At 51.4% G+C, this 72,089-nt stretch overlaps 1 pseudogene; it reads right to left on the bottom strand.

Annotated features, from left to right (window-relative positions):
• Positions 1-42,885: 42,885 nt before the first annotated feature.
• LOC125090462 (histo-blood group ABO system transferase 2-like) lies at positions 42,886-44,212 on the bottom strand (annotated as a pseudogene).
• Between the last annotated feature and the right edge of the window lie 27,877 nt (positions 44,213-72,089).

Below are 72,089 nucleotides of genomic sequence, written 5' to 3'. Positions count from 1 at the left end.
CTCACCAGGAGCTCACCCCCGAGCCAAAAGACCAGGCCTGCCTTGCCTTTAGGCCCTCACCCTAACCCTTGGTTGGGTTTTCAGGCATCCATACCCAGAGGCCTGGTCTTGATTCCCTCCATATGGGGGATGCCTGAGCCACAAAACAGAAACCCTCCTGCACCCAAGAAGGAAACCTTGCTATTTGGAGTGGCAAGAAACCTTCAGAGCTAGAAAAACATGCATACCCCTTAAAGCCACCACCACCATCGGCGCACCATGGACACAAACCCGCAGGCTGATAAAGCCTGATGAACCCATGTCAACTCAGCACCCTGGGGAACGGCCAAAGCGCAGACATATCTGGTCTGCACTGCCCCAGATCCTTATCCTAACTCTACCTTGTATTTTCAGGCATCTATCCTCAGAGGCCTGTCCTCAAATCCCTCCATATTGGGGACCACGGAGGCAGAACACAGAACTCCTCCTGCCTCTCAGAAGGAAACCTTGCTATTCGGGGCTCGGCAACCCTCAGACCTGGAAAAACCTGCATGCTCCCTGAAGGCAGTGAACACCATTGGCGCCCCATGAACACAACACTGCACCCCGACGTTCAGCCTGAAAAACCCCTGTCAACTCAGGCCCCTGGGGATTGGGCCTCAGCACCCATAGATCAGGCATGCCATGCCCCTTGGCCCTAACCCTAAGTTGGTGTTTCAGGCATCTGTCCCCAGAGGTCTGGACTTGAACCCCTGCATATTGGGGACCATCAAGCCACAAAATCAGACTCCTCCATGCCTCCAGAGGGAAACCTTGCTCTTAGGAGATGCGCAAACCCCTCAGAGCGAGAGAAACCCGTATGGCCCTCTCAGGTCACAGCCACATTCAGGGCTCCCATGGACACAATTTGAGCCTGACACACAGTGTGACACCTGCCCTAAACTCAGACCCTGGGAAGCTCACCTCCGCATCTGCACATCAGGCCTCCATGCCCTAGGCCCTAAGCCTACCCATAGTTTGCATTTTCAGACTTCTGTCCCCAGAGTCCTGGCCCCCAAGAACTCCAGATTGGGGACCCAGGAGCCACAACACAGGACTTCTCCTGTCCCCCAGAAGGAAACCGGGCCACTTGGAGCTGGGCTAAACCCACACCGTAAGAGAAACCTGCATGGCCCCCGATGCCTCCCTCACTTTTCGGGGCCAACCTGGACACAATCCCGCAGCCTGAAACTCATCTCGAGCCCTGTTCTCAACTCAGCCCACACCCCACATCCCAGGAGCTCACACCAGAGACAAAAGTTCAGGCCTGTCATGCCCCTAGGTCCTTACGCTAACCCTTGGTTTTCAGGCATCTGGCCTCAAATATCCCTCCATATTGGGGAACACGGATGCAGAAAACAGAACTCCTCCTTCCAACCAGAAGGAAACTGTGCTATTTGGGGCTTGGCAAATGCTCAGACCTACAAAAACCTGCACGCCCTCTGAAGGCAGCCAACAACATTGGTGCCCCCAAGGACACACAACTGCACCCAGATGTTCAGCCTGATGACCCTTGTCAACTAAGACCCCGGGGATATGGCCTCATAAACCACAGATTGGGCATGCCATTCCCCTAGGCCCTAACACTAAACCTAGGTTGGGTTTTCAGACATCCGTTCCAAGAGGCCTGGATTTGAATCCCTGCATATTGGGGACCCCTGAGCCACAAAACCGGGCTCCTCCTCCCACCAGAAGGAAACCGTGTTATTTAGAGCTTCTCAAAATGCTAAGAGTGGAAGAATCCTGCAGGGCCCAGTGAGGTCACAGCCACATTCGGGGCGCCCATGGACACAAACTCAAGACTGAGATGCAACCTGACACCCACCCTAAACTCAGACCCTGGGGAGCTCCCCTCCACATCTGCACATCAGGCCTCCATGCCCTAGGCCCTAACCCTACCCATAGCTTTTCAACTTCTTTCCCCAGAGTCCTGGCCCCCAAGATCTCGAGATTGGGGACCCAGGAGACATACCACAGGACTTTTCCTACCCCCCAGAAGGAAACTGTGCCATCTGGAGCTCAGCTAAACCTTCAGAGCAGGAGAAACCTACATGGCCCCCAATGCCTCCCTCACTTTTCGGGCCACCATGGACACAATCCCACATCTGAAACTCATCCTGAGCCCTGTTCTCAACTCAGCCCACACCCCACAGCCCAGGAGCTCACACCAGAGCCAAAATCAGGCCTGCCATGCCACTAGGCCCTCACCCTAACACTTGGTCGTTTTTTAAGGCATCCATCCCCAGAGGCCTGGTCTTAATTCCCTCCATATGGGAGACCCCTGAGCCACCAAACAGAAGTCCTCCTAACCACAGAAGGAAACGATGCTATTTGGAGCTGCGTGAAACCCTCAGAGCAGGAAAGACCTGCATATCCCTTAAGGGCACCACCACCTTCAGCACACCTGGACACAAACCCACAGGAAGACACATCCTGACAACCCTATGTCAACTCAGCCCTCCGGGGAGCTAGCCTCAGCGCAGGCAGATCTCACCTACCATGCCCCTAGGCCCTAATCATAACCCTATGTTGGGTTCAGTCCTCTGTCTTCAAAGTCCAGGCCTTGAATACTTCCATATTGGGGACCAGGGAGGCAGAACATGAACTCTCCCTGCCCCTCAGAAGAAGGAAACCTTGCTATTTGGGACTGAGCAAAGCCTCAGACCTAGAAAAACCTGCATGCCCCAGGAAGGCAGCCAACACCATCGCTGCCCCGAGGACACAAAACTGCACCCCAATGTTCAGCCTGACAACCCCATAATCTCAGGCCACTGGGGGTCTGGCATCAGCACCCATAGACCGGGCATGCCACGACCCTGGGACCTAAACCCAACCCTGGTTTGCTTTTTCAGGCATCTGTCCCCAAAATCCTGGCCTCGAAATCCTGCTCTTGGGGAATCCTGAATCACAAAACCAGACTCCTCCAAGCTCCAGAGGGAAACCTTGCTCTTAGGAGCTGCACAAACCCTTCCAAGTGAGAGAAACCTGCATGGCCCTCTCAGGTCACAGCCACATTCGGGGCTCCCATGGACACAAACTCGAGCCTGAGATACAGCCTGACACCCGCCCTAAACTCAGACCACGGGGAGCTCGCCTGGAATAACAGGACTCACCCAGCGTCAGGCAAGCAGCCACAGAAATTCACCCCAGTGTTTCTGACATCAAGCCCCTTGAAGCCACCAGAATGGCTCTATCCAGGGGAATTCCCCAAAGACTTTCCTTCTCACTTCACCACCCATGATACTACAGAGAAAGTACGCATGTCTAACTCTCTAGAGTCCACTGAGTGAAACTAGAAAGTCAAGCTTCTCTTTTCATTTGAATCATTTTGAATTTTCCCTCTGCCCTTATTGGAACTCTTTGGATAAAAAGACAAATCCATTAGGATACATCACCTTGGACAAAGGAGAAGCCATCATCCAAGTCCCTATCTGACCACAGTCACCTAACTCTAGATGCTGGCTACTCCACCACAGCCTAGGACCAAACACTAGGAATAAACACTGCTAGATGAAGGAACATATTCTATGTTCCAAACACATACCGAGTCAGCCTCATCTTCCCTTTTGAATCCAAGGGACTGCCTAGGAAAGAGATGTCCCAGATACCTTTGTAAGCCAGAAAAACAGAGAAAATGAGATCCCCTGACAGGTGCTCCCTGCAGGGAAACTCAGGAACTCGGGCCCCCACTCTAGATGGCTGACAGCTGCTTCAGTGTGACCTTGTGTCTCCACTGGAGACGAGAGAAAAGCCAGGAGGTTTGGGGTGAAAGAGAAGTTTTACCTCCCATCCTGGCATGGATGTGACATTGTGCCCCATGGGCCTGCAGTTTTCTCTGAACGCTGATGTCCTGGGACAAGCTGCATGACTGAGTCAGACGCTGATTTCCAAACTTCAGGTCTCGTGGAGCCAGAGTGAAGAAGAGTTGTCAGGTGGGGATAAGCAGGCACCTCCCACCTAAAGCCTGCACACCTGCTCTGATTCTTGGGAGAAGGAGAGACACATGCTTGTTTCCTAAGTGGTCATTAACTTCCTTCTAAAGCCGACCAATGCCCTTGTCCTTTTTGGAGAAGAAAATATGCTCTTCCAAACAAACACTCAACTCCTTGATTCCAAATGCAGCAGGAGTCGGGTTTGGTTCCCCCCAGCTCCAGACCCCCACCAGGAGGAACCTCCTGAACCATCCTGAGAGCACAAGGGCACAAGGCTGAGTGGGGTCCGGCTCCAGGGGTTGTTACCACCACTCTTGAGCCTGGGGAAACAGAGAGTCTTCAGCTCCCCACTCCCTCCTGTAAAAAGAAGCTGCAGTGCCTCACCTTTCAGGGTCTCTCACCCCGCACCTCACCACTGCCCTCAGAGCCAGCTGGCTGCCCGGACTCCTCTTCTGGCGTGTTTCCTACTGCAGCTTGGCACTGCCTCCAGCGGTGGCAAGCAGCATTGCCACGTCTTCCATGGTCTCTCGAACCACAACTCACCACTCCCTCCAGTGGCTGAAACTGGCACTGCTGGGCCTTAGAAAGATTCCTAATACAGCTCACAACCCCTCCACAGGTCTAAAGCCACACTGGCACTGTCCCTCCAGATTGGGGACCTTTGAGCCACATACCTGGACTCTGCCTGCCACCCAGGAGGAAACCATGCCATTCAAAGCTGAGCAGAACCCTCAGAATGGAACAACCCCGCATGCATCCCTGAGGACACCCCCAAAGTTGACAGCCCTCCCCGGACACAAATGCACAGACTAACGTGCTTCATGACCCCGTGCTCAGCTCAAGCCCTGGGGATCCCACCTCAGCGCCAGCAGATCAGACCTGCCATGCCCCTAGGCTCTAAACCTAACCCAAGTTTGGCTTTTCAGGTTTCCATCCCCAGGGGCCTGGCCCCAAAGCCCTCCAGATTGGGGACCCTTGAGCTATACCCAGAAACACACCTAGTGACAAAACACTCTAGACCGTGGGCACCAGTGTGGCCAGAATTGCTGTGAAATGCCGGCCAAATCTCACGACCTTTCTGCAAAAATCTATATTGATTTGGGCAGAAAGCTTGTGAGATTTGGCTGGAAAACACCAGGCAAACCCAGTTCTGGCAGCGCGGGCCCGCAGGGCCACCTCCTGGGCCTGACCCAGGGTCCGTGGCCTGACCCAGGGTCCCGAGTTGTTGTGGCCTGAACCCCACAAGAAAGCAAACTATGAGGCAGGCACACGCAAGGCCAATGACTCCCACTACTCAGCCAACTAGGGTGCCCACCCCGGAGCTGGCGGATCAGGCCTGCCATGCCCCTAGGCCCTGGCCCTAACACTCGGTTGGGTTTTCAGGCCTCTGTCCACAGGGGCCTGTCCCCCAAGCCCTCCAGATTGGGAAACCTGGTATCCCCAGAGGTCCGCCTTCCACCCAGGAGGAAACCATGCCATTCAGAGCTGCACAAAAACCCTGGGTGGGAGAAACTTCCATGGCACCATGAGGCCTTCCCCACATCAAGTGGCACTCATGGACACAAACTCCAGCCTGAGCAACCACCTGACGCTCATCTCAGCATCTGCATATCGGATCTGCTATGCCTTGGACCCTAACACTAACCCTGTGTGTTTTCAGACATCCGTTCACAGGGTCCTGGCCCACAAGCCCTCCAGAACAGGGACTCCGAGGTCACACCACAGAACTCTGCCTGTCCTCCGGAAGGAAACTGTGCCCTATGGAACTGCACAAACCCCCAGACTAGGGAAACTGGAATGGCCCCCAAGGCCACCCCAATTTCATAGGCCACTCTCGACACTAATGCACAGTCTGACACACTCTGAGCCCCTTGCTCCAATCAACCACACAGGTAGATGGCCGCAGAGCTAGCAAATCAAACCTGCCATTCCCCTAGGCTATAATCCTAAGCTTAGCTTCTGTTTGCTGGCATCTGTCCCCAGAGGGCTGGTCTCCAATCCCTCCATATGGGGGACATCTGAGCCAAAAAACAGAACTCCCCCTGTTCTGCAGAAGGAAACCCTGCTATTTGGAGCTGTGTAAAACCCTCAGAGAAGGAGAATTCTGCATGGCCCCTGAGGCCACCCCCACTACAGATACCTTTCCTGGACACAAATACTCATTGTGACCATCAGCCTGATCCTTGTTTTCAACCAAGCCAGCTGAATACTTCACCTCAGAGACAGCAGATCGGGGCTGCTATGCCCCTAGACCCAAATCCTAACCCTAGGTTGGGTTTCCAGGTATCCATTCCCAGAGCTCTAGTCTCAAACCTCCAGGGGAGACAAGATGGCAGAGAAGCAGGAGGAGGCGCCGTTTCAACCTGTCCCCTAAAGTGAGCTGATTACCTACCAAAGAACTCTGATCACCCATGAAATCAGCCTGAGATTAGAATTATACACTTCTGGATCTCTACGGGGGCAGAAGACGCCAGTGGACAGAAGCGTTCCAGGGTGCACCTTGCCTGCACCATGGTCGATACATTCAGCTATATATCCATTCAGCCATCTCTCACCAAAATGACTAGGAGGAGGTATGCCCAACAGAAAAAAAAATTCAGAGACTGGGCCCTCTGCATCAGAGCTATTGGATATGGACATAGACAGTATGTCGGAAAGGGAATTCAGGCTAACAGTTATCCAGGCAATAGCTAGATTGGAGAAAGCCCTTGATGACAAAATGGAATTGATTAGGGCAGAAGAGAAAGCCACCAGGGATGACGTTCACAATATTCTCAATGAGTTCCAATCTAATCTAAATTCTCTAAAAGCTAGGGTAACTGAGGCAGAAGATATAATTAGTGATCTGGAGGACAAACAGAGAAAAAGGATCAGGAGGAAGCCTGGAACAAACAGCTTAAAAGCCACGAAAACAGAATTAGGGAAATAAATGACACCATGAAACATTCCAACGTCAGAATTATTGGAATCCCTGAGGGGGGAGGAGAAAGAAAGAAGACTAGAAGATATAGTTGAACAAGTTCTCCATGAAAAATTTTCCAATTTCGCAAATGGAACCAGCGTTCATGTACTAGAGGCAGAAAGGTTCCCCCCCCCCCCCGCAAGATCACAGAATCTAGAAAGACCTCGAGACACCTGATAGTGAAAATGATGGATCATAATTGTGGACAGGAGCTCCTGAAAGCAGCTAGGGTGAAGAAATTCCTTATGTACAGAGGAAAGCCCTGAATAAGGTCAGACCTGTCCACAGAAACCTGTCAAGCCAGAAAGGGCTGGCAAGATGTACTCAGGGCACTAAATGAGAAGAACATGCAGCCAAGAATACTTTATCCAGCAAGAATGACATTCAAAATGGATGAAGAGAGAAAGAGCTTCCAAGACCAGCAAGCTTTAAAAGAGTATGTGACCATGAAGCCTACACTGCAGGAAATATTAAGGGGGGGGGGGGTTCTATAAAAGAGGAAAAATCCTAGGAATATCATTGAACAGAAATATATGGAGACAATCTATAGAAACAAAGACTTCACAGGTAACACGACATCAATAAAAACGTATCTCTCAATAATCACTCTCAACATGAATGGCCAGAATGCGCCCATAAAATGACACAGGGTTGCAGACTGGATAAAATGACAGGATCCATCCATATGTTATCTACAAGAGACCCATTTTGAACCTAAGGATACATCCAGACTGAAAGTGAAGGGAAGGAGAAGCATCTTTCATGCCAATGGGCCTCAAAAGAAAGCTGGGGTAGCGATTCTCCTATCAGATAAATTAGATTTGAAACTAAAGACTGTAGTCAGAGATACAGAAGGACACTACATAATTCTTAAAGTGACTATCCACCGAGAAGATCTAACAATTGTAAATATCTATGCCCCCAATATGGGAGCAGCCAATTACATAAGAAAACTGTTAATCAAGATAAAGAGTCATATGTATAGGAGTACATTAATAGTAGGAGATCTTAACATGCCACTCTCAGTAATAGATCATCCAAGCAGAAAATCAATAAAGAAACAAGAGCATTGAATGATACATTGGACCAGATGGACCTCATAGATATATACAGAACATTCCACCCTAAAACAACAGAATACTCATTCTTCTTGAGTACACATGGAACCTTCTCCAGAAGGTCACAAATCAGGGTTCAACCGATACCAAAAGATTGAGATTATTCCCTGCGTATTCTCAGATCACAATGCTTTGAAACTGGAGCTCAACCACAAGGAAAAGTTTGGAAGGAATTCAAACACCTGGAAGCTAAAGACCACCTTGCTTAAGAATGCTTGGATCAACCACAAAATCAAAGAACTTAAACAATTCATGGAAACCAATGAGAATGAAGACACTTCAGTCCAAAACCTACGGGATACAGCAAAGGTGGTCCTAAGGGGGAAATACATAGCCATCCAAGCCTCCCTCAAAAAAATTGAAAAATCCAGTATACACCAGCTGTCTCTACACCTTAAAGAACTAGAGAATCAACAACAAATTAAGCCAACCCCACACACAAGAAGGGAAATAATCAAGATTAGAGCAGAGATCAATGAGATAGAAACTAGAGATAGAGTAGAACGCATCAATGAAACTGGAAGCTGGTTTTTTGAAAGAATCAATAAGATCGATAAACCATTGGCCAAACTAATCCAAAAGAAAAGAGAGAAGGCCCAAATTAATAAAATTATGAATGAAAAGGGAGAGATCACAACACCAAGGAAATAGAAACAATCATAAGAAGTTATTATCAACAGTTATATGCCAATAAGTTAAGCAACTTAGATGAAATGGATGCATTCCTGGAAAATTATAAACTCCCAAAATTGAACCAGGAAGAAATTCACAACCTGAATAGACCAATATCTAGTAACGAGATTGAAGCAGTGATCAGAAACCTCCCAAAAAACAAGAGCCCAGGACCTGATGGATTCCCTGGGGAATTCTACCAGACTTTCAAAGAAGAAATAACACCTATTCTCCTGAAGCTGTTTCAAAAAATTGAAGCAGAAGGAAAACTTCCAGACTCTTTCCTATGAAGCCAGCATTAGTCTGATCCCCAAACCAGGCGGAGACCCTACCAAAAAGGAGAATTTCAGACCAATATCACTGATGAATATGGATGCTAAGATTCTCAACAAGATCCTAGCAAATAGGATCCAACAGCACATTTAAAAGATTATCCACCATGACCAGGTAGGATTCATCCCTGGGTTGCAAGGATGGTTCAGCATTCGCAAATCAATCAATATGATAGAACAAATCAATAAGAGAAGAGAGAAGAACCACATGGTCCTCTCAATTGATGCAGAAAAAGCATTTGACAAAATCCAGCATCCGTTCCTGATTAAAATGCTTCAAAATATAGGGATAGAGGGAACATTCCTGAACTTCATAAAATCTATCTATGAAAAACCCACAGCAAATATCATCCTCAATGGAAAAAGCTCACAGCCTTCCCGTTGAGATCAGGAACACGACAAGGATTCTCCCACTCTCACCACTCTTGTTCAACATAGTATTAGAAGTCCTAGCAACGGCAATTAGACAACAAAAAGAAATAAAAGGTATCCAAATTGGCAATGAAGAAGTCAAACCCTCTCTCTTCACAGATGACATGATACTTTATATGGAAAACCCAAACGACTCCACCCCCAAACTACTAGAACTCATACAGCAACTCAGTAATGTGGCAGGATACAAAGTCAATGCACAGAAATCAGTTGCTTTCTTATACACTAACAATGAAATCATAGAAAAGGAAATTAGAGAATCGATTCCATTTACTATAGCACCAAGAACCATAAGATACCTGGGAATAAACCTAACCAAAGAGGTAAAGGATCCGTACTCGAGGAACTACAGAACACTCATGAAAGAAACCGAAGAAGACACAAAAAGATGGAAGACCATTCCATGCTCTTGGATTGGAAGAATAAACATTGTGAAAATGTCTATACTGCCTAGAGCAATCTATACTTTTAATGCCATTCCGATCAAAATTCCACCGGTATTTTTCAAAGAGCTGGAGCAAACAATCCTAAAATTTGTATGGAATCAGAAGAGACCCCGAATTGCTAAGGAAATGTTGAAAAAGAAAAACAAAACTGGTTGCATCACGTTGCCTGACTTCAAGCTTTACTACAAAGCTGTGATCACCAAGACAGCATGGTACTGGCATAAAAACAGACACATAGACCAGTGGAACAGAGTAGAGAGACCAGATATGGACCCTCAACTCTATGGTCAAATAATCTTCAACAAAGCAGGAAAAAATATACAGTGGAAAAAAAGACAATCTGTTCAATAAATGGTGCTGGGAAAATTGGACAGCTATATGTAGAAGAATGAAACTCGACCATTGTCTTACACCATACACAAACTCGAAATGGATAAAAGACCTCAACCTGAGACAGGCATCCATCAGAATCAGAGAGGAGAACACAAGCAGTACCCTCTTTGATATCAGCCACAGCAACTTCTTTCAAGATGTCTCCAAAGGCAAAGGAAACAAAAGCGAAAATGAACTTTTGGGACTTCATCAAGATCAAAAGCTTCTGCACAGCAAAGGAAACAATCAACAAAACAAAGAGGCAACCCACCGAATGGGAGAAGATATTTGCAAATGACAGTACAGACAAAAGGCTGATATCCAGGATCTACAAAGAACTTCTCAAACTCAACACACACAAAACAGATAATCATGTCAAAAAAATGGGCAGAAGATATGAACAGACACTTCTCCAATGAAGACATACAAATGGCTATCAGACACATGAAAAGATGTTCATCATCACTAGCCATCAGGGAGATTCAAATTAAAACCACATTGAGATACCACCTTACATCAGTTAGAATGGCCAAAATTAGCAAGACAGGAAACAACATGTGTTGGAGAGGATGTGGAGAAAGGGGAACCCTCTTACACTGTTGGTGGGAATGCAAGTTGGTGCAGCCACTTTGGAGAACAGTGTGGAGATTCCTCAAGAAATTAAAAATAGAGCTTCCCTATGACCCTACCATTGCACTACTGGGTATTTACCCCAAAGATACAGATGTAGTGAAAAGAAGGGCCATCTGTACCCCAATGTTCATAGCAGCAATGGCCACGGATGCCAAACTGTGGAAAGAACCAAGATGCCCTTCAATGGACAAATGGATAAGGAAGATGTGGTCCATATACACTATGGAGTATTATGCCTCCATCAGAAAGGATGAATACCCAACTTTTGTAGCAACATGGATGGGACTGGAAGAGATTATGCTGAGTGAAATAAGTCAAGCATAAAGGGTCAATTATCACATGATTTCACTTATTTGTGGAGCTTAAGAAATAACACGGAGGACATGCAGAGATGGAGAGAAGGAAGTTGAGGGAAATTGAAAGGGGAGGTGAACCATGAGAGACTATGGACTCTGAAAAATAATCTGAGGGTTTTGAAGGGGCGGGGGGTGGGAGGTTGGGGGAGCCTGGTGGTGGGTATTAGGGAGGGCAGGTATTGCATGGAGCGCTGGGTGTGCTCCAGTGAATTCTGGTACACTAAAAAGAAATTTTAAAAATTAAAAATTAAATAGAAAACAAAACGAAGCAACAAACCTCCATATAGGGGACCCATGAGCCACAGAGGAGGACTCCTCCTGTCTCCCCAATGAAATCTTGCTACTTGGAGCTGCACAAAACCCCCAGAGTGGGAGACACCTCCATGGCCCCATGAGGCCAAAGCCACAGTAGGCGGCCATCATAGACACAAACTCGAGCCTGATCAACCACCTGACACTCACCCTAACTTCAGATCCCGGGGAGCTCACCTCAGTGTATGCAGATCAGACCTGCCATGCCCTAGGCCCTAACCCTAGCTTAGGATTTCCGACTTCTGTCTCCAGAGCACTGGCCTACAAACTCTCCAGACTGGGGACTCCAGAGCCACACCACAGGACTCTCCCTGCTCTCCAGAAGAAAACTGTGCTCTATGAGCTGCACAAAACATGCAGATTGAAGAAAGCTGCATGGCCCCCAAGGCTACCCCTCTTTTGTAGGCTGCCGTGGACACTAATGCACAGTTTAACACAAGCTTGAGTGCCAACCTCTAGTCAGGCACCCAGGACACTGGTCCCAGAGACAGCAAATTAGAACTGACATTCACCTAGGCCCTAATCCTAACCCTCACTTGGGTTTTCAGGCATCTATCCCCAGAGGCCTGGTCTTGAATCCCTATGTATGGGGGAACCCCCAGTCACTAAACAGAACTCCTCCTGCCCCGCAGAAGGACACCTTACTATTTGTAGCTATGTAAAACCCTCAGAGCAGAACACCGCATGACCCTTAGGCCACCCCCACTATTGGAGGCCATCCTGGACACAAACCTACGTTGTGACCCACAGCCAGAGCCCCATTTCCAACTCAGCCCCTTGGGTAGCTCACCTCGATCCAGCAGATCAGGTCTGCCATGCCCCAAGGCCCTAATCTTAACCCTAGGCTGGGTTTCCAGTCATTCATACCCAAAGACCTGCTCTCAAATCCCTCCATCTGGGGGACCCCTGAACCATAAACAGGACTCCACCTGACCCCCAGAATGAAACCTTGCTATTTGGAACTGCGCAGAATCCCCAGAGCGGCAGAAACCTCCATGGTCCCAATGGGTCACCAAGAAAATCAGCGGCCCACATGGACACAAAATCCACCCTGAGCAATCGCCTGACACCCTGACTTCAGATCCCATGAAGCTCATCTCAGCGTCTGCAGATCAGGCCTGCCATGCCCTAGTCCCTAACCCTATCCCTAACTTGGGTTTTCCAATTTCTGTCCCCAGAGTCCTGACCCACAAGCCCTCCAGATTGAGGACTCTGGAGCCACACCACAGGACTCTGCTTGCCCTCCAGAGGAAACCGAGCTCTACGGAGCTTCGCAAATCCACAGATAAGGAGAAAACTGCACGGCTTGCAAGGCCACCCCCATTTATGGAAGCTGGCCATGAACCTAATACTCATTCTGGCACACAGCTTGAGCCCCAACCAACAGTCATCCACCCAGGTAGCTCGCCCCAGAGCCAGCAGATCACACCTGATATGCCTCTCAGCCCTAATCCTAATCCTAGCTTGGGTTTTCATGCATCTGTCCCCAGAGGCCTGGTCTCAAATCCCTCCATGTGGGGGACCTCTGAGCCACAAAACAGAAATCGTCCTGCCCCCTAGAAAGAAACCTTGAAATTTGGAGCTGTGTAAAACTCAGAGTAGGGGGCGCCTGGGTGGCTCAGTGGGTTAAGCCGCTGCCTTTGGCTCAGGTCATGATCTCAGGGTCCTGGGATCGAGTTCCGCATCGGGCTCTCTGCTCAGCAGGGAGCCTGCTTCCTCCTCTCTCTCTGCCTGCCTCTCCGTCTACTTGTGATCTCTCTCTGTCAAATAAATAAATAAAATCTTTAAAAAAAAAAAAAAACTCAGAGTAGGTGAAACATGCATGGCCCCTGAGGCCACCCCCATGTGTCCACCAGGGACACAAACCTGCATTGTGACTCTCATCCTGAGCCCCATTTTCAACTCAGCCCACTGGGTAGCTCATGCCAGAGACCGTAGATAGGGTTTGCCATGCCCTTAGGCTCTAATCCTAACCCTAGGTTGATTTTTCAGCATCCATACCCAAAGGCCTACTCTCAAATCTCGCCATATGGGGGACCCCTGAGCCATAAAACAGGACTTCTCCTGTGCCCCGGAATGAAACCTTGCTATTCGGAGCTATGCAAAAGACTCAGAGCTGTGGAAACTTTCATATCCCCCTGACACCACACCCACATTCAGCGGCCCCCATGCACACAAACTCCAGCCTGAGGCACAGCCTCACATTGCCCTAACTTCATAACTTTGGTGGGGTGGGAACCCTAGAAGGTGAGAAGCGGGAAGCCTTCCCCTTGCACGTGCGTGACTCGTAGAGGGTGTTCTTGCAGCACTGGGGCCGTGACCCCTCGGGTCCCCAGGCCAGGCCCAGACGCAGGCCCTGCAGACATGCCCCACAGTAAGTGAGTGCACCGGGATTTTTCCAGACAATTCTCACAAGCTTTCTGCCCAAATCAATATCAATTTGGGCAGAAAACTCATGAGAATTGGCGGGTGTTGGGCGGTGATTCGGGCCGCATAGTCACCCGTGGTATAGAGCCCTTTCTCTCTTGGTGTGTGTCGTGGCCCCCTGGGAAATGGGTTGTGACCACGTGGCCCCTGCCAAGGGCCCCAGCACAGGGGAGCTTTCCAGGGGGAAAGGTGAGGAAGGGGTTCTGGCTGGGTGTAGGCCTCCGAAGTTTCGGCCCAGTGTGGCACTGGTGGTGGGGGATGGCCTCTGGTGGGATGGGGAATGCAGGTGTCTCCCGCTCTGAGGGTTTCTCCAACTCCGAACAGCATGGTTTCCTCTTAGTTGGCACGAGGACTCCCGGGGTGTGTTTTAGGGTTGCCCCTCTTGAGGGCTTGAGGGACAGGACCCTGGGAAAGGAAGACTGAAAAACTGAGGGAGGGTTAGGGCCAGGGCCTAGGGGCATGGCAGACCCGATCTGCCAGCGCCGGGGAGGGAACCCCAGGAGGCTGAGTAGCAGGAGGTGTTGGCCTCACAGGCTCCTGACTCACTGAGGGCGTTCTGCCAGAGTTCGAGCCACGACAACTCGGGATCCCAGGCCAGGCCTCGGCAGAGGCCCTGCAGACATGCATTGTAGGAAGCGAGTTCACCAGGGGTTTTCCAGCCAATTCTCACACACTTTCTGCCCAAATCGATTTGGGCAGAAAGCGCGTGAGAATTGGCCAGCATTGGGTGGCAATTCGGAACGCACTGTCACCCGGTGACTAGAGCGATTTCTCGCTCGGTGCATGCGTGGCTATCGGGAAAATGGGATGTGACTATGCTGCCTGCCCAAGGGCCCCTGCACAGGGGAGGTTTCCAGGAGCAGAGTTGAGGAAGAGGTTGTGGCTGGGCGTCAATCTTCGCCTTTTCGGCCTGGTGTGGTGCCAATGGTTGTGGATGGCCTCAGTGGGGGCATGAATGTTTCTCTCGCTCTGAGGGTTTTCCACAGCTCCGAATGGCACAGTTTCATCCTGGGTAGCAAGAGGACTCAAGGGGTGTGACTCTGGGTTCCCCAATTGGAGGGCTTGAGGGATAGGTCCCTGGGCAAGGAACACTAAAAACACAACCAAAGCTTGGGTCCAGTGCCTAGGGACATAGCAGGCCCAAACCGTCATCACTGGGGGGGGGGGGAACCCTAGAAGGTGAGAAGCAGGAGGCATTGGCCTCATGTGTACATGACTCGTAGAGGGCGTTCTCACAGGATTCATGCTGTGACCACTCAGGTCTCCGGTCCAGGCCCAGGCGGAGGCCCTGCAGACATGCATCACAGGAATCGAGTTTGCTGTGAGTTTTCCAGCCAATTCTCACGAGCTTTCTGCCCAAATTGATATCGATATGGGCAGAAAGCTCATGAGAATTGGCCGGCATTGGGCGGCGATTCGGCCCACTCTTGTCACCCGTGGTCTAGAGCCCTTTCTCACTCGCTGCGTGTCAAGGCCACCTGGGAAATGGGCCAAGACCAGGTGGCTCCCCAGAGGGCCTCAGCACAGGGGAGCTTTCTGAGGCAGAGTTGAGGAAGGGGTTCTGGCTGGGTGTCAGCTTCCGAGTTTTGGGCCCAGTGTGGCACTGGTGGTGGGGGATGGCCTCTGGTGGGATGGGGCATGCGGGTGTCTCCCGCTCTGAGGGTTTCTCCAACTCCAAACAGCATGGTTTCCTCTTAGTTGGCACGAGGACTCCTGGGGTATGTTTCAGGGTTGCCCCTGTTGAGGGCTCGAGGGACAGGACCCTGGGAAAGGAAGACTGAAAAACTGAGCGAGGGTTAGGGCCAGGGCCTAGGGGCATGGCAGACCTGATCTGCCAGCACCAGGGAGGGAACCCCAGGAGGCTGAGTAGCAAGAGGCGTTGACCTCGCAGGCTTTCTGGCAGGGTTCAAGCCACGACAACTCGGGATCCCAGGCCAGGCCTAGGCGGAGGCCTTGCAGACATACATCGCAGGAAGAGAGTTTGCTGGGGGTTTTCCGACCAATTCTCACGAGCTTTCTGCCCAAATCAATATGGGCTTGGGTAGAAAGCTCATGAGAATTGCCCAGAAAAAAACCCAGTGAACTCGTTTCCTGCAGCGCATATCTTCAGGGCCTCCGCCCAGCCCTGGCCCAGGGTCCTAAGAGGTCATGGCCTGAACCCTACAAGAAAGCCATCTACGAGTCAGGCGCACATGAGGCCAACACCTCCTGCTACTCAGAGCCCTGGGGTCCCCGCCACGGCGCTGGCGAATCAAGCCTGCCATGTCCCTAGGCCCTGGCCCAAAGCCATGGTTGGGTATTCAGTCTTTGTTCTCCAGGGCCCTGTCCATCGAGCCCTCAAATTGGGAAACCCTGAAACACACCCCATGAGTCCGCCTGCCACCCAGGAGGAATCCTTGCCATTCGGACCTGCAGAAAACCCTCACAGCAGGAGAAACCTGCATGACCCCCTGAGGCCATCCCCCACCTTTGGCAACACACTAGGCTGAACAATCAGGAGCTGATGCCCAGCCAGAACCTTTCCATCAGCTCTGCCCCCCGGGAATCTCCCCCGCGTGGGGGAGCCGCATGGGGTGGCCTGTATTCCCGGATGGCCACGACATGCACCAAGTGAGAAAATGCTCCAGACCACGGGCGCCGGTGCAGCCCAAATCGTCATCTAACGTTGGCCAATTCTCACGAGCTCTGCCCAATCAATATCGAAAGCTCGTGAGAATTGGCAGGAAAACTCTCGAAGAACTCACTTCCAGCAGCACATGTCTGAAGGGCCTCTGCCTGGCCTAGACAGGGTTCCCAAGTGGTTGCGGCCCGAACCCTTCGTGAAAGTCCACGAGTCAGGCGCACAAGATGCCAACATATCCTGCTACTCAGTCCCATGGTGTGACAGCCCTGGCGCTGGTGGATCGGGCCTGCCATGCCCCTAGGCCCTGGCCCTAACCCTCAGTTGGGTGTTCAGACTTCTGTCCCCAGGGGCCTGTCCCTCAAGCCCTCAAATTGGGGAACCTGGAAATACACCCCATGATTCCACCTGCCACCCAGAAGGAAACCGTGCCAATCAGAGCTGCGGAAAACCCTCAGAGCGGGAGAAAACTGCAAGCCCCCCCTGAGGCCATCCCCCACCTTTGGCGCCACACCGGGTGGAAAACTCCCAGGCTGATGCCCAACCAAAACCCTTCCCAACCAAAACTCTATACTGGAAAGCTCCCCTGCCTGGAGGCCCTTGGGAGCCATATGGGCCAGCCAGTGTTCCCAGATGGCAGCAACATGCACTGAGCGAGAAAGCACTCTAGACCACGGGTGCCAGCGTGGCCCAAATCACCACCCAACACTAGCCAATTCTCACGAGATTTCTGCCCAAATCCATATCAATTTGGGCAGAAATCTCATAAGAATTGGCTGGAAGACCCCCGACGAACTCACTTTCTACAGCACTGATTGTAGGACCTCTGCCTGGGCCTGGCCCGGGGCACCAAGTGGTCACGGCACCAACACTGGGAGAAAACCCTCTATGATCCAGGTACATGCGAGTCCAATGCCTCTCGCTACTCAGCCCCCCGGGGTGACTGCCTTGGCGCTGGCAGATCTGGCCTGCCATGCCCCTACGCCCTAATAGAAACCATAGTTTTGGTTTTTAGGCTTCTATCCCAAGGGTCCTGGCCCCCAAGCCCCCGGGATAAAGGACCTCTGAGTGACACCCCAGGACTCCGCACACCACGCAGTAGGAACCTGTGCGATTGGAGCTGTGCCGAGCCCTCAGTGGGGGAGAAACCTGCATGCCCCATGAAGCTATCCTGACCATCGGTGGCCCCCTGGCCTTAAAAGCCAGATACTTGTGATGCCGGATGTATGCCCCACATGAGCCTGGAAGGCAGCCTACCTCAGAGCCGGCAGATATGGCCTGCAATGACCCAAGGCCCTAACCCTAGCCCTAGTTTTGGTTTTCAGGCTTCCATTCAGAGGGACCTGGCCCCTAAGCCCCCAGATTAAGGACCCCTGAGCAACACCTCAGGAATCCACCCTCCACATGGATGGAAACCATGCCATTTGGAGCTGCACTGAACCCTCAGAGGGAAAGAAACCTGCATGTTCCCCTATAGTCACCCCTATCACCGGCGGCCCCTTGGCAACCAACCCTGATTCTTCAGGGTCGCCAGATGAATGTCCTAAACTCATCCCTGAGGGGAGTCCACCTCAGTGCTGTCAAATCAGGCCTGCCATGTCCCTAGGCCCTAACCCTAAGCCTAGGTGGGATATACAGGCTTCCATACCTAGAAGCCTGGCCCCCAAATCCGCCAGATTGGGGATGCCTAAGACTCACACTGGCATGCCCCCGCCCTCCATTTGGAGCTGCACAGAATCCTCAGAGTTGGGAAACCTGCATAGCCCCTGTAGCCACCCACACCATCTTGCCCCCTGGACTCAAACCCGGAATCCGACCTGCCGCCTCCCACCCGCCCTCAACTCAGCCCACCGGGGAGCCCACCTCATCACCAGCAGATCGAGCTTGCCATGCCCCTAGGCCCTAACCATAACCCTAGTTTGGGTTTTCAGGCTTCCATCCAAAGAGGCCTGGCCCCCACGTCCCCCAGATTAAGGACTACTGAGCGACACCACAGGACTCCACTCACCACGCGGGAGGAAACCTTGTGGTTTAGAGCTGCACAGAACCCTCAGATGGGGAGAAACCTGCAAGCCCCCTAAAGCCACCCCCACCATGAGAGGCCCCCATGGCCATAAAACCGGATTCTGCTGACTGCCGGATGCATGCCTTCAACTCAGCCCTGAGGGGAGCCCGCATCAGCGCCAGCACATTGGGCCTCCCATGCCCTTAGGCCCTAACCCTGGCCCTAGGTGGGGTGTACAGGCTTCCATGCCCAGAGGCCTGTCCTCCAAGCCTGCTGATGGGCACCTTTGAGACTCACATTGGCACAGATTAAGGATGCCTCAGTGACACCCCAGGACTGTGCCCCCCCACACAAGAGAAAACCGTGCCCTTTGGAGCTCTGCAGAACACTCAAGAGTGGGAGAAACCTGCATGCCACTCTGAGGACACCCCCAGCTTCTGTAGCCTCCCTGGACACAAACTCAGGAGTCTGACGTGCCGCCTGACACCCACCCTGACATCAGCCCACTGGGGAGCCCACCTCAGCACCGGCAGCTCGAGCCTGCCTTGCCCCTAGGCCCTTACCACAATTCCAGTTTCTGTTTTCAGGCTTCCATCCCCAGAGGCCTGTCCCCCAAGCCCTCTAGATTGGGAACCCTGGAGCCACATCATAGGAGCCCGCCTGCCACCCAGCAGGAAACCAGTCCATTTGGAGCTGCACAGAACCCACAGAGCCGGAGAAACCTGTCTGTCCCCATGAGGATTCCCCCACGTTCTGCAGCCCCCAGACTACAAACCCGAAGCCTGATGCACCGTCTGACCCCTGTCCTCAACTCAGCTCCTCAGGGAACCCACCTCTGGACCAGCAGTTCGGGCCTGCCATGCCCCTAGCTCAGCTCTCCTCAGGGACCCCTGTCAGCTCTAGGCAGACCTGGAACTCCCCTGTCTGCCGCAAAGCTCTGGGATCGCCCCTCCTTCTTCTCAACTGACACTGGCCCAAGGCTTTCATGAGATATGGGGAAGGCTACCTCCGAATGCTTAACACCTCCTTTCCTCCTCCTTTCCTCTTCTGCCATTTGTACCTAGGCAAACTGGAAGGAACGTATCAGTGGAACATGGACATGCTCTGAGATCTGAATCTGTCACTGCAGCTTTCTGAGGGCTCCTTATGCAATCAGAAACTAGTATATCCTACCACAGTGAGTTTGAAAATGATCATCTACAGAACAGGAGAGCAAAAATAGCTCCATTTTTACCTCACTTTTCATGAAGCAGAACATGGTCTTCTTTTCTTTATTGACCTCAATTCCAATTCGTTTCCGTGCAGTGTTCATTCCTTTGCTTCAGGGGCAGGATTTTGTGCTTTCTCGCCTGCATAGAACACCCAGAGCTCATCACAACAAGTACCCTCCCTAATAGCCGTCACCCATTTAACCCTTCCCCTGACACCCCTGCCCTCTAGCAACCCTCGGTTTCTGCTCTAAGGGAGAGTCTGTTTCCTCATTGGCCTATCTTTCTGCCCTATGTTCGTCTGCTTTCTTTCTGAAACTCCATAGGACTCAAGTCATAGAATATCAGTCTTTTCTTACTGATTTTGCTTAGCTAAAGCCACTCTAGTTCCATCCACATCCTTGCAGATGGTAAGATTTCATTCTTTTTGAAGCTGGATCCTATTCCATTCAGAAGATGTGGGAGATAGATAGATAGAGATATATATAAAATAACTCATCAGTAAATGGACATTGGGACTTCCTCCATCCTTTCGCTATGGTTCATAATGCTGCTGTAAATATCACCGTGCTTGTACGCCACTGAATGTGCATTTTTGTGCCCTCTAGGGAAATACCTAGAAGGGCAATGGCTGGATCCTAGGGTTGTTCAGTTCTTAGCTTTTGGAGGAACCATCATACTCTTTCCCAGAGTCACTGCAACAGCCCGTATGCCCACCAACAGTGCAGGAGGGTTCCACTTTAAGCAGAACATCCCCTGCCAGCAATTTCCTAAGGAGGAAATGGATAATTTCCTCCATTCTGTGAATTTCACAGAAATTCACCTTCAGAAATTCTGAAGCCAAACCCCGAGAAGCCATCAGAATGCCTCTATCCAGGGGAATTCCCAAAGACTCTCCTTCTGACTTCACCACCCATGAAACTGCAGAGAATGTAGGCATGTCCAGCTATCTAGATAGTCCATTAAGTGAAACGAAGTCAAGCTTCCCTTTTCAATCATCCAAGGCTCCTTGGAATCCTTTTGAATTTTCCCTCTGACCTCATTGGAACTCTTTGGATAAAAAGACAAATCCATTAGCATATATCACCTTGGACAAAGGAGAAGCCATCATCCAAGTCCCTATCTGACCACAAACAGTCACCTAACTCTAGATGCCGGCTACTCCACCACAGCCTAGGACCAATGGAATAAACACTGCTAGATGAAGGAACACATTCTATGTTCCAAGGGAAGATGTCAGCCTCATCTTCCCTTTTGAATGGAATCCAAGGGACTGCCTAGGAAAGAGATGTCCCAGATACCTTTGTAAGCCAGAAATAAACAGAGAAAATGAGATCCCTTGCCAGGTGCTCCCTGCAGGGAAACTCAGGAACTCGGGCCCCCACTCTAGATGGCTGACAGCTGCTTCAGTGTGACCTTGTGTCTCCACTGGAGACGAGAGAAAAGCCAGGAGGTTTGGGGTGAAAGAGAAGTTTTACCTCCCATCCTGGCATGGATGTGACATTGTGCCCCATGGGCCTGCTGTTTTCTCTGAACGCTGATGTCCTGGGACAAGCTGCATGACTGAGTCAGACGCTGATTTCCAAACTTCAGGTCTCGTGGAGCCAGAGTGAAGAAGGGTTGTCAGGTGAGGATAAGCAGGCACCTCCCACCTAAAGCCTGCACACCTGCTCTGATTCTTGGGAGAAGGAGAGACACATGCTTGTTTCTTTTTTTTTTTTTTTTTAAGATTTTATTTATTTGTCAGAGAGAGAGAGGAGAGCAAGCGAGCACAGGCAGACAGAATGGCAGGCAGAGGCAGAGGGAGAAGCAGGCTCCCCGCCAAGCAAGGAGCCCGATGTGGGACTCGATCCCAGGACGCTGGGATCATGACCTGAGCCGAAGGCAGCTGCTTAACCAACTGAGCCACCCAGGCATCCCCACATGCTTGTTTCTTAAGTGGTCATTAACTTCCTCCTAAAGCCAACCAATGCCCTTGTCCTTTGTGGAGAAGAAAATAGACTCTTCCAAACACTCAACTCCTTGATTCCAAATGCACCATGAGTCGGGTTTGGTTCCCCCCCGGGTTCCAGACCCCCATCGGGGGACCCTCCTGAACCATCGTGACAGCACATTACCAGCACACCTGGGGAAACGGGGCACAAGGCTGAGTGGGGGTCCGGCTCCAGGGGTTGTTACCACCACTCTTGAGCCTGGGGAAACAGAGAGTCTTCAGCTCCCCACTCCCTTCTGTAAAAACAAGCTGCAGTGCCTCACCTTTCAGGGTCTCTCACCCCGCACCTCACCACTGCCCTCAGAGCCAGCTGGCTGCCCGGACTCATCTTCTGGGGTGTTTCCTACTGCAGCTCGCCACTGCCTCCAGCGGTGGCAAGCAGCATTGCCACGCCTTCCACGGTCTCTCGCACCGCAGCTCACCACTCCCTCCAGTGGTGTGAATCGGCACTGCCGGGCCTTCCACAGACTCCTAATGCAGCTCACAACCCCTCAACCCCTCCACAGATCTAAAGTCACACTGACACTGTCCCTCCAGATTAGGGACTTCTGGGCCACACCCCAGGAGTCCGCCTGCCACCCAGGAGGTAACGGTGCCATCTGAAGCTGCGCAGAACCCTAAGAATGGAAGAAACCCGCTTGCCTCCCTGAGGACACTCCCAACCTCAAGGGCCACCACACCCCACCCCTGACGTGCTTCCTGATCCCCATGCTCAACTCAGCCCCCAGGGTTCCCGCCTCAGTGACCGCAGATCGGGCATGGATACCCCTAAGCCCTAACCCAAAGCCTAGGTGGTGTTTTCAGTCTTCCGTGCCCAGAGACCTGGCCAAGAAGCCCTCCAGTTTGGGAACCCCTGAGCCACACCCAAGGACTCTGCCCGCCATTTAGGAGGAAACCCGTTCTGTTTGGAGATGCCCAGAACCCTCAGACCGAGAGAAACCCGCATGCATTCCTGAGGACACCCTCATCACAGACAGCCCACACAACAACAAAACCCGGAGCCTGATGTGCCACTTGACCCCCATTCTCGACTCGCCTCCCAGGGATCCCATCTCAGCACCAGCAGATTGGGTCTGCCATGGCCCTAGGACCTAATCTGAACCGTACATTGGCTTTTCAGGCTTCCATCCTCAGAGAACTTCCCCCAAGCCCTCCAGACTGGGGGACACCTAAGCTACACCCGAGGACTCTGCCTGCCACCCAGAAGGAAACCATGCTGATCGGAGCTGCGCAAAAACCTCAGAACAGGGGCGCCTGGGTGGCTCAGTGGGTTAAGCCGCTGCCTTCGGCTCAGGTCATGATCCCAGGTCCTGGGTTCGAGCCCCGCATCGGGCTTTCTGCTCAGCGGGGAGCCTGCTTCCTCCTCTCTCTCTGCCTGCCTCTCTGCCTACTTGTGATTTCTCTGTCAAATAAATAAATAAAATCTTTAAAAAAAAAAAAAAAAAAAAACCTCAGAACAGGAGAAACCTGCATGCCCCCCTAAAGCCATCCCCATCATCGGCGCCCCCCCCCCCCCGTTCATTGAGCCAGATTCTGCCATGCGGCCAGACGCATGCCCTCATTTCAGCCCTGATGGGAGCCCACCTCAGCGCCAGCAGATCCGGCCTGCCATGTCCCTAGGCCCTAACCCTAACCCTAGTGGGGTGTACAGGCTTTCATGCCCAGAGAGCAGGCTCCCAAGCCCGCCAAATTGGGGACACCTGAGACTCTCACAGGCACTCTGCCAGCCACCTAGAGTGAAATGGTGCCATGTGGAGATGCACAGAGACCTCAGAGCGGGAGAAACATGCATACCCCCGGAGGCCAACACCAGCATCTGTGCCCCCCGGACCCAAACCCCCAAGACCAACTTGCGGCCTGATACCCGCCCTCAACTCAGCCCACTGGGGAGCCCACCTCAGCACCAGCCGATCAGGCCTGCCTTGCACCTAGGCCCTAACCATAACCATAGTTTGGGTTTTCAGACTTCCATTCCGAGGGGACTACCTCCCAAACCCCCCAGATAAAGAACCCCTGAGCAACACTCCAAGACTCTGCCAGCCACGCGATAAGAACCTGGACCATTTGGAGCTGCATCAAACCCTTAGTGGAGGAGAAGACTGCATGTCCCCCTAAAGTCACTCCCACCATCAGCGTCCCCCCAGCCATAAAGCTGGATTCTGACGCACTGCTGGACACATGCCCTCAACTCAGCCCTGAGGGGAGCCCACCTCAGCTCCCGCAGATTGGCCCTGCCATGTCCCTAGGCCCTACCCCTTCCCCAGGTGGGGTGTACAGGCTTCTGTGCCCAGGGGGCTGGCTCCCAAGCCCGCAAGATTGGAGACACCTGAGGCTCACGCCAGCACTCCATCACCCACCTAAGGTGAAACGGTGTCATTTCAAGCCACTCCCACCATCGGCAGGCCCCCAGCCAAAAAGCCAGATTCCGCCACGTCCAGATGCATGCCCTCAACTCAGCCCTGAGGGGAGCCCGCCTCAGCGCTGGCAAGATGGGGCCCGCCATGTCCCTTAGGCCCTAACCCTACCCCTACGTGGAGTGTACAGCTTTCCGTGCCCAGAGACTTGCACCAAAGCCCGCCAACTGGGGAGGTGTGAGACTCATGCCAGAACGTCGCTGGCCTCCTAGCATGAAATGGTGCCATTTGGAGTTGTGCAGAAACCTCAGGATGGGAGAAACCTACTACATACCCCCTGAGGCCACCCCCAGCATCTGCGCTAACCTTGGACCCAAACTGAGATGCCTACCCACCGCCTGATGCCCGCCATCAACTCAGCCCATCGGGCAGCCCACCGCAGCACCAGCAGATTGGGACTGCCATGCCCCTAGACCCTAACCCTAATCCTAACTCTAGTTTGGGTTTTCAGGCTTCTATCCCAAGAGGCCTGGCCCCAAGTCCCCTGGATTAAGGATCCCTGAGTGACAACCCATGACTCCACCCACCACACAGGAGGAAACTTTGCGATTTGGAGCTCGCTGAACCCTCATAGTGGGAGAAACCTGCGTGACCCCTAAAGGCACCCCCACCATCAGCAGCCCACCTGTCCATAAAGCTGGATTCTGCCTCCGCACTGGACAAATGCCCTCAACTCAGCCCTGAGGGGAGCCCACCACAGCACCAGCAGACTGGGTGTGTAATGCCCCTAGGCCCTAACCCTAACTCTAGTTTGGGTTTTCAGGCTTCCATCCCAAGAGGCCTGCCCCTCACACCCCCTGGATTAAGGACCCCTGAGTGACACCCCAGGACTCCACACATCATGCAGGAGGTAACCTTGTGGTTTGGAGCTGCGCCGAACCCTGCGTGGCCCCCTAAATCCACCCCCACCATAGGCAGCCCCCCTGGCCATAAAGGTGGATTCTGCTGCACCAATGGACGCATATCCTCAATGCAGCCCTGAGGGGAGCCTGACACAGTGCCAGCAGATCAGTCATGCCATGACCCTAGGCCCTAACCCTAAATGTAGTTTGGGTTTTCAGGCTTCCATTCCAAGATAAAGGAACCCAAGCCCCCCAGATAAAGGAACCCTGAGCAACACTTCAAGACTCCGCCACCCACGTGGTAGGAATCCGTGCTGTTTGGAGCTACGCCACACCTTCAGACGGGGAGAAATCTGCGGCCACCCTAAAGCCACCCCAAACATCAGCGGCCCTCCGGCCATAAAGCTGGATGCTGCCACGGTGCCAGACAAATGCCCTCAATTAAGCCCTGAGGGGAGTCCACCTCAGCGCCAGCAGATCGGCCTGCCATGGCCCTAGGCCCTAACCCTAACCCTAGGGAGGGTTACAGGGTTCCGTGCCCAGAGGGCTGGTTCTCAAGCCTGCCAGACTGGGGATGCCTGAGACTCACGCCGGCACTCTGACGGCCTCCTGGGGCGAAATGGTGCCATTTGGAGCTGCACAGAAACCTCAGAGCAGGAGAAACCTGCATGCCCCCTGAGGCCACCCCAGCTTCTGCGCGCCCCCTGGACCCAAACACAGACTCGGACCCTTCCACCTAACGCCTGCCTTCACTTAGGGATTAATTAGGATTAATCCTAATCCTAACCTTAGTTTGGGTTTTCAGGCTTCCATCCCAAGAGGCCAACAGGGCTAGAAAGCCCTCTACAAGGCAGCTCATGCGTGGCCAACGCCTCCTGCTACTCAGCCCCCTGGGGTGCCCACCCTGGCATTGGCGGATCGGGCCTGCCATGCCCCTAGGCCCTGGCCATAACCCTCAGTTGGGTTTTCAGTCTTCTTTCCCTAGGGGCCTGTCCCTCAAGCCATCAAATTGAGGAACCCTGAAAAACACCCCATGAGTCCACCTGCCACCCAGGAGGAAACCGTGCCATTTGGAGCTGCTGAAAACCCTCTGAGCGGGAGAAACCTGCATGAACCCTGAGGCATCCCCCACCTTCGGCACCACATTAGGCTGAAAACTCAGAGGCTGATGCCCAGCCAGAACCCCTCCCTCAACTCTGCCCCCAGAAAGCTCCTCTGCACGGGGACCCTCGGGGGAGCCATGTAGGTCTGACCCGAGTTCCCATATGGCGGCGACACACACCAAGAAAGTGCTCTAGACCACGGGCAGCAGGACAGCCTGAATCACCACCTAACACCAGCCATTTCTCATGAGCTTTCTGCCCAAAGCAATATTAATTTGGGCAGAAAGCTCATGAGAATTGGGCAGAAAACGCCCGGCGAACTTGCCTCCTGCAGCACATGTCTACAGGGCCTCCGCCTGGGCCTGGCCCGGGCTCCCGAGGGGTCGCAGTGCAAACCCTGCGAGAACGCCCTCTACGAGTCAGACACACGCACGGCCAACCCCTCCTGCTACTCAGCCCCATGGGGTGCCTGCCCCGGTGCTGTTGGATTGGGCCTGCCATGCCCCTAGGCCCTGGCCCTAACCCTAGTTTCTGTTTTCAGACTTCCATTCCGAGGGGCCTGGCTCCCATGCACCCAAATAAAGGACCCCTGATTGACAATCCAAGACTCCGCCATCCATGCGGTAGGAAACCATGCTGTTTGGAAATGTGCTGAACCCTCAGAGGGGGAGAAACATGCATGCCTCCCTAAAGCCAACCCCATCATCGGCATCCCCCCATCACTGAGCCATTTTCCACCACCAGACGCATGCCCTCATTTCAGCCCTGAGGGGAGCGCACCTCAGCACCACCAAATTGGGCCTGCTGTGCCCCTAGGCCCTAACCCTAAGCCTAGGTGGGGTGTACGGGCTTCTGTAACCAAAGGGCAGGCTCCCAAGCCCAACAGATTGGGGACGCCTGAGACTCACACAGACACTCCGCTGGCCACACGGCAAAATGGTGCCATTTGGAGCTGCACAGAAACCTCAGAGAGGGGGAAACATGCATACCCCCAGAGACCAAACCCAGCATCTGCGCCACCCCAGACCCATACCCCTAAGACTCCGACCTGCCACCTAATGCGTGCCCTCAAGTCAGCCCACCGGGGAGCCCACCTCAGCACTGGGAGATCAGGCCTGCCATGCCCCTAACAATAACCCTAGTTTGGGTTTTCAGGTTTCCATCCCAAGCAGCCCGGCCCCCAAGTCGCTTGGATTAAGGACCCCTGAACGACCACCCATGACTCTGCCCACAACACAGAGAGAAACCTTGCAGTTTGGAGCTGTGCTGAACCCTTAGAGGGGGAGAAACCTGCATGCCCCTATGAAGCCACCCCCACCATCGACGGGTCCCTGGCCACAAAGCTGGACTCCACCACGCCAAGGGCTGAGACAACTACATGCCCCCTTGAGGCCATCCCCCACCTTTGGGACCACACCAGGCTAAAAACTCAGAGGCTGACCTCCAGCCAGAACCCTTCCCTCAACTCTGCCCCCAGAAAGCTCCCCTGCGTGGAGGCCCAAGGGGGACTCATGTGGGCCTGGCCTGTGTTCCTGGATGGCCGCAACATGCACTGAGAAAGCGCTCTAGACCATTGGCGCCAGCATGGCCCGAATCGCTTCCCAACACTGGCCAATTCTCACAGGAGAATTCAGCTCATGAGAATTGGCCGGAAAAGCCCCAGTGAACTCGCTTCCTGTGGCCCATGTCTGCAGAGCTGCTGCCTGGGCCTGGGCCAAGGTCCCAAGTGGTCATGGCCCAAACCCTGCAAGAAAGCCTTCTATGAGCCAGGCGCATTCAAGGGTCCTGCCACTGAGCCCCCTGGGGTGCTGGCTCTGGTGCTGGCAGACCAGGCCTGCCATGCCCCTATGCACTGGCCTGAAACCTCAGTTGGGTTTTCAGACTTCATTCCCCAGGGTCCTGTCCCTCGAGTCCTCTAGATTGGGAACCCCTGAGCCACACCTCATGACTCCACCTGCCAACCAGGGGGAAAACTGTGCTGTTCGGAGCTGACCAAAACCTTCAGAGCGGGAGAAACCTGCATGCCCCTCCTGAGGCCAATGCCTCCCGCTACTCAGCCCTCTGCGGGGCCCACCTCATTGCAGGCGGATCGGGCCTGCCGTGCCCCTAGGCCCTGGCCCTAACACAGTTGGGATTTCAGTCTTCCATACCCGGGCGCCTGTCCTTTGAGTCCTCCAGATAGGGGACCCCTGAGCCACACCCCATGACTCTGCCTGCCACCGAGGAGGGAACTGTGCTGCTTGGAGCTGCGCAAAACCTTCAGAGCCCTGCATGCCCCCATGAGGTCATCCCCCACTGGGCCGGAAAAACAGATTGACGCCCAGCTGTACCCTTTTCCCTTGACTCTGCCCCAGGAAAGCTCCCCTGCACGGGGGTCCTTGGGGGGGCGGTGTGGTCCCAGCCATGTTCCCAGAGGGCAGGAACACGCACCTAGCGAGAAAGCACGCTAGACCATGGGCGCCAGCGCTGCCCGAATTGCCGCCTAATGCCAGCCAGTTCTCATGAGCTTTCTGCCCAAATTAATACCGATTTGGGCAGAAAGCTCATGAGAATTGGCCAGAACACCAACGGTGAACTTGCTTCCGGAAGCGCGAGCCCACAGGTCCATGGCCTGGGCCTGGTTCGGGTTCCTGAGTGGTCCGGCCCTCAGGCAAGAAAGCCCTCTATGAGCGAGGCACACGCAAAGCCAATGCCTCTCACTACTCAGCCCCCTAGGGTGCCGGACCCGGCACTAGCGGATCGGGCCTGCATTGCCCCTAGGCCCTCGCCCTAACCGTCACGTGGCTTTTCAGGCTTCTGTTCCCAGGGTCCTGTCCCTCGAGCCCTCCAGATTGGGAACCCCTGACCCATACCCCATGACTCAGCCTGCCACCCAGGAGGATACTGTGCCATTCGGAGCTGCACAAAACGCTGAAAGTGGGAGAAACCTGCATGAGCGCCCCCCCCCCCCACCGAAGCCACCTCCACCTTCGGTGCCCCAAAAGGCCACCAATACGCAGCCTGACGCTCAACCTGAGCCCTTCCCTCAACTCTGCCCCCAGAAAGCTCCCCTTAGCTAGGGCCCTCACGGAAACTGCATGTCCCTGGCCCGAGTTCCTGGAAGGCTACCACACACTCCTAGCGAGAAAGTGCTCTAAACAGCAGGTGCAAGTGTGGCCCAAATCACTACCCAAATGTTGATTTGGGCAGAAAGGTCTTGAGAATTGACCAGAATTCCCCAGCAAACTCCCTTCTGGCTCCACGGGCCTCCAGGGAGCTGCCTGGGTCTGGCCTGAAGTCCCAACTGGACGTGGCCCAAAACCTGCGAGAGAGCGCTCCAAAAGCCAAGTGCACAATGGCCAAACACTCCCACTAATCAGTCCCCAGTCTCACCGTGGCAGATTGGGCCCAAACCCTGCTAGAAAGTGCCCTAAAAGCCAGGCGCATATGTGGCCAAACCTTCCCTCTTATCGAGCCCCTGGGATACCAGTCTCAGTGCTGGAAGATAACACCTGCTGTGCCCAAAGCCCTAACCCAAACCCTAAGTTGGGTTTTCAGGGTTCCAACACCAGGAGACTATCCCCCAAACCCTCCAGATTGGGGACCCCTGAGCCACACCGCAGGACTCCGACTGCCACTCAGGAGGAAACCGTGGCATGTGGAGCCGCACAAAATCTTCAGGGCGGGAGAAACCTGCAGCACCCCTGAGGCCACCACTGCCTTCAGCGTCCTACCAGGCGATAGATATGGAGTCTGATGCTCAGCCTGAGCCCCTCCCTCAACTCTGCCCCTGGAGAGATCCCCCCAGCTACGGCCCACATGAGAGCTGCGTGTGCCCAGTGTGAGTTCCCAGATGGTTGCCATACGCACCTTGCAAGAAAGTGCTCTAAACAGTGGGGACGAGTGTGGCCCAAATCACCGCCCAACTCCAGCCATTTCTCACAAGCTTTCTGCCCAAATCAACATTGATTTGGGCAGAAAGCTTGTGAGAATTGGCCAGAAACCCCCAGCAAACTCCCTTCCACCTGTGCAGGCCTTCAGGGGAGCCGCCTGGGCCTGGCCCAAGGTCCCGAGTGGTTATGGCTAGAGCCTTGCGAGAAAGCACTCTAAGAGCCAGGGGCACATGTGGCCAATCCCTCCCTTTAATCAGTCCCCAGGGGTGCCAGTCTCAGTGCTGGCAGTTCAGGGCTACCTAGCCCCTAGGCCCTAATCCAATCCCTAGGTTGAGTTTTCAGGCTTCCATCCCAAGGGGCCTATCCCCAAGCCTTCCACAATGGGGACCCCAGAGCCACAAACCCAGGAGTCCACCTGCCAACCAGATGGAAACTACCGTTTGAAGCTGCGCAGAACCCTCAGACTGAGAGAAACATGCATGCCTCCCTGAGGCCACCCCCAAATTCGACAGCCCCACCTGGTCACCAACCCGGAGCTTGGTGTAGCACCTGTCTCAACGCGGATCCCCGGGGATCCTGCCTCAGCACCAGCAGATCGGGCCTGCCATGCCCCTAGGACCTAACAAGAACTCTAGGTTGGGGTTTCAGAATTCCGTCCCAAGAGGCCTGGACCCCAAGCCCTCCAGATTGGGGATGCCTGAGCCACACCACATGAAACAGCCTGTCATTCAGGAGGAAACCGTCCCATTCGGAGCTGTGCAAAACCCTCAGAATGGGAGAAACATGCATGCTGCCCCAGGCCACCCCCACCTTCGACGCCCGACCATGCCACCGACACATAGACTGACTCTCAGCCTGAGCCCCTCTCTCAACTCTGCCCCCAGAAAGCTCCCCTCAGCGGGGGCCCTCACAGGAGATGCATGTCCCCAGCCCGAGTTCCTGGATGGCCACCACATGCACCTACTGAGAAAGAGCTCTTAACAGCAGGCAGCCCAAATCACTGCAGAACACCGGCCAATTCTCATGAGCTTTCTGCCCAAATACATGTCAGTTTGGGAAGAAAGCTCATGATAATCAGCCAGAAACGCACGGCAAATGCCCTTCTGGCTGTGTGGGCCTTCAGGGGAGCCACCTGGTCCTGGCTTGATCCTGAGTGTTCTTTGCCTAAACCCTTCTAGAAAGGGCTCTGAAAGCAAGGCTCACGCATGGCCAAAACCCTGCCTCTTATCAGCCCCCTGGGGTGCCGGTCTCAGCACTGGATGGTCGGGCCTGCCATGCCCCAAGGCCCTAACCCTAGGTTGGGTTTTCAGGCTTCCATCCCCAGAGGCCTGTCCCCCAAGCCCTCCACACTGGGGACCCAGGAGACACATCCCAGGAGTCCACCTGCCACCCAGATGGAAACTGTGACGTTTGGAGCTGTGCAGAACCCACAGACCAGGAGAAAACTGCATACCTCTCTGAGGCCACCCCCAAATTTGGCGCCCCCCTAGCCACCAACCCAGGGCCTGTTGCACCATGTGACCCCTGTCCTCAACTCAGACCCCCAGTGATCCTGCCTCAGGATGGACAGATCAGGCCTGCAATGCCCTTAGGCCCTAACACAAACTCTAGGTTGGGTTTTCAGGCTTTCATCCCAAGAGGCCTGGCCCCCATGCCCTCCTGACTGGGGACCCCTGAGCCACACTGCAGGACTCCACCTGCCACCCAGGAGAAAAGCGTGTCATTTGGAACAACCCAAAACCCTCAGAGCAGGAAAAACCTGCATCCACTCCTGAGGCCACCACCGCATTCAGTACCCCACCAGGCTACCAACACACAGCCTGACGCTCAGCCTGACACCCCTCCCTCAACTCTGCCCCCGGAAAGCTCCCCTCAGCTGGGGTGCTCACAGGAGCCACGTGTTCCTGGCCACTGTTCCCAGATGACCGCCACACGCACCTAGCAAAAAAGCCCTCTAAACAGCGGGCACGAGTGTGACCCAAATCACCGCCCTACACCGGCCAATGCTCACAAGCTTTCTGCCCAAACTGTTGTCAATTTGGTCAGAAAGCTTGTGAGAATTGGCTGGAAACCCCTGGTGAACGCCCTTTTGGCTGTGCGGGCCTTCAGGGGAGCCACCTGGGCCTGGTCCAAAGTCCCCAGTGGTCGTGGCAAGAAAGCGCTCTACAAGTCAGGCGCACGTGAGGCAAACACTCCCTCTACTCAGCACCCTGCAGTGCTGCTCTCAGCGCTGGCAAATCAGGCATGCCATGCCCTGGGCCCTAACTCAAACCCTAGGCTGGGTTTTCCCCCTTCCGAACCCAGGGGACTGTCCCACAAGCCCTCCAGATTGGGGACCCCAGAGCCAAACATCAGGAGTCCTCCTGCCACCCAGATGGAAACTGTGCCATTTGGAGCTGCGCAGAACCCTCAGACCAGGAGAAGCCTGCACGCCTCCCTGAGGCCACCCCCCCAAATCGGTGGCCCTGTCTGGCCACCAACCCAGAGCCAGATGCACCGAGTCACTGCTGTCCTCAAATCAGACCCGCAGGGATCCCACCTCAGTGCCGGCAGATCGGGCCTGCCATTGCCCTAGGCCCTATCGCTAACTGAAGGTTGGGTTTTCAGGCTTCAGTCCCAAGAGGCCTGGCCCCCAAGGCCTCCAGATTGGGGATCCCTGAGCCACACATCAGGACTCAGCCAGCCACCAAGGAGGAAAACATGCTGTTAGGAGCTGCGCAAAACCCTCAGAGTGGGAGAAACCTGCATGCCCCCCCAAGGCCACCCCGATCTTTAGTGCCCCACCAGGCCACCAACATGGAGCCTGACGTTAGCCTAAGCCCCTCCCTCAACTCGGCTCCCAGAAAGGTCCCCTCAGCTGGGGCCCTCACTGGAGCCACGTGTCCCCAGCTCGAGTTCCTAGATGGTCGCAACATGCACCACTGAGAAAGCACTCTAGACCACGGGCACCCACGCGGCCTGAATCGCCACCCAACACGGGCCATTCTCATGAGTTTTCTGCCCAAAGTGATATCAATTTGAGCAGAAAGCTCATAATAATTGGCCGGAAAACCCCAGCAAACTCACTTCTGGCTGCAGAGGCCTTTAGGGGAGCCGCCTGGGCCTAGCCCAAGGTCCCGCGTGGTCGTGGCCCAAACCTTACGAGAAAGTGCTCTAAAAGCCAGGTGCACATGTGACAAACCCCTCGCTCTACTCAGCCCTCTGGGGTGCCCGTCTCAGTGTCATCAAATCAGGCCTGCCATGCCCCCAGGCCCTAACACTAACACTAGGTTGGGTTTTCAGACTTCCATTCCCAGGGGCCTGTCATCCAAGCCCTCCAGACTGGGGACCCCAGAGCCATACCCCAGGAGTCTGCCTGCCACCCAGATGGAAACTGTGCCACTTTGAGCTGCACAGAACCCTCAGACTGGGAGAAACATGCATGCCTCCCTGAGGTCACCCCCACCTTTGGCAGTGCCCCTGGCCACCAACCCGGAGCCTGACACACCACGTGACCAGCATCCTCAACTCAGCCCCCCTGGGATCCCGCCTCAGCACCGGCAAATAGGGCCTGCCATGCCCCTAGGCCCTAACCCTAACTCTCGGTTGGGTTCTCAGGCTTCCATCCCAAGAGGCCTGGCCCCCAAGCCCTCCAGATGAGGCACCCCTGAGCCAGACCCCAGAACTCTGCCTACCACCCAGGAGGAAACTGTGCCATTTAGAGCTGCACAATAACCTCAGAGCGGGAGAAACCTAGGTGCCTCCGGGAGGCCACCCCAACCTTCGGCAGCCCCCCTGGCCACAAACCTGGAGCCTGACACACTGCCTGACCCCACCCTCAACTCAGCCCCCAAGGGATCCTAGGACCCTAGGACATGTGCACCATCACCACCCTCCTCTCCCCATGGTGCTGGTAGGACTCAGTCTCAGACCCCAGTCAGTTTGTATGGAAATGAAGGAGTGGCTCCCCCACACACTGCCATTGCCAGTTCAACCTTGTGCTTGACCAGAGACTGCTGTATACCTGTCTCCACACAACTCAAAAGATAGGAGGGTGTCCCTGAGTTCCACAGGATATGATGAGATAGATCCACTGGCTCCACTACCCCACCTCCCAACAACAACCAGTGGGTCACTCGGGGCCTCAGCTATTATCATGAAGCACACCATGCCCCATTTCTCTCACTTCCAACAGAAAACTGGGGTCTGATCCCCCAATTTACCATACATACTGGTTGCTGACTTGGGGCCATGCCATGAACCCACATGGCACCTTTCTGTTAGAGAAGGCCACCCTGTACCTCCTGGAAAATGTTTCTAGCCCCTCAGGGCTACAGTGTGAACAGTGGTACACGGCCTGTATGGTAGTAGTCAGTAATTCTAACCCCACACTCCAGACTCACAAAATGTTCCTCTGTCTCCACAGAACATGTGGTCTTTCTTCAGGAAAACAAAAACAAAAACGGGAAACTAACCATTAAACTGAATGCTCCCTTCACCCTCTGTTTCAAATTTTGTCCAAAAGAAATGGTGTGAAAATAGAAATCAGTCACAAGAAGAAAATGGAACACTCAGAATAATGTAGAGATTTAACAACATGCCATTAAACAACCAATGGTCAAAGAAGAAATCAAAAGAAATTTTAAAAGTACCTTGAGACTAATGAAAAATGGAACCTATGAAAACTTAGAGGATACAGCAAAAGCAGTTCTAAGAGGGAATTTCATAGAAATTCAGGTCTTCATCGATTCACCTGAAAGCTCTCCAATAACCAACCTAATTTTGCATGGGAAAGAAGTGGGAAGGAAAAAAAGCAAAGCCCCATAACAGTAGAAATAAGGAAATAACAAAAAGGAATGTGGAAATAAATCCAATGGAGACAAAAAAAAGACAAAAGATCAATGAAAATATGAGCTGCCTTTTTTGGAAAGATAAAACTGATGAACTTTTGGCTAGGCTCACCAAGAAAGAGAGAGGACCCAAACACATCAGGAAAGAAAGATAATTGATTCCTGTCTCACATCAACATCCTAGAGGAGAACACAGGCAGCAATCTCTTGGACCCTGGACACTGAAACTTCTTGCAAGACATGTCCCTAAAGGCCAGGGAAACAAAAGCAAAAATGAACTATTGGGACTTCATCAAGATAAAAAGGTTTCTGCACAGCAAAGGAAACAGTGAACAAAACTAAAAGGCAACCTACAGAATGGGAGAAGATATTTGCAAATGGCATGACAGATAAAGGTCTGGTATCCAAGATCACCAAAGACCTCCTCAAACTCAACACCCAAGAAACAGAGAATCCACTCAGGAAATGGGCAGAAGACAGGAAGAGACAATTCTCCAAAGAAGACATCCAAATGGCTATAACAGACCATGAAAAAATGCTCCACATCACTTGCCATTAGAGTATTCGAAACCACAATGAGATGCCACCTTCCAGCAGTTAGAATGGCTAAAATTAACAAGACAGAAAACAACAAGTGTTGGCGAGGATGTGGAGAAAGGGGAACCCACTTACACTGCTGGTGCAGTCACTCTGGAAAACAGCATGGAGGTTCCTCAAAAAGTAAAAATAGAGCTACCCTACGACCCAGCCATTGCGCTACTGGGTATTTACTCCAAAGATACAGATATGGTTTAAAAAAGGGACACATGAACCCCAATGTGCATAGTAGCAATATTCACAGGAGCCGAACTGCAGAAGGAACTGAGATGTCATTCAACAGAGGAATGGATAAGGAAGATGTGGCACATACATACCATAGAATAGGACTCAGCCATCAGAAGGGATGAATACCCACCATTTGCACTGACATGGATGGAACTGGAAGGGATTATGCTAAAAGAAATCAGTCAAGCAGAATACAACAAATTCATATGATTTCACTCATATGTGGAACACAAGGAATAGTGTAGAGGACCACAGGGGAAGGGAGGGAAAACTGAATGGGAAGAAATCAGAGAGGGAGACAAACTATGAGAGACTCTAAATCATAGGAAATAAACTAGAGGAGAGGTAGGTAGGGGGTCAGGGCAAGTGGGTGATGGTATTAAGGAGTGGACATATGGGTGTTATATGCAACTAATGAATCATTAACCATTACATCAAAAACTGTATGTTGGATAACTGAATTTAAATTTAAAAAGTGAAAAACATAAAAAATAGAAAGAAACATGAGCTATTAAAATGAATACCACAAAAATACAAAGGATCATTAGAGAGTCCTAGAGCAAGTAGAGGCCAAGACCTTGGACAACATAGAAGAATAAGTTCCTAACAACAACCCAGAATGAACCATGAAATTCAAGGAAAAAGGAAGGGGAAAAAAAAAGTCTGAACAGCCTGATCACTAGTAAAAAGATTGATTCGATAATCAAATCCTCCCAACAAACAAATGATCAAGACCAGACAGTTTCACTGAGGAGTTCTAACCAGATGGTAGGAGAATAATTAATACCAACTCTTCCCAAACTGTGTTTAAAAAAGGAGAGAAGGGCATATGTCTAAACTCAGTTTATAAAGGCAGCATTACCCGGCTACCAAAACAAGACAAGGACACAACAAGAAAAGGAAAGGCCAAAATCCCTCATGAACAGAGATGCAAAAATCCTCAACAAATTATTGGCAACATTAATTCAACAATCCATCTGGAGAATCACACAACACGACCTAGTGGGATTTATTCCAGGGATGCAAGGATGATTCCACATCTGCACATCCACCAGTGGGATACATCACTTTAACAAAATAAAAGATAAAAATCCTAGGATTGTTACAATAGATGCAGAAAGATCACTTGACAAGATTCAATGTGCATTTATGATAAAGACTCTAAACCATCTGGGTACTGAGGGAACATACTTCAACCAAACAAAGGCCTATATGATAAGCCCACAACGGACATTACACTCGAGGGTGAAATGCTGAAACTTTTCCACTACCATCAAGAACAAGATGAAGATGCCCATTCTTACCACTTTCATTCAACATAGTAATGAAAGCCCTAGCCAAACCATTTGGACAAAAATAGAAAACAAAAAATAAAAAATAAATAAAGATATGAAATCTAAACAGGAAAAGAAAATGGTCACTATTTGCAGATGACATGAAACTATATGTAGAAATCCCTAAAGAGTCCACACACACACACACACACACACCTGCTAGAATAAATAAATTCAGTAGAGCTGCAGGATATAAAGTCAAGATAAAGACACCTGTTGCATTGCTTTTTTTAAAAAAAGAATGTATTTATTTGACACACAGAGAGAGAGAGGGCACAAGCAGGGAGAGCAGCAAAGGGTCAGAGAAAAGCAGACTCCCTGATGAGCAGGGAGCCCGATGCCAGGCTTATTCCCAGAACCCAAGGATCATGACCTGACCTGAAGGCAGACACTTAACTGACTGAGCCACCCAAGTGCCCCAACTTATATTTCTAACACTGATGACAAAATTTCACAAAAACAAATTAAGAAAGCAATGCCATTGACAATTACATCAAGTAAAAAAAAATCTAAGAATAAAAGTAACCAAGAATGAGAAAGACTTGGTATACTGAACACAGGCAGAAAAGGAAGGAAAAACATGTGCATGTTGGCGGGTGAATGTATGGGCCAAAGATTTGGAAGATGACACAAATAAATGGAAGCACACGCCATGCTCATTAACTGGAAGAGTTTATAACGTTAACATGTCGGCCATACCCAAAGCAATCTACAGATGTGATGAAATCCCTATCTGAATTCCAATAGCATTACTCAAAGAAATAGAAGACAGTCCTAAAATGTGTATAGAATCACAAAAGACCCCAAATACCCAAAACAATCTGGAGAAAGAAGAAAAAGAAAGAGTCCAAGATGGCAGAGGAGTAGGACACCTTCATTTCATCTGGCACAAGGAATGTAGCTAGAGACCTATCAAACCATTCCAAACACCTGCAAACTCACGCAGAAATCCAAGAAAAGAAGAGTTGCAACTCTATAAACAGAAAAGCTACCCCTTTCCACAAGGTGGAAGGTACAGAAAAGTGAGTCTAAGTCTATAGCCAGGAAGATACACTGTGGGGGTAGGGAGCCTCTGTCGGCCAGCTACTGTCAAGTGCTGGGGACAGCAGAGCACAAAATCGGAACTTTTAGAAGTCTGCTCTGGTGAAGGATGTCACTCTGGTGGCTAAACAGAGTGAGACCCTCAAGGAGGGTGAGACCCTCAATGGGACGGTGTGGTCTCAGGATCCTCAGGGTCCCAGGAAGACCAGGGGAGCTTGAGGGCAGTGGAGCTCCCAGGTGTTGGAGCAGGGAAGCTGGCTGCAAAGAGTGAGCCCAGGAGTGGGCTCTAAGTTGGAGGTTGCCATAAACTATGATCCACAGCACAGTCTGGCCACTGCTCTTTGAGAAAGGGCCCAAGAAGTGACACAACTGGGGAGAACCCTTTCCCCCACCAGGAGGAGTGGTGCCTGAGCATGCTGTAGGAGTCTGCTGGTTTTGGAGACTCCAAAACAGGGTCATGGCCAGAGATACAAATGCTTGGTCACAGGTCTGGTGAGCACAGAGTACAGTCAGAGACCAGGAAGACATGAAAGATTGACCTCTTTTCTGTGAGGGTGCGCTGAGGAGTGGGGCCCTGAGCTCTCGGCTCTGGGGCCAGAGATTGGGATGCTGCCATGTTCATTCTCCTCTCAAAAGACTGGGATCATTCCCTGCATATTTTCAGACCACAGTGCTTTGAAAATGGAACTCAGTCACAAGAGGAAAGTTGGAATGAACTCAAATTCATGGAGGCTAGAGAGCATCCTACTAAAGAATGAATGGGTCAACCAGTCAATTCAAGATGAATTTTAAAAATTCATGGAAACACCTGAGAATGAAAACACAACTGTTTAGTATCTTTGGGATGCAGCAAAGGCAGTCCTACGAGGGGAGTATATAGCACTACAAGCCTTTCTCAAGAACCAAGAAAGGTCTCAAATACACAGCCTAACCCCACTCCTAAAGGAGCTGGAGAAAGAGCAGCCTAGAAAGCCTAAACCCAGAAGGAGAAGAGAAAAATAAAGATTAGAGCAAAAATCAATGAAGTAGAAACCAAAAGAACAGTAGAACAAATCAACGAATCTAGGAGCTGGTTCTTTTGAAAGAATTAATAAGATTGATACACCCCTGGCCAGACTTCTCCAAAAGAAAAGAGAAAGGACCCAAATCAATAAAATCATGAATCAAGAAGGAGAGATCATACCCAACACCAAAGAAATACAGACAAGTATAAGAACATAGGATGACAATTCTATGTCAACAAATCAGACAGTCTCAAAGAAATGGATGCATTCCCAGAAACACAGAAATGACCAAAACTAAACCAGGAAAAAAAGGAACCCTGAAGAGACCCATAATCATCAAGGAAATTGCAGAAGTCATCAAAAATCTCCCAGGAAACAAGAGTCCAGTGCCAGATGGTTTCCCAGGGGAATTCTACCAAACATTTAAAGAAGATTTAATACCTCTTCTTCTGAAACCTTTCCAAAAAATAGAACTGGAAGGAAAACTTCCAATCCAGCATGAGGCCAGCATAGGCCTCATCCCAAAACAAAGACCCCACCCAAAGGAGAATTTCGGACCACTATCTCTGATGAATATGAATGCAAAAATTCTCACCAACATACTAGCCAATAGGACCCAACAATACATTAAAAAGCATGATTCACCATGACCAAATTGAATTTATTCCTGGCCTGCAAGGGTAGTTCGACAACTGCAAATTAATCCATGGCATCCACTACCTTAATAGAAGAAAGAGCAAGAACCATAGGATCCACTCAATAGATGCAGAAAAAGCATTTGACAAATTAATGCATCCCTTCTTGATCAAAACTCTTCGCCGTGGAGGGATAGAGGGTACATCGACATCATAAATGCCATCTATGGGAAATCCACAGAGACTGTCATTCCCAATGGGGAACAATGGAGAGCTTTTCCCTTCAGGTCAGGAACATGACACAGTGCCCTTTCTCATCACTGTTGTTTAACATAGTGCTAGAATTCCTAGCACTCATCAGACAACAAAAAGAAATAAAAGGCATCCAAATTGGCAAAGAAGAAATCAAACTCTCACCCTTTGCTGACAACAGGATACTTTCTGTGGAAAACCCAAATGACTCCACCCCCAAATTGCTAGAACTCATCCAGGAATTCCATAAAGTGGCAGGATATAAAATCAATGCACAGAATTCAGTTGCATTTGTCTACAGCAACAATATGACAGAAGAAAGAGAAATTAAGGAGTCCATCCCATGTATAATTACACCCAAAACAATAAGACACTTAGAAAACCATCTAACCAAAGAGTCAAAGGATCTGTATTCAGAAAACTATACAATAGTCATGAAAGAAATGGAGGAAGACACAAAGAAATGGAAAAAAGTTCCATGCTCATGGATTGGAAAAATATTATGAATATGTCTATGCTACCTAGAAGAATCCACAGAAATCCCTATCAAAATACCATCCACATTTTTCACAGAACTGGAATAAATGATCCCCAAATTGGTATGGAAGCAGAAAAGACCCCAAATAACCAAAGGGATGCTGAAAAAAAAAAAAAAAACCAAAGATGGTGGCAACCCACTTGCCGACTTCAAGCTCTATGACAAAGCTATAATCATCAAGACTGTATGGTACTGGTACAAAAACAGACACACAGATCAATGAAACAGAAGAGAGCACTCAGAGATGGACCCTCAACTCTAGGGTCAACTAATCTTCCTCAAAGCAGGAAAGAATATCCAGTGGGAAAACAAAAGTGTCTTCAATAAACGGTGCTGGGAACACGGGACAGCCATATGCAGAGTAATGAAACTGGACCATTTCCTTATACGATACACAAAAAATAGACTCCAAATGGAGGAAAGACCTCAATGGGAAACAGGAATTCATCCAAATTCTTGAGGAGAACAAAGGCAGCAGCCTCTTTGACCTCAACCACAGCAACTTCTTGATAGACACGTCTTCAAAGGTGAGGGAAACAAAAGCAAAAATGAACTGTTGGGATTTCATCAAGATAGAAAGCTTTTGCAGAGCAAAGGAAATAGTCAACAAAACCAAAAGACAACAAACAGAATGAGAGAAGATATTTTCAAATGACATATCAGATGAAGGGCTAGCATCCAAAATCTAGAAAGAACTTACCAAACTCAACACCCACAGAACAAATAATCCAATCAAGAAATAGGCCAAAGACATGAACAGACATTTCTCCAAAGAAGACATCCAAATGGCTAACAGACACATAAAGAAGTGCTCAATATCTTTCCACATGAGGGAAATACAAATCAAAACTATAATGAGATACCACCTTACACCAGGTAGAATGGCTAAAATTAACAAGACAGGAAACAACAAGTGTTGGCAAGGTTGCGGAGAAAAGGGAACCTTCTTACACTGTTGGTGGGAATGCAGGCTGGTGAGTCACTCTGGAAAACATCATGGAGGTTCCTCAGTAAGTTGAAAATAGAGCTACCCTGTGACCCAGCAATTGCACTCCTGGGTATTTACCCCAATGATATAGATGTAGTGAAAAGAAGGGTTCATAGCAGCGATGTCCACAATAGCCAAATTGTGGAAAGAGCCTGGATGTCCTTCATGAATGGATAAAGAAGATGTGGTCTATGTATACAATGGAATATTCCTCAGCCATCAGAAAGGATGAATACCCACCACTTGCATTGACATGAGTGGGACTGGAGGAGATTAGACTAAGTGAAATAAGTCCAGCAGAGAAAGACAATTATCATATGGTTTCACTCATACATGGAACATAATGAATAGAGCGGAGGACAGGGGAAGGAAGGGAAAACTGAATGGGAAGAAATCAGAGAGGGTAACAAACCATGAGAGACTGTGAACTCCAGGAACCAAACTGAGGGTTAGAGAAGGGAGGAGGGTAGGGGGATAGGGTAGCTGGGTGACAGGTATTAAAGACGGCACATGTGGTGTTACAGGCAACTAACGAATCACTAAACACTACATTAAAACCTACTGATGTACTATATGTTGGCTAATGAATTTAAATTTTAAAAATTAACTTAAATTTAAAAAATAAAAAATAAAACAAAGGCAGAAACTATACATAACCCAGAGGGCTCCGTGCTCCTGGAGGCTGAGCTAGCAGCCATGGCCACAGCCTCTGGCAGTCAGGGGACTGGAGGTCTGAGAGGCGGCTTGGCACACCCCTCACCCTGAAGCCCCATGGCCATGGTGAGGTACAGGGTCTGTGCAGGGAGGGAAGACCTAGTCAGGGCCCACAGCCGCTGCTATGGCTCCTCCCAGCCCCACCAGGCAGTGTCTGTTTACAGTCAGTGAGAAAAACCTTTCCCTCGATTGTTCTTTTTAAAGATGGCTGCTCAGCATTGACACAGAAAAACATCTGCATAAAACTTGAGCCAATCCCAGCTGCAAATGACCTCAAAGTTATCAGAATGTAGTGACCACAAAGAGAGGACCTTGTGTCCCCAGGCAGGCTTCCTGTGTGTGGGTACAGCTGGGGGCCCTGGACATGCCCTTGTGGGCAGTGCTGGGTTCATGGTCTCCCTTGAGGGAACAGAAGTAAGAACCTGCTCTGACAGCTCTGCTCAGGACAGCACCCCCTGATGGAGACAGGACAGCCCCTCATGAGTCCTGGATGTCCTGCTGATTCTTGGGCATGGCCTGAATATCAGCTTCTTCATGAAGGGGGGGTGGGCAGCTCAGCTACCATGGGTCCCACAGGTCCTCCAGGGGACAGCCCAGGAGCCACAGGTCCCACAGTTCCTCTGGGGACAGCCCAGCAGCCACAGGTCCCACAGGTCCTAGAGGGGACAGTCCAGGAGCCGCAGGTCCCACAGGTCCTGAGGTGAAAGCCCAGCAGCTACAGGTCCCACAGGTCCTAGAGGGGACAGTCCAGGAGCCGCAGGTCCCACAGGTCCTGAGGTAAAAGCCCAGCAGCCGCAGGTCCCACAGGACCTCCGGGGACAGCCCAGCAGCCACAGGTCCCATAGGTCCTCCAGGAAACAGTCCAGCAGCTGCAGGTCCCACAGGTCCTCCAGGAAACAGTCCAGCAGCCGGAGGTCCCACAGGTCCTATAGGGGACAGCCCAGCAGCCACGGGTCCCACAGGACCTCTGGGGACAGCCCAGCAGCCACAGGTCCCACAGGTCCTCCAGGGAACAGTCCAGCAGCCGTAGGTCCCACAGGTCCTATAGGGGACAGCCCAGCAGCCACGGGTCCCACAGGTCCTCCAGGGACAGCCCAGCAGCCACAGGTCCCACAGGTCCTCCAGGGACAGCCCAGCAGCAGCAGGACCCACAGGTCCTCCAGGAAACAGTCCAGAAGCCTCAGGTCCCACAGGTCCTATAGGGGACAGCCCAGCAGCCACGGGTCCCACAGGGCCTCCAGGGAACAACCCAGTTGCCGTGGGTCCCACAGGTCCTCCAGGGACAGCCTCTCATGAGTCCTGAATGTCTTGTTAATCCTTGGGCACGCCCAAATCAGCTTCTTCATGATGTGGCAGGGTTGGGGGGGAAGGACGGCAGCCCAGCTACCACGGATCCCACAGGTTCTCCGTGGATAGCACCTTGATGGGCTTGTGGTTCAGCAGGTACCTGTTCAAATGGCTCTTGTCATACCACACAACCTCAATCCCATTAGCCATGTTGACCACCTCCTGGTAACAGGCCAAGGTCAGTTGGTGAACCTCCACCACCAACCCCCCAAAAAAGGCCCCCATGTAAGTAAACATTGCCCTGGTCCCTGGGGAAGTGGGCCTGGGACTGTGGCCAGTGCTGGTAGCTGAAGTCCTCACAGGACACCAAGTAGAAACTGGGTTGCAGGGTGCCAAAGAGGCAGGACAGGATCTCCATGCCCACACAGTCGCAGGCCTTCATGTTCACATCCGCACACACCAGGTCATCCACCTTATGGAGAAAGCGCTGCTCACAGAAGCAGCTGACCATCACCATGCACTGCATGGACACGTCCTGCCAGTGTGGGGTGCCGGGGACCTCAAGGACCACCACCCTCCAGCCCTCCCAGGGGGGCACACAGGCCCAGCAGCCCACTCATCGGTGAGGACCTAGTAGGTGACCCTGTGTCCCACCATGATGGTCTTCTGTGCCCCCTGCAGGAACAGCTCCAGGAAGACCACCTATCTATAGGGAAGGGGGATAAGGCGGGAGGAGGGTCACTGTCAGAGACTGGCAGCAGGACTCCAGAGCTGGGGGCCATGGACATATGCACCTTCTTCATGGGGGCAGGCCCTGAGCTGTTTTAAGCAACAGCTACTCTCCCAGCCTGTCCTGAGCAAATCTGCTTGTGGGGCCTCCCTATCTTCTACTCCCAGAGATGGGGCCCATCAGCACCCCATCATGTAAAGGGGAGCCTGAGGCTTCAGAGGCAGGAAACCAACCCCACAGTCAGCATGATGGTGCTAGAAACAGTCCTGCTGTGCCGAGCTCCCTGGCAAACCCTACAGGTGACCTCCCCTGGCCGACCCCCTGTAGGTCCTGTCCCCACCTGCCTGGAGCAGAGCACCTTTGGGCACAGCCCTCCTTTCTATGGCCTACAGACTGGCTAGAATCAGCAGGGCTGGCCTCCTGCCCCACTTTGCTTTGAGGGGGCTGTCACTAGCCCCCATAGAGCTGTCTCCATCCCCTATAGGGTGTAAAGGCTACTGGGCCTTGTGCTGACAAGGTCCATCAGTCAACCACTGCTATACCTAGGAGGGGTCACCCTCGAACTACCCCAGATCAGGAATCAGGTCCAGCCCATTGGCAGGGAAGGGGAAAGGGGACTGCTGGAAGAACAGGGGTCTTGCTTAGGCCCCAGCCATGGAAGCTTCCAGGTCCAGGTCTACATCTACCCAGGCCCAAGAAGTTGGAAGTCTTATCTCTCTGAGGGGACTGACTGTGGGGACAGCAGATCCTATATTGTCAGCAAGGGTGGTGAGCCCCTCTGAGACTGATTTTTTTTAAGGTTTTATTTATTTGACAGAGAGAGACAGCTAGAGAGGGAACACAAACAGGGTGAGTGGGAGAGGAAAAAGCATGCTCTCCACTGAGCAGGGAGCCCAACATGGCGGGGTTTGATCCCAGGACCCCAGGATCATGACCTGAGCTGAAGGCAGATGCTTAATGACCGAGCCACCCAGGTGCCCTGAGACTGATTTTTTCACATAGGCACTAAGGGTATTTCCCTGTGCCTGCCCCATACCTGGCAGCTTAGTAAATCGCTCACACAGGGAAAGTGGGCACTACATTTAAATAAGGGACAAGGCCACATACATGCAGCAGACACAAGTCAGGTCACCAGGGGGCAAGTCTAGGTCCAGCCAATGGGGGAACAAGCCAGACATGAAGCAGGGGGAGAGAAGAGTGCTCCTGGCAGAGGGCAGAGAGAATGTAAAGGGTTGTAATCAGGCCCAAGGCACATGTGGGATGACCACACACCGGGGAGTCCCACGGGGGTCGGGGGATATGGTGGGAGAGGGGAGCCTGGAGAGGACAGGCAGCTGGGGAGTGGGTCACAGAGAGGATCAAAGGTTATGTTCTGAAAAGATCACTCTGCTGGTTACCAGAGAAGAATGGGCTCTGTACAGCGGTGGACAGGGAGACCCCAACCCTAACCCCACCCTAACCCAAATCAAACATCATGCTCAATTTTGAGGACTGACAGCCCTATTCTGAAACCATGAACAAGTCCATCAAGCTGGCTTTCACTCCTTACTCAGTATTGCACTGAAAGTTCTACCCAGAACAAGAAGGCAAGAAGTAAGGAATCCACTTGCAAAAGGAAACAGTAGAACTACATCTATTCAGAGACCAGAGACGGCATCATCTTAGACAGAGAGCTTCCTGAAGAATCAACAAAAATGATCACAGCCAGTTCCCTAATTCCGCAAAGTTACAGGACAAAATATCAATACACAAACATCTCTCTTATTTGTATACACTAGCAATGAAATCATCCGAAAAGGAATTTAAGAAAAACAATTCCATTTTAGCGATCAACATTGACCAAATACTTAGGAAAAGATGTCATCAAAGTGTACGTCTTATACACCAAAAATTACAAAACATTGCTGAAAGAAAGTAAGGGAAACCTAAATAAATCTGAGGACACCCCATGGTGATGAAAAGACGTACTATTGATGAGATGGCAACAGTACACAATGCAATATGTGAATTCAATGTGTTCCCAAGGAATTCCACAAAGGCCTTTGGGAAGAAATGCACAAGATAATTTTAACAGTCATGTGAATTTTAAGGGACCACAAGATAGCCAAAACCATCTTGAAAAAGAAAATCAAAGGTGAAAGGTCATACTTCCAAAGTTCAAATCTTAATACGAAGCAACAGTAACTAAAACATTGTGGTACTGTCATAAAGGTATGCATATGCCCTGAAATAAATACTACATTGTATGTTAATTAATTGAATTTAAATTGTAAAAAATTTTTTAAATAAGTAAAATAAATTTTTTCAAGTATGCATACAGATCAGTGAGATTTAACTGAGAGCCCAGAAATAAATCCCTTCATCTATGGTCCTCTGAATATCAACAAAGGTGGACAACATTACATGTGTGTGAAAGAATGGTCTTTTCGGGGCGCCCGGGTGGCTCAGTGGGTTAAGCCTCTGCCTTCGGCTCAGGTCATGATCTCAGGGTCCTGGGATCGAGCCCCACATCGGGCTCTCTGCTCAGCAGGGAGCCTGCTTCCTCCTCCTTCTCTCTGCCTGCCGCTCTGACTACTTATGATCTCTGTCTGTCAAATAAATAAATAAAATCTTAAAAAAAAAAAAAGAATGGTCTTTTCAACAAAGAGTGCTAGATAATCGGCTATCCGTGTACAGAGGAATGGAACTGGACCGTTACCTCACACCATATATACACATTAACTCAAAATAAGATAAAGGTTTAAATTTATTTTATTATTTATTTATAAATTATAAATTTACTTAATTTATAATTTATAATTTAATTTATAAACTTATAATATAAATTTATATATATTTATATATTAAATATTTATATATATTTATATATTACATATAATATATGTTATATACATTTATATATTATATTTACATATATATTTATATATATTTATATATTATATATAATAAATATAAATATATATATAAATTTATAAATAATAAATAAATTTATTTAAATTTATCACAAATTTAAAGAGGTAAAATTATAAACCCTAGAAGAAACAAATGGGGATAAATCTTCATAACCTTGAATGTAGCAATGCTTTAAGATCTGACACCAAAGCATAAGAAGGGAAAGAGAAAAAATAGATAAAATAATATCCTCAAAATTAAAAATCTTTCCTGCACACCTGGGTAGCTCAGTTAGTTAAGCATCCGGCTCTTAATTTTGGCTCAGATCATGATCTTGGGGTCATGAGATCAAGGCCCACACTCAGTGTGGAGCCTGCTTAAGATTCTCTTTTCTTCTCCCTCTGCCCCATCCACTCTCACACTCTCACTCACTCTTAAAAAAAGAAATCATATATATATATATATACATACATATATATATGTATATATAAATATATATTTGTACATCAAAAGATACTATCCAGAAAGTAAAAAGACAGGCCCCAGAATGGAAAGAAATATTTGTACATTATTTATCTAATAAGAGGCTGTTGCCCAGAATATGTAAAGAGCTTTTACAATTCCTCAACAAAAAGACAGCCCCATTTTTTAAAATGGACAAAGGACTTGCATAGACCCTTCTCCAGAGAAATCATACAAATGGTGAATAGCACATGAGTAGATGTTAAACATCATTAGTCTTTTGGAAATGAGGATTTAAACCAGTTAGATGTCCTTTTACACATGTAGAATCACTATGATCAAGAAAACTAAAAATAACAAAAGGATGTTGAGAAACTGAAACTCTTAAACCTCGCTTGTGAAAATGGTGCAGACTATGTATAAATCAGTTCATCATTTACTCAAATAGATCAAAGCAGAATTACCATATGGTTCAACAATTGCACTCCTACATATATATACCCCCAATATTGAAAACACTGGTTCAAACAAACAGAAATGTACAGGAATATTCATAGCAGCAGTGTTCACAAGAGGCAAAACCCAGAAACTAATAAGCAAATGTCCATCCATGGGGAAAAGGATAAACAAAATGAGGTAGATCCATAAATGGCTGTCTTGTCCTGCTCTATGAAGGAATGAAGTAAAATGGTTCATTTGTGGGAAAAAAATATGGTGGTTCCTTAAAATATTAAACACAGAATTCCACTGCAGCCTATATGCCCCCAAAATTGAAAGTAGAAGGACCCTTATTCAGAGCAGCATTTCTCACAACAGCTAAAAGGTGGAAGCCACCCAAGTGTCCACTGACAGATGAAAAGATAAACAAAATGTGGTTTATGCACCACGGAACACGATTCAGCCTTAAAAACGAAGGGCGTTCTGAGACAGGCTACAACACGGATTGAACCTGGAAGTCATTACGCTGAGTGAAATCAGCCAGTCATGGAAGGACAGATGCTGCTTGATTCCACTTGGTTGAGGCGTCTGGGACACAAAGCTGGATGTGGCTGCAGGGGCCGAGGGGAAAGGACAATGGAGAGTTGATGTTTCATGCACGCAGACTCCCTCGGGGAGAATGAGAAAGTTCTGGAGAATGATGTACAACTGTGGGAACTCAGCTAAGGCCAGAGAACTGTGTACCTGCAATGTTTTAAGGGGTCAATGTTCATATGTTTAGTCACAGTGAAAAAGTGAATGAAGGACTGATGCATGTCACAACGTGGATGGACACTGAACACAGCCCCGGTGACATAAGCAACATAGAAATACCACTCAGGGGCTCCTGGGTTGCTCAGTGGATTAAGCCTTTGGCTCAGGTCATGATCTCAGGGTCCTGGGATCGAGCCCTGCATCTGCCTCAGCATCCCTGCTTAGCAGAGAGCCTGCTTCCCCCTCTCTCTCTGCCTGACTATCTGCCTACTTGTGATCTCTCTCTGTGTCAAATAAATAAATAAAATCTTTAAAAAAAAAAAGAAAGAAAGAAATACCACTCAGAAGAAAAAAAAAAAAAAAGAAGAAGAAAGAAAGAAATACCACTCAGATGGGAGCCGTCTGGGCTCCTTAAGTCCATCAAGGTTACCCAAATAAGGGAAAGTCCTAGAAGAAGTTCCAGAAGAAGAAAACTGGATCCAAATGGAGAAGACATTTCAGACCATCGGGCAGGTGGTGACAGCTGAAGTGGGCCTGTGGTCTGGGTTCAAACGTAGGAACCATCATGATTTCCTCACTTGGGGTTCCATGGTGGTTCCACGGGACAGTGTCCATTTGGGGTAAAACGCACCAAAGTAGCCCACATGAAGTGGCAAATGTGATAAACAAATGACAGCTGGGGACTCTGAATGTGGAGATAAAGCGTATTTGTGCTGCTGTGACAAGTTACTGCAGTTTTGAAATCACCACAGAGTAAATGACTCTTCCAGACATCCATGTTAGCACCACGTCACAGAAGCAGAGAGGACATCAGACTTCGGCAAGGACGCCAAGCCCTCCCAGATCCAGGTCACCCATCATGGAGAGGCCACTGGCCCTTGGAGGAGGCCACATGTTAGCAAGAGACCTGTGGGAGGATTAAATCGGGCCCCCATGTCTCTGGTGCAGTAGAAGCAGTGGGATTCAGATTCCAGTTTTCTACAATGTTCCCCCACAACCTGGTTAGAACTGTGCAAAAGCCGGAAAGGAAGCCTCAGTAAAGCAGACTGGGGAGGCCAGACGGGAGACTGGAAGGGGGCTCCTGGTGCTCAGTGTCAATTACAGGAACAACTGTCAATTACAGACCCCACACTGCAATCCCCCACAGGAGAGACTCATCCGTTCCAGGCCCCACAGGGGAAGCTGGAGGTTCATCTCCTACAAGAAATCACCATCCCTACAGCTCAGCCGTTGAGACTCCTCCATCACCACGAACCCCTGTCTTTCTTTCTCCAGGGGACTTGCCTTCCCAGCAGCGCCCCCTCCCAACTTCTTCCTTCTCCATGAAATAATGTTCCTCTCCTTTGTTTCTTGCACTTGCCTGTGGTGGGACCGTAGCTTGCTTGCTCAGCCCAGATTGCCATTCTCTGCTCTTCCCAAAGAAACCCATGTTGCTGCCCAAACAACTGGCAGTTTGCGTTTAAGACGAATGGAACTAATAAACTCAAGAAATTTGTGAGGAACAAACTCAATATATACAAATCAACGACATCTCTACGTGCCTGGAAGGAACCACCAGAAAGAGACTACAGACAACAATCTCATTTTCTACTGCGTCCAAAAGAACAAGACCCCTAGAAGTCCCCTGAACCCAGGAAGTGACAGACCTGTCCTCTGACAGCCGAGCGACACTGATAACAGACATGGAGGGAGACCCATGGAGATGGGGAGACACTCTGTGCTCAGGGAAGAACCCACATCAGGAAAACACCTACTCTCCCCAAAGTCATCTACAGGGTCCACGCTGTCGCTCCCGAACTCCCAGACTCCGGACCAGTCCTGGAGCAGGTGTGGACGCAGGCAGGACCCCGAAGGCTGAGACGGCGAGGCTGGGGGGGGGGGGGGGGGACAAGACCCCCGAGGCGGGTGGCCGCACCCTGCCTGCAGACCATCTGTGGAGCCCCAGGAACCGAATCCGCGGATGCACAGACACAGACGCAGGACCCGGGGCACATCCGAGCCCAGAAAGGGGGGACCCCATAGCCCCAAGCACAGCCCCGCGGGAGGCCATGTCACCGCACACAAAACCACAGAAGCCCCCAGCGTGCCCTTCCTCCACGGGATCCTGACAACACGCACCCCCTTGCCGGACCCCGCTGAAGCGGCTTCTCCTCACCTTCTCCTCCAGACGCCGGTACTGAGGGGGCTGGACTGCTGTTACTGTGGACACGGCCCCACGTCCTCTGGAAACTTCCACAGAGAGTCCTGAGGAGACCAGGCTCCTGTGGGCGTGTACACAGCCCCACGTCCTCCCCAGGCCTCCACGGTGGGTCCCAAGGGAGCCGGGCTTCTGTCGGTGTGGACGTGGACCCACTGCCCCCCAAAGCTCAGACACCGGTTGGGAAACAAACTTTCGGTCAGCGCAGGAGGCCTGCTGAACGCCCAAGTGCGCGGTGTCAGTGACCTGGACTCAGGCGCACCCCGCAGGCACTGGAGGCGGCGCAGGACACGTTCCGCGCACAGGTCTGTGGCGACAGCGCCCCCTCCCGGGCGCCAACGGAATCCCTTCTATATTTTTTTAAAGATTTTATTTGTTTGAGAGACAGAAAGACGGAGAGAGAAAGCACGAGCAGGGCAGAGGGAAAGGGACAAGCAGACTCCCGGCTGAGCAAGGAGCCCCAAATGGGACTCAATCCCAGGACCCTGGTATCATGACCTGAGCCGAAGGCAGATGCTTGACCTACTGAGCCACCCAGATGCCCCAAGGAACCCCTTATATTTTGGAAGGTGAAACTAAAGTGGAGCCCAATATCCCCCAACTTCCCCAAAAAGAGTTAAGGAACAATCAATTGGAAACCATAGGAAATGAAATGCAGATACAAACTTTATGATCCATGCCAAAACTCATTCGAAAATGTGGATAAATTTAAGATTCAAGCACAAAAACCAATCCACAAAAGAGAAAAATTAGTAAAACAGACTTTATAAAATTTAAACCCCTACTCTGTGAAAAACCTTGTTCAAAGAACCAAGAGACAAGCCACAAACTGGGAGAACGTATTTGCAAACCATGTATCTGATAAAGGATTTGTATTCAGAATGTACCCTGATTCTAAACCCTAGTTCCCTCAAGGTTTTCTACCCCTAGGTTGGAACCCACAAGCTCCAGTTACTCAGCCTAGTGCTCTCCCTAATGAGCCCTCAGGCCAACCTCGATCTCTTGGGATTGTCCATCATCCCAACCTAAATACATACCATACCTATCCCATTAACCATTATGTCCAATGCCTCAACGCTCACCTTAACTCCTTATGCCCTCATCTCCTAATCCCTCATTCCCTAAGCCATCACCATCTGATGCCTCTAATCACTCAACTAACAAGCAATCATCCCCCAAACTCTCTAAACACATACCCAATACCATCACCCCCTCACCACCTCAACCATCACCCTCTCAAACCCTCACCCACTCACCCTTAAACCATCACCCTCCAAGTTCTGGACCCTCTAGTTCCCCCCATACCACCCAATGAACCTCCTAAGCCCTCCCCTACAAACACACACCAGCTCACCCTCTCATCCACTGACTCTCCAAAGACTTTCCCCCTCAGACCCAAATACACTCATTCCCTCTTCTTCCCACCTCCTCACACTAAAGCACCCAAATCATAAGGGTGGGAAGCCAAAAAGCCACATGTCATAACCCTAAACCCATACACCATTAAGCAACAGAATCATAGAGCCGTAATCCAAACCATACACCATGAACTCTAACCATATACTGTAAGTCATAGGCATCAACCATAACCATGATCGACACACCATGAACCAGAACCAGAATGATAATCATAACCAAACCAACATAAATATCCATGGCAACACTGTTCATAACTGGAAAATGGTACAAAATATGCAAACATGCCACAAAGGGTAAATGAACATACAACATAGGGTAGATCCATAAACTGAAATGTTCTTCCACGGTATTAAGGAGTAAAGCAAAATTGTGCAACTGCTGTGGCAAACTGAATGGGGGTTCCTTAAAATCTCAGAGATAGGATTAATTACTATACCTCAGGGCATATACCCAAAATATTTGAGAGCGGGGACTCTGTATTTATTCCCCCCAAATTCGTAGCACTGTTATTGTGCAGAATAGCCAAAAGGCTGACCTGACCAAAGTGTCCACTGAGGGTCTCTGGGTGGCTCAGTTGGTTAAGTGACTGCCTTCAGCTCAGGTCATGATCCCAGAGTCCTGGGATGGAGTCCTGCATTGGGCTCCCAGCTCCATGGGAATTCTGTTTCTCCCTCTGACCTCCCGTCTCATGCTCTCTCACTCTCTCTCTCTCTCAAAAAATATATAAAATCTTTTTTAAAAAAGTGTCCACTGAAGGATGGATAAGTAATGTGTACACAATGGAACAGTATCCAGTCATGCAAAGAACTAAAGTGCAGATTCACATCACAGTATGCATGAACCTTCAATTCACTATGACAAGGGCAATCAACCAATCACAGAAAAGAATAAGATTCTACATGTCTGAGGTATCCAAAATAATCAAATTCACCTACAAAAAGTAAGATATCGTTGCCAGACAGAGGGGACAGGGGAACAGAGGAACAGGGAGTTAATGTTTAATATACACAGACTTTCACTGGGTGAAAATTTAAACATTCTTGAAGTGGTGGATGGTGATTTTTGCAGAAAAATGGGAACATACCTAGTGGCATACAAGTGTAGACTTAAAATCGTTTATTTTCTTTAATCTTTTAAATGGTCACTATTATGTTTTATAAACTGAAAAACAAAAAAGTCATGATTGAAGTACCAAAACATAACATGAATAAAGATTGAAAACAAACCAAATTACAGAGCCCTACAGAAAAGTCTGCCCAAGGGCGCCTGGGTGGCTCAGTGGGTTAAAGCCTCTGCCTTTGACTCAGGTCATGATCCTGGGGTCCTGGGATCGAGCCCCGCATCAGGCTTTCTGCTCAGTGGGGAGCCCGCTTCTCCCTCTCTCTCTGCCTGCCTCTCTGCCTACATGTGATCTCTGTCTGTCAAATAAATAAATAAAATCTTTTTTAAAAACTAAAAAATAAAAAAGAAAGAAAAGTCTGCCCAAGTTGGAGTCCTTCCTGATCTTTAAATCAATCGTAGTTGGGGACTGAGTGGAAGTCTCAGCAACAGTGAGGTCAATTACAAGAGAGGTCATGGTGACACAGCTCGGGCAGGTGGTAACAGTTGACATGGCCTCTGGATTGGACTATAATGAGGAAACCATAATCATTTCCCCATTTGTGACCTCTATGACAGTTCCTGGGGAAGGTGTCCCTGTTTGGAGTAAAAAACACACAAGTGGGTTGTAGGAAGTGGCAGCTGTAGGAAGCAATGGCTTATGAATCTGAGAGCAGAAGAAGACTATTTCTACTGCTACAGCAGATATTCTGTACATAAGAAATTCATGGGAACTTGGGCACCTGGGTGGCTCAGTGGGTTAAGGCCTCTGCTTTCAGCTCAGGTCATGATCCCAGCATCCTGGGATCGAGTCCCACATCGGGTTCTCTGCTTCAGCAGGGAGCCTGCTTCCTCCTCCTCTCTCTGCCTGCCTCTCTGCCTACCTGTGATCTCTGTCAAATAAATAAATAAAATCTTTAAAAAGAGAGAGAGAGAAAGAAATTCATGGGAACTAAATTACTCCTCAAGATAACCAGATCAGTAACACACCAGAAAAGCAAAAAACACAGACTTCATGGTGAGCCCAAACCTGCCAGGACATAGTTCACTAGATACAATGTATTACTAAGGGACACTGTGATACAATTATATTAGGGGACCACTATGCTGTGGGTGTGGCGGGTAACCTAGGATATGGTAGAAACGTGATGTTTTGAATTCCCAATCTTCCACATCACTCCACCAAAAAAAAAAAAAATTAAAACAAATAAATTCATTGAAATTGCAGGATACAGAATCAAGATATAAAAACTATTAGCTTGGACAAACTCATAATAAACCATCACAAGGAGAAATTAAGAAAACAGGGAAAAAACTTTACTACAGGCATGAAAAACCTGTACCCTGAAAACTACAGGACACTGATAAAGAAATTGAAAAGGGGGCTCCTGGGGGGCTCAGTCAGTTAAGCATCTGACTCTTGGTAACTCGTGGTAATGGTCTCAGGGTCGTGAGATTGAACCTCTTGTCAAACGCCATGCTGGGCATGGAGCCTGCTTACCATTCTCTCTCTCTCTTCCTCTACCCCGTCCCACTCCCTCTCAAAAAAGAAATTGAAAAACACAAATAAATGGAAAGATGTTATGGGCTCATGGATTATAAAAATGAATATTATAGAATTGTCCTTTTTACCCAAAATGATGTACATATTCAGTGAGATCCTGATCAACATTCCCATGCCACTTTGCACAGAACTAGAACAACAATCCTAAAACATGTACAAAACCACAGAGGAGCCCAAATAGCCAAAGCACTCTGTACAAAGAAAAACAAATTGGGAGGCACCACAGTCCCTGATCTCAAACTACATCACAATGCTACAGTAACCAAAACAGTATGTTATGGGCTAAGACACAGAAAGACCAATGGAGCAGAATGGAGAGTCCAGAAACAAGCCTGGATAATTAATCTATCAATTAATTATTGATAATTAATACTTAAAAGTAATGTTAATAATTAATTAATTAAGCCTGGTCAATTAATTTATAACAGAGACGCCAACAATACACAATGGTAAAAGGACGGTCTCTTCAATGAGTGGTGCTGGGAAAACTGGACGGTGTCAAGTAGAACATCAACCAGACCCCTACCTTACACCACACACAAAAACTAACGAAAAGCCCACAGAGGAGAGGAAGGAGGAACAAATACTGAGCGCGGGGCTGCCCTCAAGCCAGGGAGCCCCAGTGCCCTGGTGGGATTCATTCTCAGTAGGGACACTGGTGGAGCCTGCAGTGGTTCTGGTTTCCACCCGAGCTCTTTTGATGAAGCACCAGCAAAGACAACGTTGGACTCCAGTGTCTCCTGGCGATGTTTCCAACTCTGAAACGACAGCTTTGCAAGGGAAAAAGAGGATGTGCTTCAGAACCTTCCTCAAAGAGGAAGTTAAGAGGGAAACTGAAAGGGTTGAACCCCAGGGAGCTATTCCTGCAAGGGACCCTGTGGGGAGAGGCAAGGACAGGACAGCAAGAAAGTGATGGACAGCAGCCCAGCAGTGTCTCCCTTGAACACAGGAAAGGCTCTGTTCTGCGAGCACCACATCAGGGGGCTCCTTCCCTCAGTCCTGATGGAGGATGCCATCTGGGAGAGGGGCGTTCCCAAGTATCCACAGGCATCTTGTGGTTTAGGGTCAGAATCCTGAAGGGGGACCCCTTGTCCAGCATGTGTCTCCAGACACGTGGTCATCAGATACGTCAGAGGTCACCGACAAAGGAGCCCTCCATGAAGACTTCTGAGAGATGGGCCAGAGCAGGATAATGGCTTGGAAGGCAAGGTGTGCGCCTTACCCAAGAACACCATCTCTAGGCCCCACCAAGTGTCAGAGTCTTAGGGAGGGTTCCAGATGCTGAACCCGGCCCCTTCCCCTGCTCACCCTGACCCCCTACCCCAGCAACTGTCTCCTCGGCCTTCACACTGAGACCAAGACAAGTTCCTTAATGCAACAGGCATTGGAGGACCTCTGGTCGGCCACTGGTGGGTCTCCAGGTGCATGGCGCCAAGCAGGCATCAAGGGGTTACCACAGCAGCGGAGGGGGGTGGGGCATACTGAGCTGGACTAGTTCTAATACTTGATTTTTAACATCACCTGAGTTAAAAATGGCACAGGCCCTGGGGGTTATTGGGGTAATAAAGACCAAAAGCAAAAACAAAAAACATAAAAACAACCATCTGTGCAGGAGGGGCATTGGTGGGGGACACCGGTCCTAGGCCCACCACTGACCATAGAGCCCTGAGCACTGACCCTGACCTCTGAACATACTTACAGCCAGCCTAGCCCAGCCCCAGAATACCCAGGCCTGGGGTCTTTAAACATGGGGGACATCTTTCCTCAAAAACACAGGTTTGGAGTGCCCCCAAAACCCACTGCAGCTCTGAGGTGCCCAGAATGCCCACATACTCTGTTGGCTATCTGCAAGATAGAGGGGGATAAACCAAAGAAGTGACATCCCTGTGGAGGTCTACCCACCCCCATGAGTCCTTCCCGCTGGACCCCTGGACCCCAGGGCTGGTGACCAGGGCTGGGCTAAAAGGCTCTTTTGGCCTTGTTGATCTTTCCTTTCTCAAATGTGGCTTGACTCTTGGAAATAAATGCTGACCTTGGGAGACTGGCTTTTTCAAGTGTTTTTCTAAAACAAGTAGTTGAAGCTGAAGATGTCTTCATGCTTCCACAGGCGGGCCCACGGTGAGGGGAGGGCAGTCAGAACTAGGGACGACTTTGCTGCCCTCCACCTCGCTGGGCTAATGCCCCTCACTCACCTGGAAATGGAGGAGGTGGGACTGGGGGGGAGAGGGGCCTCTGGGGGTCATTTCAGCACCATAGACACCTCTCTACATCAGCACCATAGACCCAGTGGTTCTGCTCGACATCATCCTGGATCCCCTTAGAAATGACATCCGGGGGCACCTGGGTGGCTCAGTGGGTTAAGCCGCTGCCTTCGGCTCAGGTCATGATCTCAGGGTCCTGGGATCGAGTCCCGCATCGGGCTCTCTGCTCAGCAGGGAGCCTGCTTCCCTCTCTCTCTCTCTCTCTCTGCCTGCCTCTCTGCCTATTTGTGATCTCTGTCAAATAAATAAATAAAATCTTTAAAAAAAAAAAATGACATCCAGGACCAGATGCTGTTAGTTCCCCATTCCAGCCTCCAAGCCAGTGGCCCATCTGCTCGTGCTGAGGCCATGTGCAACATCACAGACAGGAGGCCAGCCCTGGGGCCGATCCCACTTGGCAGCCCCAGGAGACAGGACATATGCTGCGGGAGGGGAGTTTACAGGAGGGTCTCAGTTACCAGCTGAATGTTTGAGTTGCTTCTCCAGGAGTCAGGGCTCATTTTCTGGAAAACCTTCTTGGAGGGGCAGGCTTCTCTGTCAATTCAGATTTTCAGAAATATCTAAATGGATGTAATGTCAACTAAATGTAATATGAAAGGACCTCATTTGATCTTGTTAATTTCGATGCAGCTGAATTCGCAGACATGGGCCCTATTTACAAAATGCCCCAGTTGCCAAAGAGGAGACAGCTTGAGGTCAGGAAGTGGTACATCAGGAAGCTGGGACCCCAGGGTCACCCTTGGCAAATTCCGAAGACCTGGGCTGTCGTTTGCAGGACCACTTATACCCTTGCTCCTTGGAAAGTGGAAAAGGGTACAAGCTTGATTTATGGCTGACAAGCACATGGTCCAGAGACCCAGGCAACCCCAGGTCCTACTGGGGCCTTGGCACACACGTCTGCAAGACCAAGCCATAGCTCGCTGAACAATAAACCATTATGTTCCCCCAACAAAGCATCCCTGATACCGCCTGCCCCATCCACTGGCTTCTGGTTTCTTGGACCCGCTGCTCACAGCTTCCCTATCTCTTGCTCACGTCACCGCTGCCAGCATGCCTCTCCCCCAAGAGAAACCACTTCCTACCTTCCACATTCTATGCTCCAGCCATCCTGGGGCTTAACTTTAGAGGTCAGAGCACAGAAAAGAACAGGCAGCCATGAGCCAGTGCCTGAGGGCCGTCCCTGCGTACCATGCCATCAGTGTGAGTGTCTGGACATGCTGTGGCCCCTTAGGGCCTCCTGGATGTCACATGCACAGAGGTGAGCACCTGGCTGTGCCTAACTCCTATTAGCCAACACATTTCATCTTACGGAGCCTACCACCTAGTAAGTCAGGAAAGACTCAGTCTCCTGATGTCGAGGCCCATGAGGAAGAGTTGCTATCTGGGCCGCCCCAGGTCTTGCGTCTGACTCCGAGAGGGAGAAGAATGCAGGGTCTATGGGGCGCCTGGGTGGCTCAGTGGGTTAAGCCACTGCCTTCGGCTCAGGTCATGATCTCAGGGTCCTGGGATCGAGCCCCGCATCGGGCTCTCTGCTTGGCAGGGGGCCTGCTTCCTCCTCTCTCTCTGCCTGCCTCTCTGCCTGCTTGTGATCTCTCTGTCAAATAAATAAATAAAATCTTAAAAAAAAAAAAAAAAAAGAATGCAGGGTCTGTTTGCTGGGGCCAGTCACCTCCGGCACTGCACGCCCCCTGGAAGGAAGACAGGAGGTCGCCTTCCGCCCCTGGAATCTGAGCGTGGGCTTCCTGGAGGAGAGCCGTGCACGCAACTGACCCTTTATTTGGAAAAGGAATATAAGAGCAGATGAGGCAACCAGATATCTACTGAGATGGTATCTTTATTCTAAATATCACTCACCTGGGGTTTTCGGGGGGGGGGGAGGGAATGTCAGTATTATTCTTTTTTTTCTTTTTTCTTTTTTTTTTTAAGATTTTATTTATTTATTTGTCAGAGACAGAGGGAGAGAGAGTGAGCGAGCACAGGCAGACAGAGAGGCAGGCAGAGGCAGAGGGAGAAGCAGGCTCCCTGCCGAGCAAGGAGCCCGATGTGGGACTCGATCCCAGGACGCTGGGACCATGACCTGAGCCGAAGGCAGCCGCTTAACCAACTGAGCCACCCAGGCGTCCCAGTATTATTCTTAATAGCTTTAAAAAAGGAACAATCTGGCAGCATGTCACTAACTAAAGAACAGAATAATGTGGAAACTTGGCAAACTAATTATTTGTACAAGAATGTGTTTGTGTCATGGTACTTACTGAAATGAATATAAACATGCCCACAGAAGATAGGTGACAACTGTGGAGCAAGTCCGGGCTGGCCCAGGGTTCTGAGGACAGGCGGCAATGCCACCAAAGAAAGCCAGGTTTCTGTGGGTCACTCCCATCCCACCCAAACCTACACGTTTCTCGAGAGCAGGGGAACATAGGAAAACTATGTCAGAAGAAAAAGAGCTCACCTGTAGGCTCTAAGACCCCTAGACCTCTGTCCTCCAGCAGAAGATCGAAGCATCCTAAGAAGAGCTAACAAGGGCCGGGGTCCAACACACAATGTGTCCACAGCAGGTACCCACAAACGACGGCTGAATCGCTACACCCGCCCCAGCGTGGAGCTCGAGTGCAGGATCTCACACTCCACCCTGTACCTCACTGGGAATGCCAGCCCTCTGACATGTCAGGGTGTGCCATGATCGGTGCTGTGATCGGTTACGGAGTTTAACAAGTTCATTTTAAAAGACAGCCCCAAAGAGTGTCTTTGTAAAGAACATGCAAAACCTGTCACATTCCTCATCCTACAGATCAACTTTCGGATGACCCAGCCTTCTAATTAACTTAATTAGCGTTCACTAGATGTCAATTGTTAGCAGAAAACAACTGGAAAGGAATATTGTCCCAGACATGCGTGTTTACGTATGTGCTCAGGCATGGGTACCGCCGTCTCTCTAAATGCTGTGAAACACGTGAGCTGCCGATTTATTTCTAGAAGTTAAAAAACAGGTAGCAGTGACAGAGAAGAAGACAAACCAGGGTCCTCTATACACAAGGGACATGCCTGGCTGACATAAGGACACAAAGTGGGCGAAAAAGGGAGAGTGACTTCCACTCACTTACCCAGGAATCTCCAATGTGGGTGCTTCCCAAATGAAAAGCATGGGAAGCAGGTGACCTCAAGGCAGGTGTGTGTCTGGGAACAGAGCAGGCATCGGCGAACACAGAAGAGCCAGGCCCGGCCAGGAGGGGAGCTTGGCGGGGGGCACCAGTACCCCTGAGCTTTGCTGAGAGCCCAGCCACCTGCATGGAATTAAGCCCTCCAGCCAGACCACTCGGACGCAGCTCTGGAGACAGAAGCAGGCAGGGTCTGTGTCCTCCTGGCTCTTGGAGGAGCTCAGCTGAAGCATGTGGTGAAGACACTGCTTGGTCTCCTCCGGGTGGTTTATCCTCCACAGCTGGACAAGCCATCCTAGAGGTCATGAACCGCAAAGGCTCGTTGGCCAAATTAGTAGACTGGAACCACAAGGTTCTTTAAGTAAGTTCCAGTGGCGCAGAGAGAAGCAGACGGGAGGAAATGGAAGGAGCACATCACCAGATCCCAGGGGAGCCAACATTCCCGTGTCCAGTCTCTCTCTGCCACATTAGCCTTTCCTGCCTGGGGGGCCAGGGCTCGGGTATGAGCAGGAGTTCCATGGCGGGAAGGGCCTGGGGCCAATGGCACACACTGGCTCCATCAGACAGTCATGGGGACGAGGATGCCGGGTCACAGCATTCCTGCACAGCCCTGAGAGCGCAGATGAATACCTGACCTACTTTGTACCCAAAATATATGCCACACAACAACTTTACCCCCAACCACGGCTACTGGGGAAGACTGTGGGTTTAGCGGCATGACTGCGGGAACAGAGGGCAGGCTCGTCTGAGAACTGTGAGGGCAGGGACTGTGGAAGGTGGACGAAGCAGGAGAGAGCTGGGGGTAGGCTCAAGCTACACCATCTATATGGTCTGCGTGTTCGCGGAACCCCAAGACTCATATGTCAGAATCCCACCCCGCAAGATGACAGTGTTAGGAGGTGGGGCGTCTAGAAGGAGGTTGGGTCAGGAGAACGGGGCCCTCGTGGAAAGGAGTAACCCCCCCACACACAAGTGAGAACATGCGAGGAGATGCTATCTGCTCTCACCAGACACCTGGTCTATGGGCCCTTGACCTTGGACTTGATACTCACTGAGGGCAGAAAGGGTACACACAGGGTACACAAGCACCTCTCTCCTGTCCCCACGGGGAGAAGAATGAAAGCTCCAGCAGACCCCTGCTCAATCCATGAGCAGCCCCTTGGGTGGGGTCTGCATTGCCTGGACCCACAGCTAGGTTCCAGCCCAAGCAAGAGCCTGCTCTCTGCTGTCCTGGGCTGCGTCACCCTGAGCCAGCGTGACCCAGGGCCCACATCCCACAGAACACAAAGCTGTTTGGGCAGGGGTCTCCAGGGCCCAGGACAAATGGCATGGTGGCACGGCTCCCCTCCCCAGCCTGGTCTTGGCCAAACTCCCAAGCATCCCAGATGTATGCCGCATGCAGAACCCACATGTCCGAGCCAGCATGGCATGCACGGAGGGGCAGGCAGCACTGCTCAAGGACTCGGAGCTTAGCAAGGTGACCCCACGAGGCAGTCCTGAGAGATTCTCCAGGGTTCAGGACACCCTTGAGAAGCAGAGAGAAAACAGGAGCTTGTGTCTTCCCTGTCCAGACGTGGAAGGGGCTCTCCTGGCGATGTGATCCCACAAACGTGGCACAGGGAGGAGCCTGAGGCATCTCTCTCAACTTGCATGTCCTGGTCCCATGCCCTGCAAGGGCCCTGCCCCAGCACCGCAGCAAAAGAGAAGATGGCCAGGAGGCTTCTCTGGTGAGCACCTGCCTGGCCCCTTCTGGATATAGGGCCACACTGCCCCTTGGGGCTTCCAGCTTCACCGTGCATGTGGTCTCAGGCACAGAGCGCAGCTGGATGGGCCCCCAGGGAAAGAGCTTCAGGGAGGACAGGTAATTATCTGCTGCTGGGAGAAGAGTCAATTTCTGAGTCTGAAATTGACAAAGGAAACCCCTCTCTTTAGAGTAGCAACAGAAGACCTCCTCTATCCCTGTCCTTGTAAATGATTTGCCCTGCAGTCAATCTGTTCTTTACAAGAGGATTAGGACAGTTTGCAACATTGTTTCTGGGCTGTAGGGTGCAGGCTGAGCTGAAGACAGGAGGGAAGTGACCATGCAGGACGTTCTCAGAGACCATAGACAGCTGGTGACGGCAATCAGGGCCCTTTGAGGGGACCCCAGGCCCCTCAGTCAGAGGAACAGCAAACCCTGCCCCTCGAGTCACCTGGCATCTTGCTTCGGAACCCTGGATTTCCCACACTAGTAAATTACTGAAATGAACTTGAGGTGTTAAAACTGGAAAACAAGGGGGCCCAGGGCAGCTAATGCAGGAGGGAAACTAACAAGGTGGACTTCAGGAACAAGCAGGGCCTCAAGGGGAGGAGGGTTCTCAGAGACCCAGGGCAGTGTGGCTCCCAGATCCTGCCTGGAATCCCACGCACGCATGAACCAAGATGCCATTCTCAGCTCTACTCCTTTACGGAGGAGGAGTTTGGGAGAAACCAGGCCAGGAGAGCCTCTCATCTGGGCTGGGTGAGCACCCCCACCCTGGCTGCCCCAGATGGGAGAGCCCCCCACACCTGCCCCCTTTTATGCCCAGCACTTCTGGGTCAGGCCAGAGCCCTGATGAGGCAACGATGCCTCATCGCAGTACAGTGGAAAACTGGATTGTTTACTCATTTTTCCCTTTTCTGTGTCCTCATCTGAATGTTTTATAATTCCATTTTCTTTAAAGAAAAGCAAGAGAAAGCAGTCCTCAGAGGAAGGAAGGAGGGACGGATAGAGAGGAGCACTGCCCTCGCTAGACGGCTGTGCCGGGCTCTGCGTCCACACACGCCTCGGTGAGAAGCTAGGGTGCTGGACACAGTGAGGAAGCTTATCTGGGGACCACAGAGCCCTGAACACTGGTTTTCTCTGTCAGCTTGTTCATGCGTTCATGGTCATTACCTGGCCACCGAACTTAGGTCACACAATTTCCAAAATGATTTCCAGAGCTTCCCTCCGTTGAATCAATTTTCTTAGGGTAGCAAAACATGTCCAAGCTGGGGAGCTGGGGAGCTGGGGGCTGTGTGTTTAAGAGCCCCAGCATGTCCCCCTACACAGTGCCCCATACAATGTGCTGTCTTGGGCCTAGAGCCACTCAGCCATCCCAAGCCTCCCTTGGACGCAGGGCCCCTTCTGGGAGCTGACCGGTGCCCATGGGGCAGTAAAGGATGGAGGCTACTCTCAGCCAACTGGCCTCTTAGAAGAATTGGCCTCACCTAGAGCCTCGTGCCTGGGTCCCTGTGGGGCAGCGGTCAGCCACGGATGGCAGACGCACTTGGTGTCTGCTCTCTGCCCACACATGCCCGGCTCTCAGGGTCTCCGCACAGCCACGAGGTCAGGCTGAGAGGCAGAGACGGGGACCCCTCCCGCATTCTCCCCAAAGCAGGGCCCAGAGATCGGCCCAAGTAGGAGTCACAGAGGGCAGTGCAGGCCGGAGACCCAGTCTCTGGTCCTATCTCACCACTAATTTTGTGGGTCTCGGGCTGCCCTTCCCCTCTCAGGCCTCAGTTTCTCCATCTGTGCAAGGACGGAGACTTTCCCCATCTCTAACGTCTGGTGGAAAAGAGAAGGGCAGTGGTGACCCACCATCTCTGGCCCAACATGTCCTTCTATAACCCAAGACATCACTTGGAAAGCAGCTCCAGAACAAAGCAGAAGAACAGCCACTGGTGGGCTTTCCAGGGGCTCAGGGGTGGTTTATCCCCCTTTGCTCCTGGGACCCCAGTGGTTCTACAAAGGCAGCCAGGGTCAGCCACTCAGGACAAAACTTCTCCTCAAACAGAAGGAAGCCCTTTCCCTTGACCTTCCCTCACACAGATGTGGGACCAAGTCTCTGCAGAGCGGCCCATGTTCGTAACAGAACCTGTGGACAGATGATAGAATAAGTCTCCATTCCAAAAGCATGAGCCGGGGCGCCTGGGTGGCTCAGTGGGTTAAAGCCTCTGCCTTCAGCTCGGGTCATGATCCCAGGGTCCTGGGATCGAGCCCCACGTCGGGCTCTCTGCTCCGCGGGGAGCCTGCTTCCTCCTCTATCTCTCTCTCTGCCTGCCTCTCTGCCTACTTGTGATCTCTGTCAAATAAATAAATAAAATCTTTAAAAAAAAACAAAAAAAAAACAAACCAGAAGCATGAGCCATCTCTTCACTCAAAACTCACAGCCACTTTAGAGAGGGGAGGGGGGAGGAAAGGAGGGAAGGAAGGGAAGGACAGGGAAGAGAAGGGAGGCAAGGAGGGGAGAAAAGGGAAGGAAGAAGGGAAAGGAGGAAGGAAGGCAGGCAGGGAGGGAGGGAGGGGAGGGGACGGAAGGGGAGGAAAGGGAAGAAGGAAAGGAAAGGAGGAAAGAAGGAAGGAAGGGAGGGAGGGAAAATCCTAGCCACTTGCTCATTATCAAAGGATGAGAACCAAGGTTGAGAGCCTCAGGCGAGGCCTAGGGGTCTCTGCAGACAGGTGAGACAGCTAATAATTGTCTGCATCTTGAGCTCCTGCTTTTCAAGGATGGGCAGGGTGTAAGTACAACCTGCAGGAAGAAGAGGCTGAGCACAACTTAGCTGGGGGGTGTCCAAGGTCACCTGCTGGCCTGGCAAAGCCCTACGGACACTACTGGGGGTCCAATGGGATCCCTGTCCCCAGACCATGCTGCTGGGAGGAGCCAGTGTTTAGAGGTTCAGCTGTACTCTGGGAGGACGAACACCGTGGAGGTAGACTGAAGCCTTGAGGCTCATGGCAGGCGGGGACACCAGATGGCTGAGAGCTATGGGTTCTGGGACGCTGAGACACACAGATAGGCCCAGGAGAAGCAGGACCAGGCCCCCATGCTTTCTCTGCCCGCCTCTTAATCCAGTCCAAGGCTCCAGACACATGTCCCACTGAGCCCAGGTCCAGGGCAGATGCTCTGATGTCACCTCTGCAGAGGATGTCTGCCTAGACCAACGCCAAGAACCTTGTTCACAGGACCTCCTTGCATTTGGGGAAAGCAGCAGGGAGCAGATCTACACATGGGTCAGGCTTTCTGTAGGGGGCCCAGCTTATCCACAAAGAGGCCACGGAACAGTCTGCAAGCAAAACGGCTGTGGCCTAGACACACGTATAGTTTGGGAAGGCAGCGTTATGACAAGGACTCTAGTACCTGGCCAGGAGGGTCGCAGTACACGCTGCCCCCTTGCTGAGCACCCCGCAGCGTGTCCTCTGGGCTGGTCCTTTCAGAGTTCTCCCTGGCCCTCCCATCAGCTGCACAATTAGCCTGATGCTCAGACACTGCAAGGCAGGTCTTGTTTGATCCGGGCTGAAAGTGTGACACGGCCTGTGTTTTAAGCTGTGCTGGGGATTTATTTTAATCAGGGGTAAGAGGACAGACATGGAAGCAAAGAACAGCATATCTCTCACAATTCCCAAGGAAAGGAGGCATGCCACCACACCATGCGGGGCCACCTGGGGAAGCTTGGACGGGTCAGAGGGCAGGAGGAGTGATGGGCAGAGCGCAGCCCAGAGCCTCTAGTGCAGTTTTCCTGGGAAGGAAGGGGTGAGGCTGACTCAGCAGCTGAGCAGGCTGAGGGTTGGGGAGTTTGAGGAATCTTGGAGGGCTCTGGGCCCCAGGATGCCTGATACTTAGCCGCATGGACGGCAGAGGCGGTGGGTGGCACATCTCTGGGTTCCCGGAAAACATCACCTGCCACGTTGTCTCAGAGAAGCGGGAGCTCCTGTTGTCGGGTGGGGGGATGGCTCTGTTCCTGGGTTCCTTGATGCTGTGGGCCCTCAGGCTGGGCAGCCACACCCCACCCATCTCCACTTTTTTATTTTCTCACCTCCTCACATTATTTAAATGTGACAGTTATACAAATGTCATGCAAGAACGGGGTTCACCAGATAGTCTGCCCTCATCCACGCAGGTGCAGAATTTAATTCTCGGGGCCAGAATCAATCTAGGTTCCTTCTTCCAGCAACGCTAAATGTTTTTAGAATCCCAAAGGAACAGAGCAACTCCAAGACTTCCATGGTGGGTCCCTTCAAAGCCAAGCTTCTCCAGCTCCAGCCTCAAGAGACTCAGCCCCCTTTGCAGAGGCTGCCATGGATGCTTTCCCTTCACGGGGGCTGGGATGTGTGCCCAGCAGGGTCAGGCACCCACCCTGGCCCACCCGAGGGAGAGAGGGCGCCTGGGGCCTGGTCGGAGGAGAACGTCTGAGAGGGGCAGACGGTGCAGACAGTGATGTCAGAGGCGGTTCTTGGGGAGGAAAATGTGGTCCATTTGCCCCATGAGGAATGGCCTAAGGGTACAGACATGGCAGGCAGAGGAACCCACTTCAAACCTCTCTGTTGCAAATCTGGTTTCATACTGAGAGTAAAACATAAAGTGGAATCTGGAAGATACAACTCTGATCCTTTCCATGAAGACCTCCTGGCTCAGAGAGGGTGTCTGGCTGGGCCATCCAGGGTGCAGGGGGCCCTCACAGGTCCCAGGGAGCAAGGTAGGCAGGCGGGTGCCTCTGTATCCACTGGCCGTGAGGCAGGCAGTGTCACGAGGAAAGTTACTTTTTAAGGAGGCGGTTGATTTCATTTTCCTTTGAAGTATGGGAGCTTTTATGTAATTCCTGTCCTTGGGATTGCACCATTTCTGTTAAATGACCCTTGGCCCTGACATTTGTCTGACGGAATCATAACACGTTCCACAGTCACTTAGAGGCTGGTACAATTATTCCTGCTCAACCAGTAGGTAAACTGAGTCACAAGCTTCTCCTGCCTCCCAGAAAATGCCAAGGCCAAGTCCCGAGAAAGGGCCCAAGGGGGTCCCGGTCCTGGTGAGGTACCAAGCATCTGGGTAGGTCAGGAGGGAGGGAAATGAGGGGGAGATGGCCAGTTCCCTTTTCTGATCATGAGAGTCCCTCCACTATCTCCCACCGCCCTGCCCTCTCCAGAGCAGGTTTATCCAGCACCTGCCACATACACTCACGTCACGACGTCTGCCACCACTGTACTCCCTCTCTGAATAAAGAGGCCTCAGCTAGCACAGGGAAAAAGTCCCATTCTGTGGGCTTCTGAGCCTCAGGTGTGCCTTTCCTTCTCCCACAGTTGGTGCCAACCTGCTTCCCGAGCTGCTTGCCCTGCCCCAGGCCAGGGGAAGCCCTTCTCTTTGCCAACCCTGCAAGATCACAGACTGCCCTCACCGGGATCACCGCGCCCAGCCCCACAGCCAGTCCCGCCACACACTCTCCTTGGAGCACAGAGGAGGTCCTTTGTTGCCCTTTTGGAACTCTGGGGAGCTTGTCTTTCTTCCAAGATTGTTACTCCTGTTGCATGTACTTTTGTGCCACTTTTTCAAGCCTTAATTATGGAATGGGGCTTTTTAAATGACATAGGGTTGATGCTGGGGTGTAATTCTCAGAGCAGTTTAGGCACAAAGAGAGTCCCGCAATTAAAGCGTTCTCTGACGGGAGGAATGCCATCTCTGTGTCTCTTGCACATGGAAGCTCTGTGTCTCCTCTTGGTCATGGAAAGGACATCTGCATGTTCAGATGAGGCCTCTTTGTACAGAAGCTGCAGGGCCTGGGTCTAGCCAGCCTCAGGTGACGCTATGCAGAGATACACAGTCTCTGGGGAGCAGAATGAAGGGGCTGCAGCCGAGATCAGAGGACCTCAAATCCCCACGCAGGGTCCTCCCTGTGGTCCTGCCCACAGCCCCACCCACCACACCACACCACCCCTCCTCTGGCACAGTCACTCCCTGCAGTTCAGGGACCCCAGAATGCCCTCCCCCTTAGCCCGTTGTCCTCGGGTTTGAACTCCCTCCTGCTGAGCTCTGGTTCCTGGGCATTCCTCTCCTAGACTCTCTAAGCACTCACTTTCTCGAGGCAAGGGTGGGGGGCTCTTCCCTTGTCTGCAGGTCCATCTCCCACTGAGCCTTGGAGGCTGTCCCAGGATGGAATCCCAGGCCTCTTAATAACAAATGCAGGCATCTCCCTTCCCCCCAGGCCAGGTTCTCTAAGGGACCCTCCCAGCTCCCTGAGCCCTCAGGGGGGCTCAGCTCAGAGTAAAAGCTCTTAAAAGGGGCAGATAAAGAGGACGTCCTCTCACAAGACCCATGCAGGACAGGAAGCCATCCCTTGTTTCACAGAACACTCACAACCCCGAAGGGCTATTATTGTGCCCCTGGGGCCATTTGGGAAGGACGCTCATAATGCTGAATTCAGGGACATACTGTTCTCTCGGACATGCGGCAGTGAAGGAAGCACTTCAGAACATTCTTGTCTTGGACGTGTGGGACACACCATTGTGGAGCAGCCAGGCCCAGCCCACCCACAGTCAGCCCCGGGGAAAGGGAAGGGCCCCATCCTTGGCAATGACAGTGATGTATGCACACTGACTATTTCTGGAAGGTCAGCAGAAGCAAACCTGTTCTTTAGATAATGGAGAGGCCTCTCTGCTGCTGACCACAAAGTGACACCTGGTGGTCTGAGGTCAGGGGACAGGAGGTGGGCTCCAGCTAAGACGGAGGCCAGGCTGACTGTAGCAGTGAGTGTCTGATGCTCTCTGAGGAAAGCTACCTCTGGGCCAGGGGTGAAAACCCCCAAAGGGAAGGGAGCCCCCATGTGTACAGCGACTGCGTGGCCCAGATCAGGACCCCAAAGGGTACCTGTGCCCACATTCTCTGCAAACTCGTGGTGGTTCTGGGGACCCCCACCCCGTCTCCGCTTCCTGCTTGGGATATAATTTCTCCCATGGGACCACACATTCACTGAAGTGGGGTGCGGGTACCCTGACATGGAGGGCAGCCCTCTCAGCAGGGCTTGGTGGATGGGCAGTGGCTTTCCTGAAACCCACCATGCCCTGTGACCTTCCGGCCACAGCTGACTGACAGGGCCGGCTGTGCCCACCGCAGACTCTGGCCACTGGGCTTGACCAGAGCTGGAGCAGACTGGCAGTCACCCCCTGACCCTGAGCCATCCTGGCTGCTCTCTGGGGCCTGCAGGATGACCCAGGCCCACGTGGACACAGAAGCAGGTCAGATGGCGCCGGCTCTGGGGCTGGGGTGGTCCTCAGAGGGGAGGCCCAGGCTGGGCAGGACGGCCCAGGCTCAGCGGCACAGCGACTCTCCCTTCCTCTCACTTCCTACAGTACTTCTTGCTGGGGCTGGGGGGAGGTGGGACGGGGTGTGAAGGCGCTGTCCTGTCCCCTTGCTGACACACATCAAGATATGCCCACAGACGTGATCCACATGCCCGGCCTCCCTGCATGTCGTGTGCCCAGACAAGACAGATGAGGCCCAGGGTGCCGGGAAGGTGGGTGTGGAGAAGGGCCACGTTGTTGGGCATCCCAGACTCGGCCCACTTGTCCCGGCTCCAGTCCCCCAGGGCTCAGCATGTCCCGTATCCGACCAGCGTGTTTATCCACACTCTCAGACGTGTTGATCTCGGCAGGTCTGTGCCACAGAGAACAATCCGAAACAAAGCTGAGGGGGAGGGAGAGAAAGGACAGTCTGCAGAGACGGTGGCCGGCTGCTTGTCCCAGAGCACGGGCAAAAACCACGGGTCAGCCAACCCCAACACTTCCCATCCACCATCTCAAATGCAAATGGACCTTCTGGGCATGAGAGATTTGGGACGTCTTCCTTTTGCAATGCTATCCCTCCCCCACTTCCCAAGAGGGCCGCTGACGTCGCAGGGACGGGAGGCGGGGGGAGTCTTTCTTCAAAGCTGCTGGGGAGAGCTGCTTACAGGTTTTGGCACACACACACACACACACACACACACACACACAAACCAACGCCGTGTGTGGCAATAAACTGTGTTTTCAGAGCCTGCACAAAGGTACCTGTCCTGTTAGAAGTAGTCAGAGCCGCTTTCCTGATCCATGCCAAACACAGAAACCGAGAACTCTCCACGAGGGGGCAGCAGCTGGCCAGGCTGGCGTTTTCCATGGCGTCCAGCAGGGGGCTGGGAAGGAGCGGGTTCTGGGCAGCTGACCAGAGCTAGAGGAGAAAGCTGTTTTGTGTTTGCAGGTGACAAAGTGGGAGAAGGGAATCCCCAGTTCTTCTCGGGCCTCTCTCCCCCAGCAGTCCCCGCCCCCTGTGCTGGAAGGGCCAAGACCAGCTTGGATCCTCTCCCTGGAGCAGCGAGTGGTGGGCAGGGAGCCCAGTACAGGTTATCACCCCTGGGAACCGGAACGTGCAAATTCCAGGGATTCCAGTAAGAAGAGGAACAGGGTGAAGGGGCCTTGGGCGTTAGGTCACTCACACTGAAAAGTGTGTGAGTTCGTGCACGTACACGCACCACACGTGCACATGGATGTTTCCGTGCTCACGGGAGTGCCAGCCAGCCCCCAGCTTGCAGTCTGTCTCACGAGCAGCCTTCTGGAAATGAACGCTGAGCTCTCTGCATGGACAGGTCTGGGGCCCCGGGACTCCCTGGGGCTCGGAAGCAGGCATGCAGATGCTGATCCACATTTTGTTAGAGAGAAATGGCTCGTGGGGGCCATCTGTTCCCAGTTTTCTTTTAGAAAAGGAACACTGAAACAAAGGGGGCCCTGTCACCCCGTGGCCTCCTTCTCTCCGAGTGTCTGCTCTCCTAACCCGGGAAATGGGGGTCCAGCTGCAGAAAAGCCACTTGGCTGGTGTCTCATCCCTGCTAGGGGATGTCATCCACTGGCCATTCTGAGCCTGACTTCCAGAAGCCTGGGTAGTTTTCCTTCTCAAGCATCTTCCTACTTAAAAAAAAAAAATGCTAAAAATCTAACATTTCCACCCTGAAAGCTGGTGAGCCTCAGGCACTGGGCCTGCTGCCTAATGGGGTCTGAACACTGTGTCGGGACCTGCCTCCCAGCACAAAAGGCAGCACCTGTCTGCCCAGATCTCCCATCATCGGTGTGACACATGACCACAGACTTAGCGGCTCCTGACAGAAGCTTGTTAGCTTACAGTTCTGGACATCAGCAAGCCAGCGAGGGTCCACTGGTCTGAAATCAAGGTGTTGGTCCAGCCGGCATTCCCTCTGGAGCCCGTTAGAGAGACTCAGTCTTCTTGCCTTTTCCAACCCGTTGGATTATCCAGGCTACTAAGCCTGGTTCAAGGTCAGCTAATTAGCAGGCTTAACTCCATCACCACCTTCACTCCCCTTTATTGTGGAAGATACCACATAGAGCGGCTTTGAGGACTAGGATGTCAACACCTTGAGGGGCACCGTTCTTCCCACCTTCTGCTCGAATGTTCAACAACGTCTCATACACAGACTCAGGCTGAGCCCCCATTATGTGCCAGAGGCTTTGTCTCTGGAGACAGTCGGAGAGCAAAACCAGGCATACCCCTGCTCCCAGGATAATTCCCAAATAAAGGTAAGGTTCTGTCTGGGGGAGGGGAAATTTCAGATATGATTTCTTCTGCAATGCTTCTCTTACTCTGCTTGGGATACCCAATAATCTGATGTTGAATAGGTACACACACGTGCATGCAAACACACACACTTTGCACACTTTGGAGACACCCAAGTTGTAGGAACCAAAGGTACCTCAACTCCAGACTGTCACTAAGCCCTCTGTCCATATATTCCACTGGAAGTAACAGACGTGCTTCAGGAGCCAGGACAGGTCACGTGACTTCTTTCAGG

The sequence above is a fragment of the Lutra lutra genome, chromosome 18, assembly GCF_902655055.1.
Source record: "Lutra lutra chromosome 18, mLutLut1.2, whole genome shotgun sequence".
In the NCBI taxonomy this organism is placed as follows: Eukaryota; Metazoa; Chordata; class Mammalia; order Carnivora; family Mustelidae; genus Lutra; species Lutra lutra.
The sequence above is the reverse complement of the archived record's forward strand: the minus strand, read 5'-3'. Positions and strand labels throughout refer to the sequence as shown.